General features: G+C 37.1%; 2 protein-coding genes across 3 annotated transcripts; one reads left to right on the top strand and one right to left on the bottom strand.

Moving 5' to 3' along the window:
- Positions 1–14,724: 14,724 nt before the first annotated feature.
- On the top strand, positions 14,725–51,767 carry LOC306878011 (trafficking kinesin-binding protein 1-like). 2 transcript variants are annotated; one of them, XM_079430089.1, is made up of 16 exons: positions 14,725–14,992; positions 19,071–19,265; positions 30,417–30,493; positions 30,857–30,973; positions 33,356–33,456; positions 33,594–33,702; positions 35,088–35,166; positions 35,443–35,573; positions 37,672–37,746; positions 37,962–38,099; positions 38,281–38,357; positions 38,606–38,839; positions 40,561–40,892; positions 44,173–44,508; positions 46,571–46,673; positions 49,252–51,767. In XM_079430089.1, the coding sequence occupies exons 1-16, from the start codon at positions 14,989–14,991 to the stop codon at positions 50,018–50,020; spliced, it is 2,877 nt and encodes a 958-aa protein (XP_079286215.1). In that variant the 5' UTR covers positions 14,725–14,988; the 3' UTR covers positions 50,021–51,767. The 2 variants fall into 2 exon arrangements, with proteins under 2 accessions (XP_079286215.1, XP_079286216.1); XM_079430090.1 differs by lacking the exons at positions 14,725–14,992; positions 19,071–19,265 and adding an exon at positions 26,261–26,536.
- Positions 51,768–58,589: 6,822 nt separating this feature from the next.
- On the bottom strand, positions 58,590–59,301 carry LOC306878514 (cholecystokinin-like; the record flags this gene model as incomplete). The annotated part of the gene is made up of 2 exons (XM_079430959.1): positions 58,590–58,720; positions 59,061–59,301. 2 exons carry the CDS (start codon positions 59,299–59,301, stop codon positions 58,590–58,592), a joined length of 372 nt encoding a protein of 123 aa, XP_079287085.1.
- Between the last annotated feature and the right edge of the window lie 12,788 nt (positions 59,302–72,089).

Here is a 72,089-nt window from a genome sequence, read left to right as displayed (position 1 = left end):
CATTAACCTGTTAATCATGCACTTGGCCTTTGCACAATGTGTGACCACCTCATCAGGAGTCATACTGTCGATTTACATAACCTTAAAAGGACTCAGTTTGGATTCAGAATGCTTGTCTGAAGTAGCAAACCCTCAAAAAAAGTCTAAATGAAGTCTAAATGATGCATTAGACTGAAAAAAGCCATGTTTCCAGGGAGAATTTCCAGAGTAAGATGCACTGTTGAGTATCACTAGGAAAGGCTAGTTATGATTGTGGTTCTGTCAGATGGTAAGCTGAGTGAATTCCCCCGTCTTGGTCATGTTCCTCATGGCATCATATTACATGAGCTCATCATTGGCAATGATATAGAAAAAGGACTAAGAATGGACACCAGTGTTTTCTGTATGGAAAAATCTGCTCTTATGGTGTGTTTCCTGCCAGAAATGAAATCTATGAGTCACATTTTAATTCTTCCAGTCTAGCCTGAAATGAAATGTTATCACAGTTCCACTTTTTTTGTAACACTAATGGAATTGTTGAGGTTAAGTTTGCCAGAGCCATTTTTAAGAAGGTGTAGGTCTCGTACTGTATCGTGTATCTTGTCAGTGTGTGCACTTGCTTGGCCATTTGTAGTTGATAAACAGGAAAGTGGGTTCAAGCGCCAGCAGAAGGCAGTGTAATGGAAGTGGTCTTTAAGAGAAGCAGTCTATCAGCGGAAGTTTAAAATCAGCTCGTAAGTGTATTTACTTGTCTCAGTGTTTAGCGCATTTGCCGTTGCTAGGAAACGCTTATTTTGTTTACTAGGATGAGAGTTGCTGAAATCGCGTTTGGTCTCGTACTGTATCGTGTATCTTGTCAGTGTGTGCACTTGCTTAGCCATTTGTAGTTGATAAACAGGAAAGTGGGTCCAGCTGAATTGAAATGATCATTTGTTAGATTGGTATAATAAAGGTTATTATACCGCGGCAGCGGTCGCGGCAGTCGTCGTGTGAAGCCCTCCTAGTGTGAAGACCAAAGAGTGTAAAGACCATCGACTCTACCGTGCGACTCCACCGGGCAGGGACACCGCCAAGGGATAGTAGTAGCTTTTTATTTAATTTTTTCATTGATATGTTTATTATTGAAATGTTGTTGTTATATGCATGTGTTAATTTTATTTAATTTCTTTATTTTCTTAAATATGTGGGTAGATAGTATTTATAGAGTTGTAACTTTTTAGTTTTAGTTACTTTTTCTTATTTGTAAGTCGCTTTGGACAAAAGCGTCTGCTAAATGACAAAAGTAAAGTAAAGTAAAGTAAAGATGTTCTTTGAGTGTGTTTTATTTTTCAGATACCAAAGATAGAAGTGTGAGGACCTTTAAAGGGATAGTTCACCCAAAAGAAAATTCTGTCATCATTTACTCCCTCATGTTGTTCCTGTAAGACTTACTTCTGCAGAACACCAAAGAAGATGTTTGTAGCCAAAGAAGAATGTTGGTAACCAAACAGTTTTAGTCCCAATTGACTTCCATTTGTATCCAAAAATACTTAAACTGTATCTCCTTTTACTGTTCCAGAGAAGTAGTCATGAAGTCATTAAATGATGAAAGAACTTTTATTTTTGGGTGAACTGTTCCTTTAACTAAAACATGTTCAATAAACTTAATGAACTTAAAATTAAAGTCTAAGGAGCCAGGCATTTATTGGGGTGCAAAAGCAGAAATGTCTGGCTTGTCTTGTCGTTAAAGCACCTAAATAAATTCATCAGTAGACAAAATGTGCTATTTGGTCTGTAAAGTTGATCTATAAAGTTGGAACGCCTTTTTTAGCTGGATGTCTAGTAATGCATTATCAGTGTTATTCCTGTGGGTGGATTTTTGAATGTAAACACTAGTTTGTTTCTGTGTTTTTGTGTGCGTGTGCGTGCGTGTGTGCGTGTGCGTGTGTGTGTGTGTGTGTGTGTGTTGGCTCTGACACTAGTTTGTGTGCCTGAACATTCTTGACCATTCAAAGATACATCAACAAACTGCATCATGCTTTTATGTTTTATTACACACATTGTTTCTCTGGCATATCCATTTAGTAAACTCAGTTGTAACCTTATCAGCAGTAGTCTTTGTTAGCGCTCCACTGCTTTGACAGTGAATTCCGCTGTGTTGTGGCCTTGGTTGACCAGGGCTGCGATTGATTGCTATATCGTACAGCTCGGGCAGACATGGCAGTCCTAATGGCTTTGTCTGGCACTCTGCTGGTTTGGGATTAACTACTGATCCCAGTACAGCAGTAAATCAGGACTGATTGAATGAAAGTGAGTGCTGAGAGCAGACTGGTTTCATTCTTTATTAGCTAAATGAATTGTTGTATTGATTTGAAGGCTTTTCTGAAAATCTGTGGTGTTTATTGTGCATCACATGTGGTGGATAAGATTTTTAGTGGTTATGTTTATGCAATTTTCAACAAACGTTTAAATGTAATGACAACCAAATGTAATTGGCTTTTTCTTACCTCCCTCTTCCTCTCCAGATCCGTCCTATCAGAGATGCTCTTGATTTTCTGACGTAACGCTAAGACATATCTGCCAGACAGCCAGTTCTCTCTGGGCGCTGCCCTATGGCTCCTGGGGTTGACCTGTGAAAAGCAGCCAAGCTGGACACCGCGGTATCGCCCCCCGCTGCCACAGCCTCAGCCTTGCCCATCCCGGTCTCCCCCCGGAACCCTCATCCTCACTGCCAGCACCTTTGGAACCCACCCACCACTGCTCCAGACCACCAGGAGGAGCAGTATGTAAGCGAAGCCACTGCCAATGATGCTTTCAGGATTTGCAGAGATGCAGAGACTATCACAGGTAAGAGAAAAGGAAGTGGTGTATGGCCAATTATGGTGACCCATACCCAGAATATGCTCTGCATTTAACCCATACAAGTGTACACAAAGTAGTGAACATACACCCAGAGCAGTGGGCAGCCAATGCTGCGGCTCCCGAGGAGCAGTTGGGGGATTGGTGCCTTGCTCAAGGGTCTCACCTCAGTCGTGGTATTGAGGATGGAGAGAGTGTTGGTTATTCACTCCCCCACCTACAATCCCTGCCGGACCTGAGACTCGAACCCACGACCTTCATGCTACAAGTCCAACTCTCTATCCATTAAGCCACGACTGTAAGAGTCTGCAGAGTTCAGGGACTGTCAAACTGCATGGGTTCAATTGTAATTTTATGAAGCTACAAGAATATGCACAAAGAAAACAAAAATAATGACTTTATTCAATAATTTCTTCTCGTCCGTGTCAGTCTTCAACACGTTCACAAGTTAAGAAATTAAGTTATTTTTGTTTTCTTTGTACAAAAAAAGTATTCGCGTAATTTTGCTAAATTTTAGTTGAACCACTGATGTTACTGTAATGTAAGTAATCAAAAGAATGGTTCACTCAGAAATGAAAATTCTGTCATCATTTTCTCACCCTCAAGGTGTTCTATATCTCTATAAACACAAAGGAAGATATTCTAAAGAATGTTAGTAACCAAACAGTTGTTGGTAGCCATTGACTTCCATAGTATGGAAATAAATACTATGGAAGTCAACAACTACCAGCAAGTGTTTGGTGAGGAGCCAAATATTTCAACATGAAGCCTGTTTGTGGAAGAAGACCATTTTTTGCATAAATTTCCACAATGGGCCTCATTCATGAAACATTCGTAAATATAGGAGTAATTTGCGCGTAAAACAGACCTTCCCGAAAACTCTCCTCTGGATTCACGCTTCGGAAACTTAAGTTAAACATACGCATGTTAATTAATCCCAATCATTCGTAAATAGGTCCCTCGTGTGCACTCGTACACCATTAGCATAATCCCCGCCTATGAATTACAGCTACGCAAATTGCGTGTTCAGGAACACGGTGGAATATTCTGGTCTACTTTCTCAGGTTTGGCTCCAGTATATTGCATAAATGCAAAAAAGACTAATAGGCCATATGGCTGTAAGGCTCGTTTATTGGTCCAATGGAGGTTTCCAATAAAACGAGGAAGGTCTCTCTGCGTATTGCTTGTCTTTCCTTTTAGCAACACAACAAGATTAAATGCAATATATTTCTTTCACATATAATAACTCGTTGTTTCATCTGACTCCATAAATGAAAGGTTTTAATGATATCTGTGCATCATTAAAGTGAACGAATGTTTGATTGTTCTGTTAAGCTCTGATTATACTTTACCCGCTTAGATCAGGAAACTATATCGCTTCGAGTTCCTCACCAGGTCTCCGGCACAATTTTGTCAGTTCCAATGACCCAAAACAGAGGTATTTGGCTAAATATCTGAGATTTGCCGTATTCCCACGTGCAGAATCAAAGATATGTAATACTTAGCCTCCTTGGATGCCCCTCAGGAACTTAATTCAATCGTTTACTTTAGTAGAGTCTTCCTTTTTGACCACCATTTAAGAACATTAGTCGATCAACTTTACCTTTCTTCAAAATGGCTTTGTCTGGCCAAGCTCGTGGCTTTTCCCACGTAAACTTATCTAAAGTAACATTAAATTAGAACAGAGGTCATCGACGCATTCAGATCTAGGCTGATCAAACAGCATCTGCTGATTCTAGACAGAAACTTACTCGTCTCCTCATCCAAGCACACGTGAATTTAGGTATTGGGTAATAGTCGTCACTAATCCCTGACGCAAACTTGTGGAAATATACGAATCCGGCAATCTACTTGGGAAAACAAATCTCAGAGTCGGTCAGAATACAATCAAACGTTTACAATTTATTGATCAGGTAATGAAGCAATAATTCAAAATCCAATTCATAAGAATAAAATCATCAGTTGAACATGTCATAACAACAATTCAGAAATAGAGGAATTTGTAGAAATTATTACCTGTCAACAAAACTACACACAGCATTTGTGTGGGAAGTCAGCTTACAGACTCCCCGAACTTTTCTGCACCTTTTCCTTATATACCCAGCTAATTCAATATTCTTACCAAAAGGTGGCGTTTGTCATTATAATTACAATTTGGTTCCCTGTTGAGGGATTCACGCTGTGAGATCAGAATTTGTACTTGAATGGGTTCTTGTTTTACATACAGGAGGTATCTGAATGGGGGATCTGGGGAGGGAAACACCTTTTCAAGAGACACATCACTTTTCTCATATTTTATAACTTCTTTTAGCTTTTCAGTATGGTTGGGAGAATGAGACCATTTTACCAGGCGCACAGAGACACTTTAAATTATATCAAACACGTATAGTTACTTCTTGTGCATACATAGCATTGCATAGGTTTTCAGTGTATTTTAGGTGAGGAGGAGGAGGGGGTGAAGGGGAGATAGTGTGTGAAGTGTGAGTTGCACTGTGGGCTGCATCTCCGAAGTTCCTTTTACATATGCAGGAGATAGTTCAAGTGTTAATTTTCAGGAGAGCCTTTTGTTTCATCTATGGGTTGATCAGACATATTGGCACCAGCCTTACATGGCTAACAATAAATATTCAATAACTTGTGTCCACCAAAGCTTTTTTAGCCACCTGAAAAATGAAAACGGCCAGCTGGCGGCGCTTGAGAATACTTTGGTGGCACAGCGTCTTTCCAGCTGAGACGCTTTGGTTGCTATGATAAGGAATACCCACGGCAGTAACGTATTACTAGAATCTCATTTTGAAGAATATTACTGAATATAAAAATACAGTAACCAGTAATATTAACTTCTCTGTTGTTCAGTTGTTGTATAAGTAGGATGACTGGTCGGTGTAATATTTGTCCCGCCCCTCTTCCATTGATTGGACGGCTGGGTAAAACGTGACCGTGACCAGTGCTGCGTTTTACCCAAAGCTAAACAGTTTAGCAACTCACAGCAACAAACAAACAAACAAAAAATTGATCAAACGAACTTGTAAAATATTATTATGGCAGTGCATCAAAATTCAGTGTCATCAGTTTGCCAAAAAGAACACAGAACGTTTATGCTCGTGTTTCATGAACGAGGCCCATTGTGTTTGTGTGTTGTGGTCCATGTATGTACATCACTTTTGGAAAAACTGAGAAATGAAAAATGCCTTACTGAAAATGAACCTGTTGCCTCTAATAAGCCTTTCTGAAAGATTAAGTGACTCCTACAGTAACTCCCCTCAGTTTTTTTCAGCATGAGTAATGCTGTACGAACAGCCTACACACACACACACACACACACACACACACAGCTCTATTATTTATGAATCTAGGCCACTTCAAGAGTCATAAAGTTTATTATCTGTGCTGTGTGACTCTAAGCCAACACTGATGCCTGTGCTGTGCTGTCGTTAGTCTCACGTTTCTCTAACGTCAGTGCTGGATTCTGTTCTTGTCATCTTAATAATTATTGTTATTATTATTATTATTATTATGTGACACATTCAGCTGGTATGGGTCAGCAGTAAAAGACTCCTAAATCTTTTCTCTCAAGACTGACACAAACCCTTTTCCCCTTGGTAATACGTTTGGAAAGAGCCGACCCACTATCTCTCTCTTTCAGAGTCAGAAGTTTTCCACTTAGAGTGTTAAAAATAGCTGTTGTCTGGCTGGCTGGAATTGTGGCTCTTTGTTCCAGTGCTGTAGAGGTGCTCAGGTCTAGCATTTAGAGTTCAGTGATGATATGCAGACCATTCTGGCTCCACTTTGCCTATACTGACATTTTACAAAAGGTAACAATACCTGCTTTTTCAGCTATGAAGTATTGAGCATTCTAGCTGATTGATTGCATGAAACAATGGCCAATCAGAGGCATTTAAGTTAGTCAACGTTCACTCTTTTTAAATTTATGCATGAGCTCAGTTCTGCACACTCATGAATCCTTTCATAAAAACCAACCAAGTACAAACATGCTGTAAATAGGATTTTGACGTTTTTGACAACTGTATTTCAATTAGGAATTGAATCCGAACTTGCAATAACTGATAATGTGATTAAAAGAAATCTGTTATGTCAAAATAGATTTGTGCATGGAGTGTAAATGCAGACTAACACTTCTTATTAATTCTTATGTTGTTTTTTTCTTCTCAATCTGTGCAGTAATGTACGTGTATGCTATACTGTGGATATATGGGCAATAGTACAGCAGTACATTTTGAATAGGACTTTAAATCCAACTGCTTTCATTCCATTCACTGGAGATAAATGCCTTACACCAAATTAACGTAATTGGCAAGTGTAACTGAATTTTTGGCACCATCTTTAGGCTGTCGTAGTTTTTTCTGGAGCCCTTGACAAAGAGGCTCTCATGAATTTTCACTGCTCGTCTTTAAGGGTTTGTAGTTGTGTAACCCTTTTATAATTATGTGTGATGAGAATTTAGACTAAATATGACTGTATTTGGTCACTTCCTTAGTTTACAATGTCCCCAGAGAGAAAGAGAGGGTGGGAAAGAGACCTCGAATCAAGTTGCTTTTTTTAAATCAAAACAATTTTTGTCAGTTTTCTGTTTTGTAATGATTTGTACCAGTCTTATTTGTTTTAGTTGATCCCACAGTTCAGTCATGTACTGTGAAAGCACCTTTTTCTAGAAGAATGAAGCATGCGATGTTGCACAATATATCAGTACATATGGGTCAATATTTTTAAATTTTTATAAATTATATTTATTAAATAAATCATATCATTATTGTTGTTATTTTTATGTAGACAATTGTTTAAACAATTATTTATTGATTATTTATACATTTACCAGTATTTGGCTATGACATTAAAATAAATATCAGCTTATTGATATGAATTTTAATATGCATACTTAATGTTAATGAGATTCCTGACTTTTGAGTTTCTTTCGTGCATTAAATTGAGCTGTAATCACTAACAACGATATAATCCATTCAAGGCCTTCCAGAGATTTCCTCCGCTGTTATCACAGACTCTCAGTTGACTGAATTTGCATAGTGGAAATACTAGGCTGCCATTACCTCCTGCTCCTGCTCCTGACACATAGTCTTTAATGAAACCGTGAGAGGCTTCCTACGCACTGCCTTCTAAAATGTACCATTTACCAAGATTTTAGATCCTTGCATTGTTTTACCACTGCAATCATAGTTAGATTTACATTGCATTTAATGACCTTGCTGTTAATGACCGTGTGTTAATGTTTGAACTACAAACATTATATATATTATATATATAAATTATAACGATTTTAGCATTAGTTTTAGTAACTATGGTGCCTGTAAGATAAATAAAAATGTCTTGATCCAGCCTAATAAATATTGCTTTAAGGAAATGTGGAAGTTTGGTGTGGTTTGTATTTTGTGACCAGCCCTTCCTCCACTGAAGGGCACAGCAGACGGTGAATGAGTGAGATAATCGCCTCACCCACCTCACGGCATTGTGTTTTCAGTGTTTTGCTTTCATGTGTGATAAGAAATGTCGGTTAGAGTGTTGTAATGCTACAGGCAGCTCATTAGCATATGGAAAGCTTTAGGTCAGGGGTCGGCAAGTAAGTTTGGCATCTGGCCCAAAACAAATTTCACCACTAGATGGCAGGCCAGAACATAGTCAAAGGATAATTTAAAATATTAATTGATGGAAAATGCAACCAGAATTGCCTGTGACTGACTGTTACAGTGTATTTTGTACCTGGTAGTTACTCTGTGTAAAATCCTTCGACAGTCATTAATAAAAAGCCTAATTTGTGTCCGAGTATGTGAGCGGAGTGGAGCGTCAATAATTTCCCCTCCGCGCTCCGAGCATTTAATAATCACTCCACTCCGCGCTCACTGATACCAGAAACACCGCTCCGCGTCTAAAATATTTCAGTATGTTTGAAATATCACAGTTCTATGGAAGCCCGCTTCCGCCACTGAATAAAAAAAAAAAAAAGCGACTTTTTATCTCACAATTCTGAATTTTTTTTCGCAATCCTGAATTTTTTTCTCACAATTCTGACTTTTTCCCCCTCTGATTTGTGAGATGTAAACTCGCAATTGCGAGTTATAAAGTCAGAATCTCAAGTTAAAGTCCTGTTTTGAGAGGGGAAAGGCTGATATGTTCTCAGAATTGCGAGTTTATATCTCAGAATTATGACTTTTTAACTCGCAATTGTGAGTTTATATCACGCAATTCTGAGAAAAAAAAGTCAGCTGTCAGCTGAAAATATTCAGAAGGAACAAATAAATTCCTTGAGAAATATAACTTCCCGCTCATGTCCACTGCAGTCATCATAGCCTCCACTTTCTTTCTGATTTGAGTGGTCCTTTTCTATCTAGCTAGCTAAATATGTTTAACATGTGAATTCTTGCTAAATATGCAGCTATATTACGGGCCGGTGGCATGAATTGTACTCGTGATGGAGCGGTGGTGGAGCGCTCTTGGAGTGAGTGAAAACCACGATGCTCCGACTTTTACAAAATCCGCTCCTCGCTCCATTCAAAATCCCACCGCTCCACTCGCATACTCTGATTGTGAATAACTGTTAATATCTATTTCAGAACCAGCCGCTACAGGTGCAGGCCAGATATTATTGCTGGCGGCCTGTTGCCGACCACTGCTTTAGATCATCTAGCCTACTTTTCTTTAAACTGGCTGGACACAATATCATGGCATGCTGCCATCTAGTGGGCGTCCGGTGGTAGATAAATTGCATCTTAACACATATTAATGCCTTATTCTACATCCCTAATCCTACCCAATACCTAAACTTAACAACTACATTACTAACTATTATTAATAAGCAGCAAATTAGGAATTTATTGAAGGAAGTCGTAGTTAATAATGAATAAGTGTTCCCTATTTTAAAGCGTTACCGAAGTCTCTTCTGTTCACCAAGCCTGCATTTATTTAATCCAAAGTACAGCAACAACAGTAGAATAGTTTTACTATTTATTACATTTTCACATATATTCAAATAGAAAGCAGTTATTTTAAACAGTAAAATACTTCACAATATTACTGCTTTTGCTGTATTTTGGATCAAATAAATGCAGGCTTGATGAGCAGAAGAGAATTCTTAAAAACAAAAGTCTTATTGTCTTGTAGTGTACTTTATGTTGTCGTTTCATTCATGTATTTATATCACTGACTTTCAAAAATATGCTCTGATGATATCTTTTTTTTTTTTTAAATCAACAGTGTTTTAACTCATTATGCGAGTGTCTTTTGTAGGGCTGGGCGATAAAACGATAACGATATGTATCGCGATAGACACGTGAACGATATCAATAAAAAATATGTTCGATAAAACGTTCGATATTTTGTATTCTTCGTCGGAAGAAAACAAAGGTTGCGAAGCAAGTTTGGTTGCATTAACAAAGGCACTCGCTCTCTGGTAACCTAACAACGTAGGGAGTGACACGCTAACAGCCAATCATGTAACAGTATCAATTTTGGTTGCGCCATATCGTTGTCTCGTGTCTAAGTGCGCACGCGCGGCTGAGAGTGCACGTCTACAGCCAGACCTGGCTGGTCTGCTGGATTCCTCTTCATAAGCAGAAAATGAGTGCCGCAGCGGCAGCGAGCGAGGAAACTGTAAATAAAAGAGAAAGTCAGCTTGCCAGTAGGGCTGGGTATCGAGTTTGATACTTTTTAGGCACCGACCGAATTGCCCCGATACCACCGAGTATCGAAAAACGTCTTGTCGTTCGGTACCAAATTTCGATACCTAAGGGGTTAATCTCATCACCATCAGTGAGCCAATAATCCTGCAGCACTAGGTGTGTTTGACTAGAAACGGCGACGTGCTGATTGATCAGTGTTTGACATCCGCGAGAGTCTGCTCTCTATATCACGCAGTTTGTTTATTATACACAGACTGAAGCTCGCGTGACGCTCGCGGTCATTTCAGCGTCTGCCGCCTCACTACATGAGGACATGAACATCATCTCCAGACCTGCTCTGAAAGTCACTTCATGAGCATTTTTCCTTTTGATTCGAGTAAAACTAACTCATCTCATATACACACAGAACTGTAAAGGTATTCCAGGCAACCCGTCAAAATAAAAGTTCGGTTTTAATATTAACGGTATTAATATTGTTCAGCAGACAGTACATAGTACTGCTACTACTAGGCTACTATTAAAATTATTAAAACTTCTTTTTTTTAGTAATGATCACACAACAGTTATTCCATGTTTTAATTTTAATAGTAACCCCCCTTTGTTTGCCAAAATAAATAAACTTTGATTTTCAATAATTTAAAGATAAATTAAATTAATGTTTTATGTCTTCATTTGAAAACCAGATACAGAATTTCTGAGGAAAAATAAACATTTCATATGGCTATTTTAAGAATAAATTAAAATAAACTAAGTTGTTTTTATGCATTCAAATAATTAGACATACTACACCAGAATTTAATAAAAATAAAACATATGGTGAAAGAAAATAAAACACCCACTTATGAAAGTGGATGAAGATTTTAAATTTCTTGAAGTCTTTAACAACCTAGAAGTGATGATTCTGTCTGAGCTATGTGTTTTAAAATGAACACACACTAATGTAAACGTAGCCTAACAGATGTGCAAACTGAAAACAATTTGAACTTTATTAAAATTATTTATTTATTTATTGTGTTGGATATATTTTGTTCCTTTGTTCAGTGGCTCAGGAGATGAGGCTTTGAGTCTGTATAAATATCAACAAGCTAAAATGTTGATAATGTAATCTTATTAAAACTGATTTTATAAAACTGCTATTGAAAAAAGTACCGTTCAGGAACCGGTATCGAACTCAAGGTATCGGTATCGATATTGAAAATTTTTGAACGATACCCAGCCCTACTTGCCAGTATGGCAGTTTTTTGGATATTATAAGTCTGACCGTAGTCAGACCAAATGTCTGCAAATTATTAGATTAGATTAGATTAGATTAGATTCAACTTTATTGTCATTTATGCAGAGTACAAGTACAGAGCTAATGAAATGCAGTTAGCATCTAACCAGAAGTGCAAGAATATAGTGTTTTATATACATATAAGTGCAGAGTAAGTGAAGATATGATTTACAGAATGTACAGTGGAATTGCTATATACAGTATTGTACAGTATTGAGCAGAGTATATACAGAATATAAATAGGAATGCAATGTAGGGATTGTATGTACATTATAAACAGAGCAATGTAGGATTATATACATTATGAACAGCAGAAACGTGAGAACAGTGGTAATAAATAAATACAGCTGGATGAGTGTGCAAAATATTGATAGAACAATGTATTCTATGCAAAATAGCAGTAGTGCAATATTTTATAGAATAGTTTACTGTGCTTTGTGTAGTAACAACTTTATACAGTTTATAGTGTAATAACTTGTGTAATATGCAAGACCGTCATCCCCGCCAAGACTGGTAATACCACGAACTTGATGTACCACCTTAAAAGCAATATCAATAATTATCGATATCGACCGATATGAAACACTGATATCGTGATACAGTTTTCAGCCATATCGCCCAGCCCTAGTCTTTTGTGTGGTTTGTGTCACATGATGTACAACTGCGAGATGTTACCACATTAAATGAACCTGTCAAGCAGTCTGTACTTTGCTCTAGTATCACCATCATTAGTGTTGCAATGGAACACTTCACATGTCAGACAGACACCAGTTATTCTGCCCCTGATTTTTGTGTCCGTTTTACTTGTTCGAATTACAGTAGTCTTTGAATTTCTCCTCAGAAACAGGTCTGGTGTGGGTCAAGTCAACACTCGTGCTCATTCAAGGTCAAGTTTGTGGACATGTGCATGTTTAAGGGTTAATACAGTTTTATAATCCTCTTCAGTTTAGATATAGTCACTAAGGTCACGCTGACTGTTCTGACTCACAGAAAAGATTACATCAGAATTCCCAAAACAGAGAGACTGTTTGACTGTCATTGCCATAGTAATGTACCACTGTTTGTGTGGTTTGGCAAGGCTGTGCAAATGTTATAGGGAAGTGCAATATAACATTGTTTTTTTTTAGGCTTAATTTAGGCACAATATTACAGCAAAAGCTGTAATATTGTGAAATATTTTTACTATTTAAAATAACTGCTTTCTATTTGAATATATGTGAAAATGTAATAAATAGTAAAGTTTTAAATAGTTACATTGTTTCCTGTTCCCTGTGTACTAACAGCTTGATTGTTGAGAGCAAGCACTTTTGTGCCACGACTCCATCAGTAACTGGCAATTTTATTGGCAAATTTTCAAAACATATTAGAGATTTACAGTGAGATGGTATTATACTTCATTTCAGCAGCTGCCGTCTGCCATCTGATTGGCTCTTTCCCAAAGATTCCCATTCATCTCCTTATGGCAGTCAGCTGTGCATGTGTTGCGATGCACGTTGGCGTTTCCCACATGTCCTCTCATGGTCTTACCGCTGAGTCATGAATATCTTTTGTCCTCAAATGAATGGAGAATGCATTAGGATTTAATAACCCAGGTACTTTAGGAAAATAACCATGCAGTTCCAACTGTATTAGACTTGATATTATATGATTTTATAGACTGTATTAAAAATCCAGTTTTGACTTTGTTCATCTAGCTTGTAAATGCTGTCATTGCTTAGGGCTTTATAGTTGTATGGGGGTAATGGGGTAATAAGGTAATTACTTTTGCTAAGGGTTATGTTCTCTGTCAGGTTACTTTCTGAATTGTGTGCTTACCATCTGTCGACCGTGTCAGTAACACTTGCGAAGCTAAAGCACTTTTGAAATTACTCTGGAGAAGAGTGAGAGTGTCTACTAAAAACTGTACCTTACTGTAAAAATGTCTTGTGTGTGTGTGTGTGTTTTCAGCTGTTCAAGAGTAGTCTGCAGCTTGTGGCCAAAAGTTTCACCCTGTTCTGAACTTCAGTTCTAACTAAAGTAGCAGCCACTGACATTAAAGCACCTTGACATTCTCTGTTTGACTTCTGCTTGTACAGAGAACAAGGGAGAGAAATTCTAGTTAGGGAAAGTTATTGCTGCAAGACTTTGTTCAGTTTTGTTTACTCACATTTACGTTTTACCTTTTTTATATTTTTAAATGGCATATTTATATAAAAAACATAAAATGTAAAGCTAAATATATTTTAAAGTTTTCTTGCATATATATATATGCTATTGATTTTCATATTTATATACTGATGCTGCTATTTTGCTTTTTCATCATTGTTTTTATTTATATATATATATATATATAATATATTATCAGCATAACAATTTGAGCAAAAAGTCATTTTTCTTTAAATTAAAAAATTACACTCATTTCAGGTTTGTTATATATTTGATAATATATCATATTATTTATATACTATTTACAACTTGTGTAAAAAATTGAATCAGAATAATAATTGTGTGTGTACTGCAGATTACCCTCTGTGCTTGCCAAGTTGTTTGTCATTATGGGTTCTTTATTAAAATATATCAATATTCCTTGTTTATATATTTGTTTATTAATTCCATATTATTATTATTATTATTATAATAATTTCTTTATCATTGTTAGTGTATTATATATTCGGTTTATTTTAGATTTTAGGTTTGAATTGCATTTTGAATCCTGGGTTTCCAGACTTTTTGACCTAAATTTATTTTCTTACTTTAAAAAAAATATATGTTTAATGGACTGTGTACATTTAAGCATATACCATTGTCAAGATAGTTGTGTTGCTTCTCTTTCTTTCACTCTTTTGCTCACTGACATACTCAACAGCTGTTAAACTCTCTGAGCCAATTCCCCTGAGGCTGCCTAACACACGCCCCCAAAACCCCCTGATCTGCAGCCTGTTTTGCATGAAGTACTGTAAGTCACACATGTTTTTGAATAAAAAGAGAAAACTGATCCAGGGCCAGGAGGACAGGAACAATGAGCACTGAAGCCGACTGGCCTGAGAGGTGGCCTCAGTCTATGTTTAGTGAGGGGCCATGTGACTGGTGTCATCAGCATGCCAGACATGGCTGGGCTGTGTCCGCGTTTGCTCACTGCCTCCTCCCTCGTTTTTCACTCTCCCTCTCTTCCTCGCATTACCACTCATTCTGTCGACGCCGTGTCAGATCCTGAAGAAGTGGAAAATGTAAGTTTGGGCGAGTGAGCAGGAAGCCCGTGGCTGCAGCACCATGAGTGAGTACTGCTGTTCTTCACGCTCACTGAACTTTTGCTCACTATCAGACTTTTTATTGGCGGTGTCCAACTGTAGGCAGAGATTTTGTATAGATGACCTTCTGTGCTTCTGGGTTAAGGCTAAGTTTTTCAACTTTGAGTTTGTAGGTTGGCAGTTTTATACTCTTATCAAAAAAATAAAAAAAAAGGCTTAAAAAAAAGCTTAATTTTATTTTTTGTATTTTTTTATTGCTTTTTAATTGTTTTGTTTTGTTTTTTATGGTAATTTCGACTTGGATTGGAAAGTTTGTCATTTTTGTGAGATTCCGTGTAAAATTTTTTTTTTTTAGACAATCAGTGTAGCTTTTTATTTTATTTTCATTTAAAAGATTTGTGAACATGCACAAATAAAGTGGAATTCAAAAGTCAGTGAAAATAAAACATGCATTTGAAGCATATGTTGCCTATGTGTAGAAGGTCAGATTTGCATGCTTCCATTGAAGCACAAGATGCTCTTTGGATCATTTTTAAATCATGGTAAATTATGTTATAAATTAGGTTTTACATAAGCTTATGCATGCAGCTTATACAAACTAAGTACTAATATATATATATATATATATATATATATATATATAGAATTGTTATCATAAGGTTTTACACAAATGTGATGCATGCAACATTCAGTACAAACCAATTACCTGACAATTTCATAATGTTTGGTACTATATGTAAAATTCTATTTTTTTTTTTTACTGAAATTATTTTGATAATATATTTTATTTCAATAAAATTGATCATTTACAAATTGTACCCCACTGTACATGCATATACTGTATTGCTGTTTCCTTCAAAATGAGTTAATAACAGTCTGTTACTTTCTGTAAACCGGTGTATTTCGTCGGGTGTCTGTAATAGATCTTCTGCTAATGATCTAGTGGAACAGAGGCTTTAATGGGGAAGGACACTGGAAGGGGCAGCATGATTTGGTCACTAGTGTTGGAAAATACAAGCCTGAAATAATCACTCACACATTCAACACATTGCCCCTGTCCCCTGATCTCAAAAGAGGAGACCGGTACAGGATGTGTATATGTTTTCTTATTCTTACATATAACCATTTGCCAACAAACTTTAAGAAAAAGACTTATCATTAGATCAGAGATTTATACAGTGGCAGTATCATGTTTAATTAAAAAACAACAACAACAAAAAACCTTTGGATGAAAAACTACATTACCCACAATCCTTGAGTGAGATCCACCAATCAGAGAAGTCACTGTTACTGTGCCATGGATTAGTCCCATAAAACATTAAAAATAACAGAATATAATTTTGTTTTCCTGTGCTACACACACTACTTAAATATTTGTGTATTGGAATATTTAGCAATAAATGTGAAATATATTGTGTATATTAATTGTTTGTATTTTGTTTTTTACACTTATAAACAGTGTTCCGTGTTGTGCCATTTGCAATGCTTATGTTTTTTTATGGCTTATATTTTGAAATCCCTATAGAGAAAATGAATAGGAACCGTTCTGGAGCAAAGGCAGTTAAACATGTAAGCAGGCACTATTTTACTGTTGCACTACCTGCTACGCTTTAACACACAGCTGAAACTGTTAGTGAAGCTCTTTCATTGTTTAAATATTCCCTTAAGAATCTTGCCATTTTTGGAGTTCTTTAACGGTTACATTCCTAAAACTCTACTATTTTTTTATTTTTTTTACTTGATTGACTGATTAATTGATCGTTTGAATTGATTTATTGATAAAATAATGCTAAAAATAGTAACAGTTGGCTGCATTCACACAGAGAGCATTTGGAATTAAAGATCATGTTTAATAACAGGTGTCAATGTCAAACTGTCTCATTCCCACAATACCTTACATGTAGTATTAAAGTTGCTGCTATGAATTACCCAGAGTCAGTCCCTGTTTCTGTTTGTGCAATAGCTGTGGATATCACCTTGAACCATATCCAGGTGGATGCTGCACGCTGGTGGTGGATGAGAAGATCCCCCCTCGCAATGTAAAGCGCTTTGAGTGCCTCTCAAATGTAATGAATTATTATGTCAGTGACGAAAGTGAATGTCAAAGATGAAAATGTCTGTAAAGCTTAAACTTGTCCAGGGCTTTTCTGTTCACACAGTAGGGGTTTGATGAAAATATGGTTGTGAATCCTGAAAATGTACAAGTCTGAATTTGGTTGTAGAATGTGATTGTCACTCTTGTAAATAATTGAACTGTGTGTGAACCATGTCTTTTGACTAGATTGACGCTAGTTGCTGAAAGTCAGAGCCAGATTTGAGCTGACAGATTTCATAGAAAATTGTGATTTTTAGAACGCATTGGTTTAATTTGCTTCATGAATGTATTATTATTATTACTATTATTATTTAGTCATTTAGAAGCTGCTTTTATCCAAAGCGACTTACAAATGAGGACATCAGAAGCATTGAAATAATTGTAATATTAAAACAACACCAACACTAAAAGCTACAATTTTATAAATACTACCTATACACATTTTAAAAAATAAAAAAATTCAATAAAAATGACAAATGCATACAACAAAATTTCAAAACTTAACATCTAAATGAAAAAAGAAAAAATAACGCTAAAAACAATTCAAAATATTAAAGAACAAAAGGTCACGCGACGGCTGCTGCAGTAAACTATGCTTTTTTTTTTATACCAGTCTAACAAAATACTAATTGAATTTAGCTGGACACACTTTCCTTATCTTTTCACAACAAATGGCCAAGCAAGCGCCGACACTGACAAGATACAGAACGAGACCAAACGCGATATCAGCACGTCGTAGCATGTAGCCATTATGACACACATCTCTTTTCTTTAAATTCATATTTTCAGCTTCAAATTCATGCAAACTTCATGTGGAGTTGCACTGAATCTGTGGCACAAACTTAGTGACCTTGTATAAAGGTGAACACTGCTTTATCGTGGGTCAAGGAGCCGGCCCTGTGCCACATGCCTTTAGCGCACTCATAGTTCACCTAGATACTCTTTCACTCTCTCTCTCTTTCTCTGCTGACCATCAGTGGTTCATCTCTTTGGCATTACAGCTGTAATGGGAGTTGCATTGTTGTAAGGCCAGTCCCATTCTAGAGGTTAAACCCCTGTGCTTAGTTAAACACAAGCATGCGGCTTCCATCACACATGGTGCATGAGTCTCTAATTTGCCTCACATTTCATTCCTACAATTCTGCTGAGAAGCTATTTAGTCATTACTGTGCAGAAGAGAGTTGTTAGACTGTATTGGTGGTTTGGAATAAGGGCTGTTTGTCTGACAGAGGAAAGGCTGCTGTGTTGAACAACAGCATGTTGTCTGAAGGGAGGATGGGCAGATAAACACATTCTGGTAAGACACTGGCTGCTTCATAATTAGCTTGAACATTGAATCTCAGATTTTCCTCCAGCAATGTGTTTTTTTCATTCCAAAAACATGGATTGTAATTTGCCGTTTATTGATCAACTGTTTTAAAAGGTTTTGTGCAGAAAAAGTGCAGAGTAGTGTAGTTGTGTAGTTCTTCATCAGACCACTAGAGGTCAGCCTAAACTCGCATTTGATGCATTATCATTAATAAGTGCTTATCTTTGACTTCATCTTTGTAATGATAGTAAATTATTATATTACACTGTTATTATACAGTTATTACAACCATAATTAGTAATATACACATTTTGGGGTATTTTCTGTTAGCCCTGTTGAAATGTTGAAAAATTATAATAATTTATACAGTGTTTTCATTTTGAACAGTTTATATATTGTTTTATAATTTAAAATGTATACACTTTTATAATTTGTTTTATAATTCAAATTCCAATTTTTTTTTTTCAAAACTTTGAAAAGCATCCTTGTGCCATGTTTTTTTTATGTACATTTTAATTAATAATTTTTTTTTTTTTTTTTTTTGCAAATGCAGTGACTACTAGGCACTTCAAAGACTGTCATGATACAAAAATGTAGTTGGGTTATTTTTAGTAATGTCTTTAGTAATAAGCAAATGTCTGTGCTTGCCCAACATTTCTCTCACCATTCTCTTTGCATTCTCTCTCTCTCTCTTTGTCAGATGTGTGTAACAGCACTGATCTTCCTGAGGTGGAAATCATCAGTTTGCTTGAGGAGCAGTTGCCTCATTATAAGCTGAGAGCTGACACAATATACGGATATGACCACGACGACTGGCTCCACACGCCTCTCATCTCACCCGACGTCAACCTCGACCTGACCACTGAACAGATCGAGGAGACCCTCAAATATTTCCGTAAGCACAGAATCACTCACTCTCATATTGTCCCTCTGCTTTTATTTCTTTCATTCACTGTCTGTCACTCATGATGAAGTTGTATTTTCCTCATCTCACAAGCGCTGACATGCAAAAATAAACACGCATGCATGGATTCACATAATCACCATTCATACATACTTTATTAATAATGCTTTAACATAAAGATGTGTTGGTTGGACATTTGTTTCATTAAACCTAGAATAAAGTATAAAACCATTAAAATATTTTTGGTATCATGGTAGAAAGTTTTCAGTGATGCATTTATGTAACCTGCTTATTTGGAAATATGTGTTTTATGCTCAAGTTAAATCAGAAATTAATTTTTATGATCTCAATTTCCATGTATATATGAAAAGTTCATGTGAGACTTGATATAATTGGGTTAATACATGTTACAGTTGTTTATATGTGACAGCTGTGTTTATTAGCCACAACACTGGGTGGTATTGCCAGGCAACCGTCCTAGACTGCTGGTCATTGGCTGAGTCTCCGGTCACTCACAGCACCAGTGTTTATGGGAGCAGCTGATAGGACTGTCAGATCAGTTCCTTTTGCCATGATCTGTCCTTGAGTTTGATTGAACACTGAGGTTGTCACCATTTGACCTCATGCAAAACTTTCATTTTATTCCGTATTTAACAGACAGATCTGCTGTTGACCTTACACCCTGCCAGACTCTTAACATCTGAGTTGAAATGGTAAAATGACTGCAGTCAACAATGTAGAGATCACGTTTTGGCCTCCCTGGAAAATTATTTTACATAGATAAAAAAAAGATTCATTTTGATGCCCTGGATCTTATGAGCTGTCATGCAGCTCTTTCATATATTAGCTAAAAATAGTTCAAACTGAGGCCCAGCTCTGGGTTGGGGCTAACATGATTTTTACCAAATCTCTCACAGTGCATGGCGTTGTTATGTAATATATGCAAACCTTAGTTCCGGTCCTCGAATTGGCCATGTTTTTCCCCTTGAGTGGCGTTTCAAGAGCGTTGATTTAGAATAGCCTGCAACAGCACTGGCAATTTTCATTTTTTGTGCCACTCTGTTTGTCTGGCTGTCGATCTGTGCATTATCGGTGGGGATTTTTTTAATGATTCTTTCTTTGAGTTGTATATCCGTACACCAGTAGATGACGACAAGTGTCAAAAACTTTATTGGATGAGTGAGTCACTGAATTATTCACTCTAGTGATTTGTTAAAAAACACTGATTCATTTAGAAAAAAACACCACTACTGTATATAGTTGATCCTGTTGTGTCTTTGTTTGAAACTCTTTTTATTGTTGCTGTTAAAGCAAAAATTAATTGTCAGTATTGTGTAGGAGGGACGGTAAGATGCATCGGCATAAAAGTCAACGATGCGGTGCATCGATTTAAAAAAGTGGGCTTCGGATACAAGTTGTCACTTGTATCGTGATGCATCATTTCTAACATATTTGCTTTGGCAAAAACTGGTTTATCTATATATAATTATTGAGCCCGGTCTCATGAAAATGCTTATAAATAGTACGCCAAATAAAAACGAAAACTCGTGGTACTGATACGCAAAACTGGACTTTGGCGTATATATGATACGAACGTGTTTGGTGTGCATATGATACCAAATTTGTTGGCGTCCATATGATATGCAGTTTTGACGTACATATGATTTGCATCTACCCCACAACCCTAATCCTACCCATCGCGTAGCATATACACACCAAGTCCATTTTTGCGTATCAATACCACAAGTTTTCATTTTTATTTGGCGTACTATTTATACGCACTTTCATGAGATTGGGTTAAATTATTAGTAGATGCGCTATACTTTTAGTATTTATTATTTTGTGGCCAATATTTTATATGTAGATGAATTTTCTCCTCTCTAAACTGTTTCTCAAGCACGTTCTCTCATCACTGTTACTACGTGAATATTATTGTGTATAATTGTGTTGCATCGCATTGGTAGCTGCTTCGTGTGTATCGTATCATTGGCTATGCATCGACATGCATATCGCATCGGCCTCAGTTATGGAGATGCATATCCCTACTGTGTAGGATTAATTTTCTTAATATTAGCATACTTTGGAATTCTTATTGTATGAATTTTAGGAACCTGAAATTTCAGCGCATTTTAATGTGAGTTACTTTAATGTTTCTAGACAGTTTGCTCTTCTCATCTCCCTGTCAATGAATGTCCAAGTCATTTTTCACCACAAAAACACATAAGAAATTATGTTTTCATAGAGAAAATTAAGCTAAAACTATTTTGGGCACACTATGACATGGTACAAAATTATTTAGACAAAATAATTTACTGTAATGCAAAATATATTATTATGTAGTAGTAGCGTTTTAATTGTCAAGTATATTAAGATACCGAGGATGATTTGTTGTCTTTTTTTTTTTTTTTTTTTGCAGCAATGAACATAATTGGTTTCTTTTTTCGTAAAAAAATCTTAATTGTCCTTAACACAATCTTTTCTTTTAATTGTATGGAATTCATTGTGACATTACAAATCAAGTCAGTGGTAATTCCTTCATATCACTTCATATCACACAACTCCATAAATCCATTGCCCCACCAGCATGATGTCATCAGTATGAGCCTTTCACCAGTGAGCCGATGAGGTGGCAACTGGAAAGTCATCAACAGCAGTTCCACGGCACCGTAAAATGACATCATAGCTGAACGCAAGCTTGTGATTGGATCATTTACACCAATCAAAACTGTGGTGTTGAATAGAATCAAATAGCCTGTTTTATCAAATTAAATTAGTATTTAGTTTTACAAAGAATATGAATAACAAGACAAAGCCTTTGTATAGAATACAAAAAAATCTGTGGTCGATAAAAATCCAGGACCTCTGCAGATTAATTGTCTCCTTTTTTCCACTGGTCTATTTGTAGCAGTTCTTGGCACAGTGAATTGCAGAGAGTCAGCTGCTTCTTTTGGCATGCAGACAGAAGCAGAACACCTGCAGTCACTGTACCAGCCACTTACGTTTGAGCGGAGCACCAAAATCATAGATTCCACGCATGCATCGCTGCCACTGGCTGAAAACATCAATGGAGGAGTGATGGAGAAATGCAGAGGGAAGTTAAGCAAGAAAGCACATGCAGACACGTGCAGTCACTAATACAGCCTGGAGTCAGAGCCAGTTGCCATAGCAACCTTTCTAGAAGAGATGGGTTTGGGCTATGACGAAGCAGCTGATGAAGTGCGCTCTGATTGGCTGGCTTTGCTGATAGGCTCCGCCCTCCAGAGTGTAATACAACCTTGACTACCGTATAGTGGTACAGTTTCCTGCGCAACACTGCTGGCTTTTAGAGACGCTGCGTATTTTCCTTCATCATCTCTTGTTCTTTGGCCTTGTGTGTGTAGGATGTCTTGTGACTAGTTAGTGGCAGATCGGTAGATCGGGCTGCTGGGAGAATGGGCAGCCGTGGGTGCATGTATGTGTGTGTGACCTCAGACGCCGGACGGGAGAGGCTGCAGCTCAAGACTGAAGGAGACTGAGCATGCAGAGGTTTGTGGAGGCTGATTACTACGAGCTGGACTGGTACTATGACGAGTGTGCTGACGGTAAGACCATGGTGGAAAAATCTCATCGGCTGCCACTAAGGGGGAGTGGGGTGAGGTACCCTAGGGAATTAAAGACTTTTAGAAAGTTGTTTAGTAACATGGTCTGCTGCAGATGAGACTGTGAAAGGATATTGAAAAAGATTTGGGCCGAGGCATGTGTATGACAGAGGTAATGTGGCGAGTGACTAGGTGGCCTCTTAGCTCCTGTGTTGCATCAGACTCAGCACCATTTCACCTTGGAGAGTAACTTTTTAAAATGCCTCGCATCAATAAGTCACAAACTTTATATAATGCATAAATAATAATAATTTCATATGCAGTGCATATATAAAAAAATATACAGTTGTGTCAAAGTCTGAAAGAAATGTTTCTATATATTATATCATTCATTTTAATAATAATAATAATCATTTTTTTGTTTGTTTTATTTATTTATTATCATCATCATTATCAAGTTTAAATTCCATCCAAAATTTGCAATGAAGTCTCAGATTTTTGGACCCACAATTCTTGACAGTTCTTGCTATTTGAATGCATTATATTATGAACGACATTGTATTTGTTATGAACTTTATCAGTAAAGTAATGCCTATATTTCATCAGAAGTGTCTAATAACCATAGCATTCATTCACTTGCCTCATAGTATTAAAGTGGAGAGGCATACCTTATTCAGGTTTAAATCACATTTATACCCCAGTCTGTTATATCTGAATATACATAGACATCAAATCTCATTTTTCTGATGTCCTTTCAAAACATTTTATACATTGTGCAAATCAGTAAAATGCTTGTGCACACATAGTGTCAGCATTCGCCTTTGATGCATTCATGTGTAGACATTATGAAGTCATGCACCCTGGCTGTTTCACAAGCAGCAGGTTTTATCACAGCACTGCACTCTTGATCTATGCATGCTGGATGTTTTTATTGCTCTCTAATGACTGATTGCTGCCTTATCCTTCCTTCCTTATAATACTTTACCTTAGAATCGGGATGGTTGCATAAAACTGCTCTGTTTTGATCTCAGTCATTTACTGTGATGTTGTATCACCATGCAGCATATTATGCAAGTATCAAGTTATGCATATATGCAATGTTTGTTTAGTTATATCAGGTCTATGATGAATCGCTTGCTGTCTCGAAATGTTATCAAAATTAGGGGAGCAAATAGAATAAAACCTCAATGAGTCACAGAAGTGGATCATTTTAATACGGTGTATTAAGACACTGATAAACAATACAGAGGTGTTAGATGCGTATGTGTTTTCAAACACACCGACTTGTAGGCTGTCACTCTTAAGGTCATTGCACGCTGAAATTTTTTGCGTGCGTTTTTCATTTTTTTCCAAATTCGTCATCCTTTCCTATCAAAATGCATGCTACGGATGCAAAAACGCAGAAAATCGAACCTGCTCCAAATTTTTTATGACGGACGAACGTTTCGGAGATGTGATTGACAGAACGTGAGGTGGTATTTATTTTTTAACGTGCTCAGTGTGCAATGGTCTTTACAGTCAATACAGAAATCTCTCAGGTTGAGACAATGTTGTGAAACAGACATGTAAATATTGTATGTGTATAATGGCTTATTGGCCAAATATGAATTAATGATTCTGATTCAACAGTCTATACTACATTAACACTTCATCAACACTTAGACATCCAATTATTAATAAAACCGAACCAAGCTATCAGTTATGGATCATTTGTGCAGAATATAAGCTCTGTTTGTGGATACTTTTTGTTTTCGTTGACCCACATTCTGTGTTGTGGTTTGGGTCTCTATACTTCTCGCACAGCATATTGATTTCTTAAGTGGGGGGAGCAGAATTCAGCACACACACATTCTTTTTTTTATTCCCATTCAACCTATTTTGCATTTCCCATTCTCACTTTCTCCTCCCCTCTCAAGAGTTTTCCCAGCCCTTCACCATATTCTTCACCATTTTCAGCCTGTCTTTTCTTGCTTTTCCATTTAGCCTCTTCAATGGAGCTAAAGCACAAAAGCTCAGCCATGGTTAAGTCCACACTAAAGAGAAACCCGCCTCCTTCACGGCCTCGGCCATTGTGCCGTCATCCCATTCCTGTCACGCTATTGTGTTTCCATAGGAATGAAGGCCCTCAACAAACCACATTTGCAGGAAGTTGCGCTGCAGACTCCATTGCAATTATAAGCAATTTGCATTTGGTCAATGTAACGAAAAACGAGTGATAGCAAAACAAACCCAGACATTGTTAATGTGTGATTCATGTGACGTTGTTAGTTGCAGAAGTGTAGAAGTGTAGGTGTTGTTATCTTTACACTCCAGTTGTCAGGCTGTTGAGTTTAAAGGGTAAAGTCTATTAGCATATAACACTATCGTGATTCAGCACGTTCTTAAGCAATTTGGGTTTGATTAGCTTTGTGAGGCAAGTTAATAATCAGTCTGCTCTAAATTGTTTAATCATTGGTATTTGTGCGTAAAACTTACAGGTACAAAAACTTTTTTTTTGTAAGCTTGGGTAGATGCTTGAACGTGCAATAATGGTATATGTACAACTGAATGTAGGAATACATTGCTAGTCAAAATAAAAACATAACACGGTCAGTAATTTCTAAATGATTCCAAGAAATGTTATGAATTTTAAGGTTTTAAAGTGTAGCTTGGTTTTAAATGATATAAACAAACTACAACCAGAACACACATCAGTTATTTCGGTTTAATAAATGAGTCAACTGTAATAAATACGGTTTATTATGAATACTAATTAATTACAAATTTGTGAACCATTTATATGTCTGTTAAGTTGTTCATTCATAAATTATTTGAGTTTTAGATTATTAATATTGAAAGTTTTAGGGTCTGTTCAAACTTAAGTGAGTGTATGTGTGTCAGAATCACATTTTACATAAAATACAAATAAATAATCATGAGATCAGATCAGAATTTGCAGAAGTTTTCTAATGGAGTAAGTCTCAGAAAACATAGTTATATCATTGTGCGTGTGTGTGTGTGTGTGTGTGTGTGTGTGTGTGTGTGTATTTTTACTTCACGGCTCCTGTTGTGTCAAATGTCCTGTTTGCCTTCTCTATGGCTATGTGGAATGTTTTCATCAGGGAATATGCATAGGCTCCGCCCACACAACAGGTGTAGTCAAACACAACTCGGTCACGCCTTGATAGGTTGCCATGGAGTGTGGAACGTTCCATTCTGTCCTCTGCAGAAAGGGGGTCAGACTTTCTTATAAGTTTCAAGGTAGACTAATCTTATAAAACCTAATATAAATCGAATTAAACACCTTCAGTAATTCCTTATAATTATATACATAAATGCATGTTGATCTACAAAAATGTTGTTGGGTTATTTTCTTAACTCAATCGACACATCCCCTGCTATATCTTCTGTGAGTGGTAGCGTCCAAGCATTGAGTCTGCTGTGAGACAGGTGTGTGTTAGTCAGAGACGGTCTATCTGATCTTTGAGATAGGGTTTTATGTCCAGCCCAACGTCGCGGTCTCACAGATGGCTGTGGACGTGAGACAACTGAGCCAGCCTATGACATTGCCTCTTGATCACTCTAAAGAGGAGTACTTTAAGTTTGACTCCTCTTCAGAGATCCTGGAAATATCTAGCTTGTCTTACATTAGCTCAAACAGTGCTGATGATGAGGAAGATGCAGAGCCATACACCCTGGAGGAAGGTACAGTACCTGTGCCCTTTGACATTTTGATCCCTTTAAAAGTCAAAAGTCTTCACAGTAACTCGGTGTCTTTCAGTAATGGTCAAGAGTCTTATTCTGATATCTAAATGATCTAAACAGGTTTTTCCATCCTTGGTTAGTGATGACATACCTGGTTAAAACATTTCAAATGTACACGGTACATCCGATTCTTCTTTTTGTCGGGTTTCCTCTTCTCTATGATCTTTTCATTATTTGTATTTACTAATATTTGGCGTAAACACTCAGGCAGTCATTAGTGTTAGAACATTGTTACTAATGTTAGGGCTGAAGGAAATTGCTGAGTAACACAGTTTGAATCATTAAGTTTCAATGTATTAATCATACAGTTTCAGGAACAAGTATAAATATGTTTTAGCTTTTATTGTGACTAATTAATGTCATGGCCTGCTGTTTAGATTTATTACTAATGTACCGTGTCCCGGAGCATTTCATGAGGTTGATCATGTCAACACTGCACAGACCGTTCTCATATTGGTACAGCATCCATACCAGCGTGCACTGCAAGTGTGCCATTATATAACTAGAGTAATAATGAACTATATCAACCATGTTTTTTTATTTATTTATTTTTGGCCTAGCATTTACTTTTGAAAAATTTTCCGCACTTTTAATTAGGTATAGCACATCTAATCAAATGTATTTTATCTATATAAGCAGGATTATAAATATATGCATGTGATTTGTATTCTAGACCCACATGTTTATTCTAGGTGAAATTAGCTGTGCATTTTAGGGTTCACATTTTATAATCAGTTGCATGTATTATTAATTTGGACACTGTTACACTATAATATAAACTTGCTTTATTAATAGTTAGTGATTTAGTACTGTGTAATGCATTAAAATGAGGAGTACCAAATTCCATGTTTTCTATCTTTCATGTACTAGCTATATTGCATTATGCTCTTGAACAGTGTAGCAGTCAGTAGATAGAGAGTATACCTGTAATGTTAAATTGCATTGTTCGTTTTAAAGCATACTGAATATAAAACAAATAGCTTTATAACTCACTAACAATACATTTATAATGCATTATATTTACAAGCTTGATTAAAAGTGCTATTCAAATGCTGGAAATGTTGATGTGTGTATAAATCTGCACAAGTGAAAAGGGTTATTTCAAGTCCAAGAAAGTCACCTTTATTAATGCACTAAAGAAGACATGTGGGAGCGATTACTGCCTGACTGCGTTCTTTGTGTCCAGTTTACACTGTGGGAATAATTGTCTCTGTGCAGTGTTAGCTGGTCTGATGGCAGTGTGTACGGTTGCTCTTAGTTTGTTGTTTGGTCTGGTGTTGAGCGTCATGGTACCGGGTCAATGAAGTGTATGTGTACCCATGCTGGTGGACGGAAAACTTTGTTATCGAGTGTGAAGCACCCTGTCCTGGGAGCTTAGACCAGCAGCTGTTAATAGTCTAACTTGGTCTTGAATGAGTGTTTACCCATGTAAATAAACCTTGCTAAGCAGGTTAATTCATTTGTGATGGCCATTGAACTATGAAAGGTACATATTGTGATGTCCCTCAAATGTGGTATATGCTGTATGTGGTATATATTCTGTTCAGTGAAGTTTTTAGTTGTCTCTATTACATTTGTAAACCGTAAAAACATGGCATTTATACTGTCAGTCATTTTTTAAATCTAATTCTGCTCATTCTTTCTTTACATTGGCTGTTTTTGAATAATAGGAATTGTCTAAATGTTAAAATATTGTAAGTGTTGTATTTAGGTGCTGGGTAGAGTCTGTACTTTCTCTGTACTGAGTGTGATGCAGATGGAAATGTCTGCTTTGCATTTGATTATTTAACACCATACTTGGCTCAAAGAGTTCTTTTTTACTTTTTGAATAGTTGGAAGCATTATCATGTTGTCTAGTGTCCTTCTCACCAGCAGTACAGCGATAATGGAGAAGTAGTGTTTACTGTGTATTGTGTATTGCCCTAATGAAAAAGTGTTTAATTGCCAAAATTCTTTATTTTCTATATTTAATATATTATAAATTATAAATACATTTTTAAAAAGAGTTCTAATCTTGAGTTAGATTCCCTTAAAAGTGTAAACACTGAGGCTTCATAACACACACACAGACGCGCGCGCACACACACAAAATAAATAAATAAAATAATGGGAGTTCCCATTATGCATATTTAGTTTATTGTTGCTCAGTGTTATCTGTAATATTGGTCATTTCATCTTTGGACCGCATTATTGCATGATAATATTTTAACGGTTGCAATTGTATTATATTGTACTAAATATGCTTTGCTTCGAGCACGCAGGCAGGGTGGATCTGTTGGATGTGGCTATAATAAATCCACTGAGATATTAATAAGCTGGAAAATGCTGACCTGTTGATAATGAGAAAATACGAAGGTGGTAATGGTAGTGTTTTATCTCCATTGTGATAAAATAGAAGTTTTCCCTGGAGATGAGGTCTATTATAGCAAAGATTAGATTCTGGAAGAAAATTAGTTAGACCACGTGAACATTATGACCTGGAAAAGAGCCAAAACATTGGTTTAATGTAAAGTCATTTCATGTAAGTCATTATTTGATTATTTTTATTCATTGGGATTTTGAAATCAATGCAAAGAAAATCAGAATCATGTCATCCCTTGTGAAAAAAAAGATGTGCACTTAATTGTATTGAATGCATTAAATGTATTCAGATTCTTAAAAAAAAAATACTTGTAATATGATATTAATGAAACAAAAAGGCCATTTAAGTGTACTTAATTATTTATATTTATGAAATTACATACCTGTATAAAGATTGGGTCAAAAATAACTTTAAATTAGCCAATAACTAAAATTTAGCCAATTGCATTTAATATAAATTTAAACTATAAAATATTTTCTCTTAATTGCAGTTAATATGCAGTTAAGTGTGTGAAAACATATTTGGTAATTTTTTTTTTTAAAGTCGTGACGTATTGTCAAGTATGGTGACCCATACTCGAAATTGGTGCTCTGCCTTTAACCCATCCAAGTGCACACACACAGCAGTGAGTAGTGAACAAATCCACACACACACACACACCGTGAACACACACCCGGAGCAGTGGGCAGCCATGCTGCGGCGCCCGGGGAGCAATTGGGGGTTCGGTGCCTTGCTCAAGGGCACCTCAGTCGTGGTATTGAGGGTGGAGAGAGCGCTGGACGTTCCCTCCCCCCACCTACAATTCCTGCCGGCCGGGGGCTCGAACCCGCAACCTTTCGATTACGAGTCCGACTCTCTAACCATTAGGCCACGACTTCCACGACTTCCACGACTAATGTTATGTTCATTTAAAGTATATTATTTTTTATAATAAGTGCTCTTTTTAAAAGTATGTTCAAGTTTACTACTTTTTCGCAAGTAATAAATATCCATTTGTGTTATGAGCATGTAGGCACCTCTTATGTTAGATACTGGTACTTTTGTGTTTTAAACAGTGTACCTTTAACTAAGAAATGGGGCAGCCGTGGCATAATGGATAGAGAGTTGGACTCGTAACCCGATGGTCGTGGGTTCGAGTTTCAGGTCCGGCAGGGATTGTAGGTGGGGGAGTGAATAACCAACACTCTGTCCATCCTCAATACCACGACTGAGGTAAGACCCTTGAGCAAGGCACCGAACCTCCAACTGCTCCCTGGGTGCCGCAGCATTGGCTGCCCACTGCTCCGGGTGTATGTTCACTACTGCGTGTACACTTGGATGGGTTAAATGCAGAGCACAAATTCCGAGTATGGGTCACCATACTTGGCCACACACCACTTCCCTTTCCCTTTCCTTTCCTTTATTTTGAGTTTGTCATTGAGTGTCTCTCATTCCTTTTTTATTCCTCTGTTCCCACAGTTCTATGTGCTGATCGAGTGGGCCAGATGACTAAGACATATAATGATATAGATGCTGTGACACGTCTCCTGGAGGAGGTAAGCCGTGGGAAGTGGGAGGATGGGTCACAGCAGTCATTTAAAAATAAAAAATGGAGTGGAGGTATTTTTTTGGTGTAAAGCATGGCCTACATGTTGTGATGTAGGTCTTTCAGTGTACCATAATAGTTAATGGTTACAAAGGTATCATCCAAAGTCTTGATGTTCCCAAACGTTTTTGAGAGATTGTAATTATTGTGAACTAGATATAATATCCATTATGTTTCTTCAGGAACCAGGATTCTGTAAAACGTCGTAATAAAGTCTCAAGCTATCCAAATTAACACAGACTAAGGAATTGTTTGATTGTGAATGTGAGCTAAACAGAAAACATATAAGGTCACTTTGTGTTCCTCAATTCAGAAAGAGCGGGATTTGGAGTTGGCGGCTCGGATTGGCCAGTCTCTGCTGAAAAAGAATAAAACCCTAAGCGAGAGGAACACCTTCCTGGAGGAGCAGGTGGAGCACATACGAGAAGAGGTAAGAGAAGAATACTGAAAACTGAGACATTTTGTCATTTTTTTTTCTTTATAAATTTAGTGCCACTAGTGGTGCCGAAATTACATGGGAATAAATAACTTTAACTCAAAGAACCATGTCAGCATAATTCTTCAGGATGATTTACTATGTGTAAAGAACCTTTAAAGAACATTCTTTTTTAACAGCATAAAACAGATTTAGAATCAGAATCAGAATGAGCTTTATTGGCCAAGTATGTTTACACATACAAGGAATTTATTGTAGTGACAGAAGCTCCACAGTGCAACAGAAAGACAGCAACAGGACAGGACTCAGATAATAAAAGATTAATATGCAAATATACAAATAGGCAATGTACAAAGCAGCAAAAACACAATATATAATATAGACAACTATGTATGTACAGGTCAAGTATGTGCAAATTAGAAATGAGAAAATAAAATAAGTGAGTGTGGTGAATGGATAATGTATTATAGTTGTGTGTTCCACATTTATTGTTGAGTGTTCATGAGATGGATTGCCTGAGGGAAGAAACTGTTCCTGTGTCTGGTCGTTCTCGTGCTCAGAGCTCTGTAGCGTCGACCAGACGGTAACAGTTCAAAGAGGGAGTGTGCTGGATGTGAGGGGTCCAGAGTGATTTTGCCAGGCCTTTTGCTCACTCTGGATAAGTACAGCTCTTGGAGAGTGGGGAGGGTTGTACCAATGATTCGCTCAGCAGTCCGGACTACCCTCCGTAGTCTTCTGAAGTCAGATTTGGTATCTGAGCTGAACCAGACAGTTATTGAGGTGCAGAGGAAGGATTCAATGATGGCAGAGTAGAACTGTTTCAGCAGCTCCTGTGGCAGGTTGAACTTCCTCAGCTGGCGAAGAAAGTACAACCTCTGCTGGGCCTTTCTGACAATGGAGTCTATGTGAATATCCCACTTCAAGTCCTGAGAGATGGTGGTGCCCAGGAATCTGAATGACTCCACTGCAGTCACAGTGCTGTTCATGATGGTGAGTGGGGGGTTTCTCCTGAAGTCCACAATCATCTCCACAGTTTTGAGCATGTTAAGCTCCAGGTTGTTAAGACTGCACCAGACATCCAGCTCCTTAACCTCCGGTCTGTAAGCAGACTCGTCACCGTCCTGAATGAGGCCGATCAGTGTGGTGTCGTCTGCAAACTTCAGGAGCTTGACAGAGGGGTCTTTAGAAGTGCAGTCATTGGTGTAGAGGGAGAAGAGCAGTGGGGAGAGTACGCAGCCCTGAGGAGCTCCAGTGCTGATGGTACGAGTGCTGGGTGTGAATTTACCAGGCTTTACTAGCTGCTGTCTGTCTGTCAGGAAGCTGGTGATCCACTGACAGACGGAGGTGGGGACGGAGAGCTCGGTTAGTTTATTCTCAAGGGTTTCCGTGATGATGGTGTTAAAAGCGGAGCTGAAGTCCACAAACAGGATCCTCACATAAGTCCCTGGTCTGTCCAGATGCTGCAGGGTGAAGTGCAGTCCCATATTGACTGCATCATATCAGTTCATGGGAGAGATTTGCTTTATTAAAGTCCCCGAGAATGATTAAAACAGAGTCCGGGTGTTGTTGCTCACTCTCTGTGATCAGAGCGAGTTTCTGTAAAGCTGTGCTCACGTGCGCTTGCGGTGGAATGTAGACACTCACGAGAATGAACGAGCAGAACTCCCGCGGTGAGTAGAACGGCTTGCAGTTAATGAAGAGCGCTTCTAGATCTAAACAGCACATCTTCTTTAACACAGTTACATCTGTACACCACATCTCATTGATGTAAAAGCACGTCCCGCTGCCGTGCGATTTCCCCGTTGATTCTGCGTCGCAATCTGCTCTGATCAGCTGGTAATTAGGCAGATGTAGTACGCTGTCCGGTATGTCGCTATTTAGCCAGGTTTCCGTGAAACAAAGAGCAGCAGAGTTAGAACAATCCTTATTTGTCCAGGAGAGCAGAAGGAGTTCAACCGTTTTGTTGGGTAGAGAGCGGAGATTTGCCAGATGGATGCTAGGCAACGTCGTTCGAAATCCGCGCTAACGAAGCTTCACAAGCGTGCCGGCTCGCTTCCCCCTCCTGTAGCGTTTGACCAGAGCTACGGCTCCACCAACTACAATGTCCAGCAAAACGTCCGAAAAATCTAAATCCGGTAAAAGATTTTGTGGTGTGTTCTGCCAAATGTTCAGCAGGTCATCCCTGGTAAAACTGATCGTATTTGAAAAACAGTACAAACACTGGAGAGCAACGCACAATAGCTGCCACAATAACTGCCACCAGCGGCGCCATCTTGTATTTAATCTAAAAACATTCTTATACAAAACAACACAGACTATGTGAGTATACAGTTATTGTTTCATGCATACAGTTAGTGTTTGTATGCATCCACGCAGGTGTCTCAGCTGCGTCATGATCTCTCGATGAAGGATGAGCTCCTGCAGTTCTTCACAAGTGCAGCTGAGGAAAGCGATGGAGAATCTGCTTCTTCCACACCGTGAGTCCATGTATTAAGTTTGAACGATACCTCAAACTGTGGACTTATATCATTTTTGCTGGTTAAATGTTTTATTTTCAGTGAGGAAATTTATATTTTCTGAAGTAGGCACATTTGTCTATGATTTTTCTTTGCAGTATTCACAGAAAAGACTCGTCTTTCAAGGTCCCGAATTACCTCCCTCTGGATTCACTACAGAAGAAACTCCAAGACCTTGAGGAAGAGAACATCGTCCTGCGATCAGAGGTGAGAGAGTGAGGCCTGACCTCACATCCTTCAGCTGCTCATAAGAATGCTTTGCATAATATTATTCAAAACAGCCTCCAATCAAACTTATCAGTTTCAGGCATATCGCATTTCCAAGACAAACACATATGTAAAAGCTTCATTCTCGGATAAAGCTATTTGCCAGTTATCTGTGCGTTTAACTTGGAAATACTGTAATAATAAGCAAATATACACATCCACATAGAGATATGTTGTTAGTTGAAATATAACTTAAAGGGTTAGTTCACCCATAAATGAAAATTCTGTCATTAATTACTCACCCTCATGTCGTTCCAAACCCGTAAGACCTTCGTTCATCTTCGGAACACAAATTAAGATGTTTTTAATGAAATCTGAGAGCTCTCTGATCCTCTATAGACAGCAAGATTAGTATCACGATCAATGCACAGAAATGTAGCAAGGACATCATTAAAATAATCCATGTGGTTCAACTGTAATTTTACGAAGCTACGAGAATACTTTTTGTGCGCAAAGAAAACAATTGTAACATAATTTATTCAACAATTTATCCCCCCGAGTTACCTTCTTCCGCCATTTTGGAGGGTACCGCAGAACATAATCAACGTAATTTCGTAGCTTCTAAAATATTCTCGTAGTTTCATAAAAGTACGGTTGAACCCCTGATGTCACATGGACTATTTTACAGATATCCTCCTTACTAGATGTCTGTGCGTTGATCGTGATAGTATCCTTGCTGTCTATGGGAGCTCTCAGATTTCATAAAGAATATCTTAATTTGTGTTTCGAAGATGAACGAAGGTCTTACGGGTTTGGAACGACATGAGGGTGAGTAATTAATGACAGAATTTTCATTTTGGGTGACCTATCCCTTTAAATTTTAAAAGTTGTAGATTGAGTCAGAAGTATATTCATACAGAAAATTCACCAGCACATCAGAATGTCTCAATTTCTCGATGTATTGGCCCCCTCACTGTAACTGTAGATCTGCAGTGACGTGTGTCGGGCATCTGACCCCAGCAGACGGGTGGAATTCCATTCCTCACTGACTATGAAATCTACATCCACACCTACACAAGATCTATTCACAACAAAACATTTTAGAAACTTCAGTAACAATAGATTAATGCAAATCTCGAATGCATCACAGTATAACATTTCTCAGTTATGTGAACCCTATTAAACTGGGCCATGACATGAAAACAACAAGCTTGTGTAACAATTCCATAGCTATGTTTTTTGCTGTAGATTAAATTCAACCTAGATGTTTTGTTCTAAAACATGGGCACTTTAGACACAAGAACACTGAAACAAAAGGATGAGTCGAGTAAAATGATGCCTCCATTGTTTATTCAGATCACGTGTGTGTGTTTGTGTGTTTATAGGCAAATCACTTGGAGACAGAGACCATCTCGTATGAAGAAAAGGAACAACAGCTTGTAAATGACTGTGTTAAAGAGCTCAGTGAGTAGATTCACCTATTACACCATCAACGATCATATTCCCTCAATGTAAACTGATATTACATAATCATCCGACACTTGTTCAATTCATGTATGCTATTCATTACCTTATTGTTCCATCCTTGTAGTATAACCGTTTAGTTTTTAATGACATGAACTGCACATACTGAGGGTCTAATCTATAACTTGCTTTGAATGAGGATTTGGGACTTTCCATGGTTTTTGTTGTTTACCAATGGTACGTATTGACACATGAGATCTATCCTTTCCCCCTTAGGAGATGCTAATATACAGATCTCCACGATTGCGGAGGAGCTGGCTAAGAAAACAGAGGATGCCTCTCGCCAGCAAGAGGAAATCACACACCTCCTCTCTCAGATCGTGGACCTGCAGAAAAAAGCCAAATCTGTGAGTTTTCCTCACTGTACAGTAGACGTGATTAATACACGGATATCTGGTTTCAAATTAGTCATATAACTCAAAATTGGGCAATATAACACAAAATGCAATGTTACAAATATAAAACTATATTAAAAAACTTGGGAAGGTTACTTTAGAAATGTAATAGGTTACAGATTGCAAGTTAGCCCATTTAAAATGCAATTACTAGTGTAACTATTTCAATTACTTTATTAAAGTAATGCAACTGGTTACTGATTACATTTCTAATGAATGTTCTCAACTGTTAAAGGTGCAATAGGAGATCTCGGAAAATGCTAACTTTAGCCTGATAGCACTGAAAGCGAACGTCCCACCCTTCCTGCAATCGCCGTCTAAAGCCACTCCCCCTGAACGTACATGCGCTCAAAGAGCAGAATACCAGAGACAACATTAAATTACTACAATAGGCTACATCAACGGTTCCCAATACAGTCCTCTCGCTCTCCCCGCTCTGCACATTTCATATGTATATCTTATCATGCAATATCTATATCTCAGCAATGAATGTTCTGAAGTGAAATAAACTTCAAGGAAAACTTCACAGCAATGAACACTGTGTAGGGAGCATGTCAATCGGAACACAGTTCATGCACGTAGCTCTCTTCTAACAAGCTGGTTATGTGAATCAAGTGTGTTAACTAAGCGAGACTTGCAAAATATGCAGAGCGGGGGTCACGAGGATTGGAATTGGGAACCGCTGGGCTACATCATGTGTCATTCACCGGTGAGAAAACTTTATAGTACAGTTAGTAAAAGTACTACAATACCAGGAAGGAAGATTGGGTTGTTGATGTTTGCCTGCCATTCTTGCTCTGTCTGCACAGCGTGCTGCGTGCTTGAACGCACTGATGACGTATCCTGTCTGCGCGAACAGGGTGCGCAGAGGTATGCAAATACATACGTTGACAGGCAGGTAGGAAAGCCAATTAAAAACGCTCGGACCGAGCGTTTTGATTGGACGAACATTTCATGGTCCTACACCTTCCACAGAATATATAAATACAGATAAATACATTTAGACCACTTAACTTAATGATTGCTATCAGGATGTGAAGAGACTGTCAATCAGAATAACAAAAAATGTTTCTGAAGACAATCACCTATGGCACCTTTAATCATTTTATAACATTTAAAGCAGGCAGGGTTAACCTTACAGTAGTACTCAACACTGATTACTGTCAGGCTTAATAAATCCTTCATCACTTGTATTAAGATTAGAATAATTTAATTGTAAAGCACAGCCACCACAAAATCAGACTTTAGAACCTCTTTATACTTTGAAATGCTTCTGAGGTTAAATACAGATTTAAAATTATTACAAGAAATCATTTAATAGCTATGATACCGTTTAAAAAAATTCTAATCTTTGCATAGCTATGTCAGGAAACACTGGCATCTATCAATGCCTTGGGGAAAAAAACAGTTAATCTTAAAATAAATAAAAAAAGACTTTAAATAGCAGAAGGCATCGTGCACAACAAAAACAGGCAAAGCAACAAATTAATATTATTCAACAAATCCTACCGTGTTACAGAAAATATTCATGTAACCTTTCGTAATCGTTATCATTTTCGTAAGTAGCTGTAATTTCTGTTACCTCAGTAACTGTAACAGATTAGTTAATTTTATTTTGTAATTAAATTAGGTAACGGCTTTACATGTAACTAGTTACTCTCCAACACTGTTTGTAAGATATAATTATTTAACACAGCCTGCTAAAAGAGACAGTTACGTTTTTGAGGAATTCATCACCTGCTATATTATTATTATTATTGTTGTTGTTGGTACATTTTAGTAAAAATAATATTAAGATTGTTTTAATATCAGTATGATTGATTGATTGATTGATTGATTGATTTTAGCTTGACAAGTTTCTTTAGTGTGATATAAGAACCAAAATGAATGCTGCTATGTTCAATATTTATTGCTGCTGAAATGTATTAGTGAAGCATAGTCTTGACTGTTTTGTCTTTGGTTCTAATTTCAGTTAGTTTGTTGGACTGTCAGTTATAGGAAGCATAGTGCTGTCTTAGTAATCAAGTGTAATATTTGTTCTTTTTTTCAGTATGCACTAGAAAACGAAGAGCTCACTCAGCATCTGGGAGCTGCTAAAGATGCCCAAAGAGCATTATCAGCAGAGGTAGCACGTGCAGTCAAATGCACCAGCATATTCACATACTGCAATTCAACTAAAATGCCACCATATAACAATTAATTATAAACATAGGCGTGTATTATCCTTTGAATTGTTTGATTTGATTTAAAACCCTGATCTGACTGATTAAATGAATTTTACTGCTGTTTTCACCTGCCATCAGTCTCTTTATCTCAGTCTTTATCTGTTTCTTTCTGTAGCTGAGGGAGCTGGAGGATAAGTATGCTGAATGTATGGAGATGCTTCATGAAGCTCAGGAGGAACTGAAGAACTTCAGGAATAAAACGCTGCCTCTTAGTACACCGCGACGATTCCACTCGCTCGGCCTCTTCCCCATGGTGAGAAATGGAGTACAACAAAATAAATTAATGTATTATTCATTTGTATTATTTTTATAAATTGTTCACTTAGTATGTACTAAACAGTAAGCAGTACACTAGTATGCTAAATATACTAATACACATACAATATCACTGTCATTCCCTGGCTAATGGTGTGTTTGTGCTTTGTGTGTAACAGGACTCTTTAGCTGCTGAAATTGAAGGCACCATGAAGAAAGAGATTCAGATGTCTGATCCAGACGTAGAGGAGCAAAGGTGTGTTAGTGTGTCATTTCCTGTGTCCTGCCTGTGTCTCATATCCTGCATGAATTGTTATGAATTTGCATGCTGAGTCAGTTTCAGAGGAATATAAACTATATTCTAATCTCTGTTAAAAGGCATTTTATGTTTTATTTTTTTTAGCTCACTGGTTAAAGATGTGAGCTGATAACTTAATGGTTATAGGTTCAAATCATCTAAGTATGACACTGACCTCTGTACATGCTTGTACTCCTTTTGTTCAGGTTGCATCCTAAACGTGTCTTTGCGACAGTGCGTAACATCAACCAGACTGTTCGGCAGCGCTCCATGGGCCCGTCTCCTATGAACATCCCGGGGTCCAATCAGACATCCTGTGTGAATTCCAGGCGTTCTAGTTGTCTGAGCACACCCCGATCGAGCATGTACGGAGGGGATGGTGTTGAAATGGACAACCGCACTAACAGTATGATGATGGAAACCCAGTCAAATCAGGATGGGTAAGCACATCAAACGTGGTTTTAAACAAAATTGTTTAAGCAGTATGTGAGAAATGCGTTGTGTGTGTTTGCTTAAAGGTATAGTTCCCCCAAAAATGAAAATTTGATGTTTATCTGCTTACCCCCAGGGCATCCAAGATGTAGGTGACTTTGTTTCTTCTGTAGAACACAAACAAAGATTTTTAACTCAAACCGTTGCAGTCTGTCAGTCATATAATGGCAGTCAATGGGACCCACGGCTTTGAGAGTCAAAAAAACATACACAGACAAAACCAAATTAAACCCTTCGGCTCGTGACGATACATTGAGATCTTAAGACACGAAACGATCGGTCTGTGCAAGAAACTGAACAGTATTTGTATAATTTTTTACCTCTGATCCACCGCAATGTCCAAATGTCCTGAGCGCGTTCACAACAGCCAGCGTATGACACGTCAATGTGCTCTGGCATAGTAGACGCATGCGCGGAAGCGATCTGTCACGCGTATATGTGACTCATTGTTTACACCGTCACTATGAGTGATGTATATGAGTCAATGAGTGACCTCAATGTATCGTCATGAGCCGCAGGGTTTAATTTGGTTTTGTCTGTGTATGTTTTTTTTCTCTCAAAGCCGTGAGTCCCATTGACTGCCATTATATGACTGACAGACTGCAACGGTTTGAGTTAAAAATCTTTGTTTGTGTTCTACTGAAGAAACAAAGTCACCTACATCTTGGATGCCCTGGGGTAAGCAGATAAACATCAAATTTTCATTTTTGGATGAACTATGCCTTTAACTACTGTTTGTTGACAAATTTTTGTTTGGGGCTTAGTAAATGCACCAAAGCTGCATTTATTTGATCAAAAAACATATTGTAATATCGTGAAATATTGTTATAATTTAAAATAACAGTTTTCTATTTTAAAATATATGAGCATCATTTACTGAATGTGAACTTTTTTAGTAGATTGACCTTTTTTGTCAATTTAATGCATCCTTACTAAATAAAAGTAATATTTTTTTTCTTTGGAGAAGAAAAAAAAAAAAAGAAAAGCTTTTGAACTGTGGTGTATGTGCACTACCGGTTAAAAGTTTGGAATAATTACAAATTTAATAAATGATAATAACTGAGCACCAAATCAGCACATTAGATTGGTTTCTGAATAATAATGTCACTGAAAATTCAGCTTAAGAAATAAATTGCACTTTAAAATATATATTTTTTAATTTATTCATTTATTTTTAGATTCAATAAATTCAATAAAGTCCTTGGTGAGAATAAGAGACTTCTTTTAAATACATTCAACTATCTTTAAATTATATAAAAGTAAAAAAAAGGTTTAGTTTGTCTGTTAATCTGCAGTAACTATAACTACTATATTGATTATTGATTCCTCTTTAAAACTCTAATAACTCAAAATGGATATCCATTTTTCCAAACTTGTAGATTGACTTTAGTGTAATTAGTGTTCTGTTTATTTAGAAAAATATATATGGAATATCAGCCTTTTGTCATATATAGCAGTTATACTGTAACATGAAAATAATTATCAGCTGACTCTCTTTGTATTGGCAAGAACATTAATATTGATTTATTGGTTCTATTTATATTAAAACAATAGAAATTGTTACATTTAGGTATGTGTGTGGGTGTAAGTTTTTTTTTTTATTATTAGTGGAGTGGACATTGGACCACACTGTATTGTTTGATTGTTTTATCTGTAATATTTGTTCCAGCTCTGATGACTCCAACAGAAAGCCTGGTACGCCTGGGACACCCGGCTCCCATGACCTGGAGGCGGCACTGCGTCGTCTTTCCCTTCGACGGGACAACTACCTTAGCGAGCGCCGTTTCTTTGAGGAGGAGAGAGAGCGTAAACTCAATGCCCTGGCAGAAGAGAAAAGCGACTTGTACGAGGAGAGATATGGTGGGAGTGGCAGTGAAGATGGCGGCCCCCTCACTCCGGCAGACAGCATCATGTCTCTGGGAACCCTGCACTCGGTTTACTCCATCTACAGCACCCGATCCTACCTGCCGGAGAAACTCCAGATCGTCAAGCCTCTGGAAGGTGACCAAGCCAAATCCAGGCCTTTCAGGCTCTTATTGTTTGATGCTCTGTGGGCGTTAATGCACCACAGTGCTGAGGACCTTTCTACACAGCACTCCTTCTATTTCAGACACACACAACCACGCTGCTGGTTTGAGATTTAGACACGTCACACTATATAGACACTACTGGTCAAATGTTTGGAATGAAGAAGAATTTTTATGTTTTTAAAAGAATTCTCTTTTGCTTGCCAAGGCTGTGTTTATCAAAAATGCAGTAAAAAACAGTAATATTGTGAAATATTTAAAACTATTTTCAGTAATACTTCAGTATAGGAACCAATTCTCACTATTAACTAGTTGTTTAATACTATAGCATGTCTATTATTAAAGGGGTGGTTGATTGCGATTTCACTTTTTTTAACATTAGTTGGTGTGTAATGTTGCTGTTTGAGCATAAACAATATCTGCAATATATAATACAATATCTATCTATTTCAGTTGCGGTGCTGAAAGTTTAAGCCAAACTGAGATATCTAGTCTTTTAAAATTCTGGCAGTTTAATGCCTACAAAAAAGGCTGGTAGGGACTACAATGAGTTACTTCCTGGGTTCGTTACATCACCTAGAACCCAGATAAACCCCGCCCCCGGGAACATGTAGCGAAGGGGGCGAGGCCATGTTGTGCTGCTTTAGAGAAGAGGAAGAGAAAACTAGGGGTGCACGTAAAAGTCTATTCATATATGAATCGCAATTCTATCTTCTAACGATTCTAATGGATTCGCAAGTTTCAAAATCAGTGTTCTAAAACATTGGTTCTTCCAGTATATCCTGTTCCTCGTGTCGCCCTGCTCTGCATCTCTCTCTCTCTCTCTTTCTGATCACCAGCTTAGCTCCAACAATAAACTGTTGGATGTCATATAGCTATGAGAAGCGTTATGCATGGGCGTACTGTATTAAAGCATTAATCAGGATAAAACTGTATATTAAAAGCTAACAGAAGCAGTAGCATTTATAAATAACAGCGTATCTAAAAGAACGAGACAACAACAAACAAAAAACATACCATTAAGAGCTGTGCATGAATAGGTTCTGTGCGATCCTCTTCTATAATATCCGCTGCGTCTCAAATCGGGCTCAAATTGATAAGCAATATAGACAGGCTATTGTTTACAATACAACTGGAGCACATGCCGCTGAGGCGAGGGGCGGGACGTTTAAATGCGCACTAGAGGTGGTTTAGCCAATCACAAGTCACTGGACCAGCTAACCAATCTGAGCCCATTACGCATTTCTGAGGGGCTTCATACAACCAGGAAATGATCAGTGCGTTTATAGGAGAAGGGAGCAGAGTGGTGTGGAATAAAGGTAAATTATGTGAAAAATGTGTTTGTTTTTTTAAACGAAGCGTTAACGTATGTTAGACTGCACCCCATAAACACAATCAAGCCTAGAAAAAAAACAGTCAACCACCCCTTTAACAATTTGGCTGTTTATTAGTACTTATAAATACATTTAATACATATTCTACATCCCTAATCCTACCCATTACCTAAACTTAACTACCTTGCTGACTATAAATAAGCAGCACATTAGGAGTTTATTGAGACAGAAGTCATAGTTAATGGTTTGTTTATAGTGAGAGTTGTACCTTAAAATATTGTGTGAGCCTATTTTCTGTTTTAATGTATTTTAAAATGCAATTTATTCCTTTCGTTTTCAGCAGCCATTACTCAAATCATCAGTGTCACATGATCCTTCCGAAATTATTCTTACATGCTGATTTGGTGCTTAAAAATGTATTATTATCAATGTTGAAAATATTTTTTCCTGCTTAATATTTTAGTGGAAACCATGATGCACTGCCATTCAAATGTTTTGGCAAAGTAAGATTAAAAAAAGAAAGAAAGAAAAAAAAAATACTTATAAAAATGACAGTAATACATTTATAATGTTACAAAAGATTTCTATAATAATAGAAAAGTCTAACGTAATCAATTTTCACAATATTACTGGTTTTACTGATCATATAAATGCAGTCTTGCTGAGCATAAGAGACTTTTCAAAAGCATTTAAAAAATATATCTTTATATATATGTATATAAGTATTTATATGTGTGTGTGTATATATATATATATATACACACACATGCACATAGAACGGCATTTGAAAATTAGGATATAGTGTGAAAAGCACATCTCTATCCATGATGCACTTTATGGTCTACATATATATATTTTTTCAATTCACTAAAAGTTAGAAACGTGCTTGCTTCTTCAAAGCATATCATTCACTTATTGTTTTTTGTGGAGTGTATTATCACGTCAGCAGCAGGGTCATTGAATTAATTTAGTTTCGAATATCACTGCTGCAACAGATTGTTTGTGCCTTGTTCTTTCATTTTAGATAAGTGTTAACTGTGAATCAGTCACAGCCTTATGATTCATAATCATATCTCTAGCGACCTCTGCCGGTTATAGTTATAGTACACAGAAGCATTTCTTTCAAAATATATATATTTTTTAATTCCACTGAAAAAAAGAAAGTCCTTCAGGTTTGGAACAACATGAATTTTGATTTTTGGGTGAACTACGCATTGTTATATCTGTTTACTCCCATCTTTTCTGTCAATTTTAAGTTTGTGTGTTTGCATCCTTCTTTTGTTTTCTTACCTGTCTGTTTTTAGCTCTCTAATAAACACAACTTTAATTTCCCCCTCCTTTTTTCTCTTTCTTTGCTTTAGTCGGTCCACACCCAGTATGTATCATTAAATCTATTTCTGAGCCCTTGTCAAGGTATTTACAAAAAAATGAATGAAAAAATGGTGACCACATGCAAATTTAATCCAAGACTACATACTATAATCTGAAAGGAATTAAATTAATTAAAATGACTCAATTATTATTATTAAGTAGTTTATTATGTACTGAATGTATTTATTTCTGATCATGTTATCTGCTAAATATGTATCTGCTGAACATCTGGACGCATAATATAATATAATATAAACACATATTGAATAATCTGTTTTATCTACATTTTATCCCTAAAATGTAATAGAACATAGGTATACCCTGCATTACAAAGACTCTGATATACCATGCATCAAAAAGTGTGGTTTTATCGATTAATATTACAGAATCATCCTAATATTTCTCTATATTCAGTAAGAGTCTCTTTTTGCATCTTATGAACTTTTATATCACACTCGATTTATATCGTGCATTCGTGATCTTAGTGTGTACTGTATGCTGTGTGGTATTTGTTACCGTGCAACTGATCTCATTTCCTCCACCCCTCAGGTTCAGCCACTCTGCACGCATGGCAACAGCTCGCTCAGCCCCACCTGGGTGGCATCCTGGACACGCGGCCAGGCGTGGTGACCAAGGGCTTTCGACCACTGGAGCTGGACGTGGAGGAGGTGTACCAATTCACCGACCTGGAGGAAGATGAGCCAGGACAGCATTCGCAATTTGCCATCTCTACCTCTTGCCTAGGCTGTCTGCCTTGTTCACCTGCTTTGCGACGACTTCGTGCCAACAATCCTGATAACCAGGAAGAGCAGCCCAGAGCAAATGGGGGGACCCCTGGAGTGGCGCCAGATCGAATGGAGGCTGGAGAGGAGGAGGTCTCGTCTGGTGAGGGACCCTCGTAACCCCACTAACCCTCCGGACAGGCTTAGGGGGGAGGGAACATAAAGCCTCACTATAAAACAGACGATGCCCTAGCGGAGTACCCATAAACCCCAGTTGTATTGTGCCTGTGAGGGCCTAGGATGAGCTGGTTCTCTCCTTGTTCAGCTGCAGGCACACACCCACTGCACATCATCCACTCACCCTGAAGACAGCTGCCATATTCTTTTGAGTATAGTCTTTTTTTTTTTTACATTTTACTGTCATTACACCTTTCAGTCATCTTTCTGGATCCTTGTACTGAAAAAATGAAAATTGAGTCTTTGGAAACTCTGCAATTAAGTAAAATATTTTAAATATGAATAAATAATTATAAATGTAAATAAATAATCATTTTGAATCAAAATAAATTGGAATGTTTTGCAATTAAATTAAAATTTAATTAATTACTGAATACAATTTAATACCATAGTTCAATAACAACATAATTTAATAATTATAATTATATACGGTTTACATATTAAATGATAATATATAATATACTGCATATATTGAATTGTAGCAATGGGCAATCTGAATGATCCTAAAATATGTTTTATTTGTGTTTATTTTATATGTATTCATTCCTTTATTTATTTATATAATTTTACACATTTATTAACTTTTTTGCAGACCCAGACATGGTCTTGAATTCACACCAATCATTGATATTATATAAAACTGGTAGATCTACTCTAAGATACTTAAACTTACAAATATAAGTATGATAATATGTGATAATTAGTACGAGCTTCTAGACTCAATTCTCATTTTCAGCACTAGTTCATTTCTGAAAGACTCTTCTCTATCTCTCTTCTTACCTGCATTTATCAGAACACAACACTGTCAGAGAGTTTAAGGCCTGGGGGGAAAACAATATTTATTTGCTCACTCTCTCCACGCACTAGTCCCTGGATAAACCTGTATGTGAGATTAAGGCTGGCGTCCATCCTGAGGGCACAGAGTGTGATGTTTGATACTAAACTGTGCAACACACATACACATCCCTGGATGCATTTAACACACATCATCACACATTCCCAACGGGAGCCCCAGCTTGTAACTAACATCCAGCTAGAGTTCTGAGTGTGTTTAAAGGATAATGTTACAGAGATCTATTAAAAACGTGGAAGTGTGAGCCACAGTCATGTGAGTGAACAGACTCTTAACGTCACTGGAACGAGGTCACATTGACACCACATGTACACAAACACACTCCACATGCTTTCAAAGTCAGGCTTGTTGGCTACACAAACACACCAAACGCTACAATTTAGAATTTTATACACAATGCTCTTATACCTTCTGTGAATATCAGATGGCTTGAGTACACTTGTAAATAGCTAAGATCATATGGTCAATTGTTTTGTTTCGTTTGTTTTTAAGTAGTTTTTGTTCATTTTGTTTAGTTTTTTTGTCTTGATTTCTTTTTTTGTTTGTTTTTGTTTTTTGTGTGTTTTGTTTTTGTTTTTAAGTAGTTTTTGTTCATTTTGTTTAGTTTTTGTCTTGATTTTTGTTTGTTTTTGTTTTTGTGTGTTTTGTTTTTGTGTGTTTTTAAGTAGTGTTTGTTCATTTTGTTTAGTTTTTTGTCTTGTTTTGCGTTTTTGTTTTTTGTTTTGTTTTTTTTTGAGTGAAGTATCCCTTAAATGACACCTGACAACTTTTTGCAGAGAATTGTTTAAACAAAATATCAGCTGCTATATATAATATGTTCTGGCTTGTCTGTAATAATCAAATTCATCATTTGATCTTCCCTCTTTCCCACTGTTCTCCCCTGCTGTGTGGAGCTATTTAAAACTGCATCAGGATGAGTCATACAATTAAAACTTCATGATTTGTATGTAAATTCAAAGATCCTAATTCTGCAGTTGTGTTTTTAAGCCCAATAATAGCTTGCACTATGCCACATTACATTGCATTAGCTCTCCTTACGTAGATCCTGAAGCAGTTTTAAATTCCTCTGTGTTTTTAATAGTGTGTTTGTGGGGTTTTGTACTGATGTCTGTCTCTCCTCTCTTGCTCTCCCCAGTGCATTTCCCTGGTAAATGTATGTCTCACACCAGCTCCACGTACACCTTCACCACCTGCAGGATTCTGCATCCTACAGATGAACTCACCAGAGTCACACCCAGGTAAATACTGTGTGGTCTCTTCATAATAACATAATAATAACAACTACAACTTTTAGGATACTTTATTTTATGGATCAAAACAGACATTTTTGGCAACTACATTGTCAGGAATATGTGAAAAATTTTTATCTTTAGGATTATAGCTTGTCTCTGGAGCAGTACCCTTATATCAACCCCTAAAAGGTGCTACTACGCACCTTTTAGGGGTAAATAAGGTACAGAGTTGTCCCTTTGTTGGTACTGCACCAAGCAGCAAAAAAACCCCACAATGGTCAGGCAAAAATTGAACAAAATTCTAGTCCTCTGTGAAATCCACTGACTTCCAAATGAGGGCGCATAGGAGGAACATTGCAGGGAGAAGCAACCTTTGGAACCGTAAAGCAACAAATAGGACAACCTGTGGTTTTTTGGACCGTCTTAAAGGGGTCATATGACGTTGCTAAAAAGAACATATATTACACTATGTATTTGGTATAGTGCAATGTGTTTACTCGGTTAAAGGTTCAAAAAACACATTATTTTCCACATACTTTACATTATTGTTGGTCATCTATGCCCCGCTTTTCTGAAACGTGCCGATTTTTACAAAGCTCATCATTCTGAAAAGCGAGGTGTGTGCTGATTGGCCAACTATCCAATGCGTTGTGATTGGCCAAATACCTCAAGCGTATGAGGAAAACATTACGCCCCTTACCATATTGTGATGCCAGACAAAAACAATAAAACCCATTGCAAACGAGGCATTTGTTGCATCCAGTGGGGACATAATTACTGATTATAATGACTTATACTGTCTTTTTACACGTCCGGCATTGTGGGCTACTCTCCCAGGTTCAGGAAACAGTCCTTCGTAAAATGCACTGCACACAGTCAAATATTTGGGTTGTACTGTTCTGGAATAGTGTTGTAAAAACACTGATTTCTAGTCGTGTCCTTTTTTGGAAGGCCGAACAAAGTAGTTTCGCTTTCACAACGAAACACACAGCGTCTCCAGGACATGGCGCCGGGGCAGTTGCAACAATACAGCGAGATTAAAAGTTACACCTTCTTTCTGTGTGTATACATTTGGGTGGTGTTATGCAAATCTTCCCACACAGTGGCGTAGATATGTGGGGGCGTGTTTAAATGAGGCCTTTTAGGAAGGAGTGGACGAGACTTAAACTTTATAAAGAATATCTCTTTGGGACTTTAGTTTTTGCAACTTTACGGATCTTATCTATGCACGAACAGCTTGTAACACTCCATAGACAAAGGAAAACTTGAAATCGCATCATATGACCCCTTTAAATCTATATTAAGGGTTCCAGACAAATAGCTTGTCTCTATAGCAAACATACTGTACAGCTGTGTGACTGGCTCTCTGCAGGTCATACGATGAGGATGATGAGGCGGCTCTTTATCATGTTGTTCTGGTGGCGGGCTTAGAGCAGACTCACTGAGCAGAGCCCCCTGGGGGTGAGGAGGAATAGCATGACCACCCTAGTCCTGATTAGACCTTGTGTCATGGGAGTGTGCTGTTCTCTAACCAAACACAAACCACTCTAACTGACCTGAAGGATTTTCTCAACCTAACACCAGAACTTTTTTTGTGGAAGACTTTATGCAGTATGTCGTAACAAATGTTTGTGTAAATAACACACACTGTGTATGAATCTATGATTATATCTGTGTGTATTGTAAACGAATACTGTAAAATGCAGTATACTATTTTTTTTAATACTTTAAATTACTGTAGAATGCATGAAGGAACAGAATGATAACAGAGCCATGATGCGTCTAATCAAACAACTTACTGTGAGGTTTGATGTCAGCAGGATGTTAATTTATCAAAGGAATTTGCATCCAAAATAATAATGTATGAATACCATTGCATTAAATATTAGCTTAAAAATTATCATTTTAAAATAGAACAATGACATTCCTTTAGGTCAAACAGTAAAGCAAGGTGCTAGCAATGTCAAGGTCATAGGTTTGATTTCCAGGAAATGAGAAAAAATTATACTTTTAATGTAATTCTATTTAATTAAATATATGCAATGCATGTTTGAAGCGCAGCACTGTGTTCTTACACGAGGATATCCTAAGAGGATAATTATCCTTATAATCCTATTATTAGTAGCAGTAGTATAATTAGTAGTAAGTTTTATTTTTATAATAATGGCAATATTATTTTATAATCATAAAATTTTGCCCTACAGACAAGTGCAGTAAAGCTTTTTTAAACCATTTTTTATCACATTTTAAATTGCAATTGCAGTTTTTATCAGATTTCTTTCCCATATTGTGCAGCAACATATTGTGCCTAATTCATATAGTATTACAAATGTTTTTTTTTTGTTTTTTTTTGCAGCCACTATATATTGTATAGAAATTTAAATCACAGCCTGCACAATCAAAAACAGATTTATTCCAATTAAACTGCAAACACACTAACCACATTAGTGAAAAAATTTCCTGCATTTGGATTGACTTTATTGACTTACTCACAGCACTATTGGAATATGTTCACAGAGTTATCAGTGCACGGTTTGGCTTATATAACTAGATAACTCAAACTAATAAAGCATTTCTTTCTCAGTCTCTTGTCAGGTCCGTCACTGGCTTCCTGTGTGATGTCCAACAGCAGTCTGCGCTCAACCCCTGTGTCCACCCCCTGCACGCCTCGTCGCCTCAGCCTGGCGGAAAGTTTCACTAACCTCCGCGACTCAACCAAGACCACCAGTACCTCTCTGGGACTAGTACGCCTCCTACAGGAGAGAGGTATATCTGCTGCTGTCTATAACCCTCTCAGCTGGGACCGGGCGGATCGAGCCCCTCCATCAGACCCCTGTTCATCACACACTGCCACCCCTATGCACACCGGCCCGGACACACTCCCCTTCACCCCTCCAAACTCCCCCAGCAAGTCCAAACCCACTAGTCCAGTGCTCCCTGTAGACTACAGCCCCTCGGACCACCCCTACGAAACCTTCCTGGCTTCACGGCCAGCCAGTTCCATTCTGAAGGAAGTGCGGGAGGCGGACGAAAGGGCTCGGACAGATACGCAGTGTCAGACTGAAGTCAGTGTGCAGAACTTGAGACTGGTGGACAAGGTGAAGAAGTTTAGCCTGGCTCCCAGAACGTTGACCCCAGGGATTGGAAGGCCGGGACCGCCATTCGGGGCCCACGCTGTTGTGACTTCTCCTCCTATCCGGGGTCTGCCAGTGCTAAACTCAGGGATGAGAAGAAACTACAGTTACCCAGCTATGGTTGGGGCTAGTATGGCTATGAAGGGCCCGGGGCCTCCCAGCGAGGTCCTGCTGTTGGCCCATGGGCCACCCAGACAAACTAGCCTCGATGAAAAGTGAATGTTGCCTCTCTGTCGTCCCCTTTTGCCTTTATTTCAATTTGCATTGATACAGTATATCATCCCTGCGACAACTCGAGTGCCTGTTAAGATGATATTTGTATAGATTATTTTGTTATAACAGTTGCTATAACAACCTATTTTTGTCTATTTCTCTGTCCATCTGACCAACATATGTAGAGTACAATTCATTCAGCATTGTCACATACAGTATCTTGGTATATTCCAAGCTTTTGTCATTGTGTGGGGGAAAAAATGTAGCATATGATCAGAGCAGAAAATGAATGCCTCAAAATGACTTTTAATTTAAGCACTTTTTGAATTTAAAAACTACTCAAGGATAACCAAGAAAACGTCTCTTTTTGTTACTGTTGTAAATCTGGTCTTCCGATATGACATTTCAAAATTGGTTAATTTCATGATGCTAGCAGGAGCACTGATAGCATCTTAATGCTAATGGTAGCCCAGACATTGGTGAGCAATGAAGTTTTGTCATTTATTATTGACTTTTAGGTCAGAGTTTACTTTTTAATGGCCATCGATTAGTGCTTTAAATCAGCCCCTAGTGTTCCGAAAATCTGTAAAACATGCTTTTAGAAGTACAAATACCTTCGCATAAGCCTTTTCCATCGAGTCCATCCAATTAAATAACTGCAGTGTAATGTTAATTGTCTAAAATGGCTTATTAATGCTATTAATAATATAATAGTAATTACAGTGTAATAACAGCGTTCAATGCTATGACTCTCAATAGAGGGCACTGTTAACATGAATTGGTGATAATTTGCACATTAGCACAAACTCTCTGCGCTTTACATCCTCAAAAGTCGACTGACTGAAATACTTCAGAGAGAAGCCGAGACCACGGGGCTATGAAGGCGCTGCATAAAGAATTGCAGCAGGTTTGGACTTGAAACACAATCGTCATCCTTGATGTCCTTTTGTTGAGACCAACATTGTTTATAAGTGTATGTGTGGAATTGCAGTATCGAAGACTTGATGGGAAAATTGCACAACTACAATTTTGGATGTCAGGTTCAAATGAAAATATATACTGTACATCTGCTGTGGTTTTGGAACCTACTGACTGATGTGTGTCGTATGTAAAGCAAGTGAAGTATGTATTGTAAGCTTTAAAGATATCAAGGGTGCAATAGGAATTTATAGTGCCTGATTGTTTTTATTTTTTTTTTATTTTTTTGGACAGACTGTATCATAATGGCTTTGCCTGCCACAGTATGCACTGACATAAATACTGTATGTGTGATGTTGACTTCCCAATGCAGATATTTGAAGGATATATTCTATTTGATGTATTGCAGAGGAAGCACATACAGTTGAAAGTGCATGTGTCGTTCTAAAGAAAAGGTCTGTGTTTTCTTTTAGTTGAGGCAAGTTTAATTTGTCAGGTGTAAATGTGTGTGTACTGTATGTGTGTGCGCATTTAATCAGCATGACATTTGTTGAATGTGTTTCAGAACCACAGAGGTATCTGCCATGACTGAACATTGATTTCAATGGTGTTTTTTTTTCATCGGATTACTGAAGGGACGTTTTACTTGTACACTGTAAATGGTAAATATGCAAAGGATTCAAACATGCTAACTTTTATATATAAAAAGCTAAAAAAACCTAAACTTGAGGTGAAAAAAAAAAAGGAAAAGCGTTGACACTGGTGAAAAGTGGAGTTTTGGTTCATGAATTTTTGAAGCTCACCTTTACAGAGGATTAATAAACCAGTTGTGATAATTTTGTATCGGTTGTCTTATTTTGCACTATTAACTACGTGTTTGTTCAAGTATATGTGCATGAATATCCAAAGACTTTTTGAACATGATGCACTAACCTTGTTGACCACAAGAGGGCATGCTTCACGAACACTGAGCTTGCAGAAGAGCTTTACGTTTGTGTTTGCAACACCAAATCAATTCAATTCTCATATCCATCTAGATTCAGTAGCATATCGGATAGTAACACTTTACGGCCCTTATCTTGTAAATTTGCATGGAGTGAGTAGATGCTTGTGTCCAGACCTCAACTGACTGGTCAACAGGAGCACCAGCGATTTACTAACAATGTGATGATATTCAGATGACATTCTCTGGCTGAAGAGAGTTTCCATAGAAACACTCTGCAAGTTATTGTGAACACTTTGTTGCTGCAAGATTGTAAGAGTGGGCCTAATTGGTTCTTCTATGGCATCGCTATGAAAACATTGTGGATGTACGACTCTAGAAATGTTTTATAAAGTCTCTTTGAGTTACATTTTTACAAGATAGTTACAATAAACATTGATAATTATCTTAGTTTAAAAATGGTGGAATTTTACCTTGTAAATCGTTGAAAACTGTGACACACATATAGCTCATATATTCATCACAGAAATATTTCAATCGTTTGAACAGATTTTTAACAATAACTTGACCTCTGTGAGCTCTTATCTATCTATCTATCCATCAATCCATAAAAAATACACTGTAAAAAAAAAAAAGTTTAGCCAACTTAAACATCTGCAGAAGCTGGTTGTCTTAAAATTTTGAGTTTGCTCAACTTCTTGTTTTAAGTTTATCCAACAAAAAGTTGAGAATCTCCTACAAAAATAAGTTGAGAGAACTCAAAAATCTGCTGAAGCTGGTTGCCTTAATTTTAAGTTGGCTCAACGTTTTTTACAGTGTACAGACAGAATTAGGCAACGTTTGGTTAATTTGAATCATTTTAACTTTCACTTAAATGCAACAGAATACAATATTTCTACAGTAATCGCCTAAGATTCAGTATCTTTCTGCATCGTATATACTGTAAATGAGCATTATTATTACCATGGCAGCCATTTCAGCTTCTGTGCTCCACACTGCATTTAAATATTATTTAGTAAAAACATTGTGTTGCAAAAGCAACTTTCCAAATATTGCATCATTGTCATAGTATCTCAGGAGCTGTATAAATAGGGAAGACTTGGTTAAGGTGTTGAGAAAGTCTATATCTAAATAAATATCAGGTTTAAAATCAGTTACATCCAAAATGATTGTGGGGAAAAGGATTATGTTGAACTGAATTTTGAACAGAAACTCAAAAACTGTTTGTTAGAAAATAGCTAATTACACTACAAGCTATGTTTAAAGAGGTAATGAACTGCATTTTTCTATTTTCCTGAGGTGCACCTATAATGTTAGTAGGATTTCTACATCAAAAACTGTCATCATTTAGAAATAAAATGACATTTTCTACCCTGTTTTAGTAATCTGATTTCAACTGTTTAAGGGTCATTCTTGAGATTCTGTGCCTTTTGGATCCCCTGTAAAGATTGTGATATTATTGCCAACAACATAAATGTTAAAGTTGTCTCTGACATAACACCTATTGAACTTTAAGCATATTTCATTTTAAAAAAAATTATAATTCTAAACATTTTACAGCATTTTAAACCACCAAATATCACCAATTGTTCTCTATGTCCCAAGGCCTGTGTCTGACATTTTGATGATGAATACAACACTTAATATGAGTGATTTTTTTTCTCACAATGTTTGGTATGTCAGTAAAAGTTTTATCTAATGCATATATATTTTCCAAGCATTAAATTAATAAAAAAATTAAGATTTTAACTTGTCCAAATAATTCTACACTGTGTCTGTATATAGATTGAGTTAATATTAATATTCAGAGTATTGATTAGACCCCAATAATCTTCAATAACTTGTTACACATTAAAGTATCTGATTTAGATATCTTAAGAAACTGTCTCTAAGATTTCTTATTTGATCATTTCTGCCAATAGCTGACTCTAAGTGCAGAAGAGAAGACCTCCAGACCTGGTTTCCTGACCTTCAAGGTAAGACTTTTAGGAAAGGTCATGACAACCATCACAAATTCACAGAATCACAGATTCCTTAAGTTTTTTTTTATCTAAACCAGTGTCATAACAATGGATTAAATAAATCAGAAAAAAAAATAATAATACAATAATTTCACCAGTAGCTGACTCTAAACCACCTGAGGAAGAGAAGGTTCAGTTCATGACAAAGCTCCAGGTCTGGTTTCCTGAATTCCAAGGTACAAACTTCCAGGGCCACAATAAATAGTTTTCTCTTAATCTTACAAGGCTGAGTTTGATAAAAAAAAAAAAAAAAAAAGCTCCAGGCCCTGTTTCCTGACTTCCAAGGCAAGAACATTATTGGTATTGGAATAATAGTTGATCAATATGGAATTTTCAGTTACTGATTTTTTTTATTTATTTTTTACTTTACCTGTAGCAACTCTAAACCCAATATACCCACTCTCTTAATGTACATGACATCAACACATTAAAATATAGGTAGAACATTATTGCCACCGATTTTCCCTTTATGACCATGCCACCTGACAATGTGGGACACACATTAATCAGGATATTCGGAATAATGGTTACATTTTTTTTTAGCAGCAGACAATTCTCTAAACCTACTGAGGTAGCGAAGGCTGAGTTAAGGAGGAAGCTCCAGACCTGGTTTCCTGAAATTAAAAGTAAGAACTTTTAGGAACACAACAGATACAGTTCTCTTAAACTTGAATATGAACATCAAGTAAGAACATAAGCAAAGGTCATGACCACCTGACAAAGTGGGACACATATTCACCCAACATATATTATATATATTGGTTGATCAATGGGGATTTTCATGTTAATTTTTTTTTTTTTTCACCAGAAGCCGAGTTTAAACCCACTGAGAAGACTGAGTTCAGGACAAAACTCCAGATCTGGTTTCCTGGTCTCCAAGGTAAGACATTTAGCCAAGGCTGCAGCCACCTTAGATGTTTTCCTCAGATATTCAGAAAAATGGTTGAGAATTGTCCAAATGACTTTTTTATTTTTTTTATTGTTTCACCAGTAGCCAACCTTAAATTGACTGAGGAAGAGAAGTTTATGAAAAAGTTTAAGAGGCAAGAATTTCAACCAGCGCCACAACTAACAATACTGTTTTCTCTAAATCTTGAATATGTGGTTACATCCACAACATGTTAGACAGTAGATTATTGCCACTAATTTTCTCTTTTTTATAGCACAAGTATCTGTCCCTAATCCCACTGAAATGAAGAAGGCTGACTTCAAGAAAAAGCTCCAGGTCTGGTTTCATGATCTCCAAGGTAAGACTCTAAGGCTGCAACCACCATAGACATTGAGAGGGATGTGCTTTTCCTCAAGTGCGGCGGTTCAGAATTCAAATATCCGGGGTCTGTCCCTAAAAGTTAATGCTCTATCGTGTTGGAAATATGCCCTACACCAAACCCAACCCTAAACCTACCCGATAGTGTTAACAAATGCAAAACTGGTATAAAAACTTATTTGTTGATGCAACTGTGCCATTTCAACTTCCTTATATGCAGATTTGAACTGTTTTGTCGAACCGTAGTTACACAGGATTTGAACCGGAGCTCCTTGCCTTCTAAGTACGGCTCCGTACTCCGTGAGCTACCGAACAAACTCTCCGTCTATGAAAACCCATAGATACGAGGCTGGATGTGCGATGCTAACAAAAGCATCAGTTTTCAAATCTCTCAGCATATTAATATTGTTTTGAAGTCGTAACATGATATTCTTAAAGTAATTGTGCGAAAAATATACTCACCGGCCACATTATTAGGTACACCGTGCAAGTACTGGGTTGGACCCCCTTTTGTCTTCAGAACTGCCTTAATTCTTCGTGGCATAGATTCAGAAAGGTGTTGGAAACATTCCTCAGATATTTTGGTACATATTGACATGATAGCTTCACGCAGTTGTCGGCTGCACATCCATGATGCTAATCTCCCGTTCCACCACATCCTAAAGGTGCTCTACTGGATTGAGATCTGGTTACTGTGGAGGCCATTTGAGTGAAGTGAACTCATTGTCATGTTCAAGAAACCAGTCTGAGACGATTTGAGCTTTGTGACATGGTGGATCCTGCTGGAAGTAGCCATCAGAAGATGGGCACACTGTAGTCATAAAGGGATGGACATTTGTCACAGCAGAAATCGAGACTCATCAGACCAGGCAGCGTTTTTCCAATCTTCTATTGTCCAATTTTGGTGAGCCTGTGAGAATTGTAGCCTCCGTTTCCTGTTCTTAGCAGACAGGAGCGGCACCCGGTGTGGTCGTCTGCTGCTGTAGCCCATCTGCTTCAGGGTTTGAAGTGTTGTGCGTTCAGAGATGGTATTCTGCATACCTTGGTTGTAACGAGTTTTTATTTGAGTTATTGTTGCCTTTCTATCATCTCTAACCAGTCTGCCCATTCTCCTCTGACATCAACAAGGCATTTTTGTCCACACAACTGCTGCTCACTGGATATTTTCTCTTTTTCGGACCATTCTCTGTAAACCCTAGAGATGGTTGTGCGTGAAAATCCCAGTAGATCAGCAGTTTTTGAAATACTCAGACCAGCCCGTCTGGCACCAACAACCATTCCACGTTCAAAGTCACTTAAATCCCCTTTCTTCCCCATTCTGATGCTCGGTTAGAACTTCAGCAAGTCGTCTTCACCACATCTAGATACCTAAATGCATTGAGTTGCTGCCATGTGATTGGCTGATTAGCAATTTGTGTTACTAAGCAATTGAACAGGTGTACCTAATAAAGTGGCCGATGAGTGCGTATATATATATATATATATATATATATATATATATATATATATATAATAACTGTCTCTTAATGAGTTTGTCTTTTTTTCATCAGTAGCCGACTCTAAACCCACTGAAGAAGAAAAAGGCTAAGTTCAGGCCAAAGCTCCAGGTCTGTTCCACTGATGTAAACCCCAGGGATACCACAGAGGGTTGTCATATGTAGCGATGATAGACCAGGGATGCCTAAACCTGGAGATCTGCCTTCCTGCAAAGTTGAGCTCCAACCCAATCAAGCACACCTAAACCAGCTAATTAGGATGTTCAGGAACACTTGATAATTACAGACAAGTGTGTTGGGGCAGGGCTGGAAACAGGATTTGGTACCCCTGCACTACGTAGACTGTCTAATCCTAGCATTCAGTCCTGTGGATTCTAGCTTAAAACAGAATATGAACACATTGGCAGTATCTAAAATATTATATTTTAATTATTGTTCAGCAGTGCTTGCTGAGACGAACTATTCACATTATTATTGCTCATACTTTAGATCAGGGATTTGAACAAACTTCTAAACCCTAAGCAGAAAATCTATTTCTGCCAGATAATATGTCAGTTCAATGCATACAGTCATCATAATTCATTAAATTAAGTAAATATTTCAAAAGAGTAAGTGAATTGTAAATTAATTACGTTTGGTCTTTCCTTAGTTATGACTAATGTGTTGTTATATAATCCAGGAAATTTGGGTACAATGGACTAAGTGACATTTTAGTGCCAGTCTAGTTGCTAAACAACCATTCTGCATAATAGGACTTAAAGTTGTCTTACCTGTGTTCAATAAAGCAAAACCAAACTGTTTAGTATCAGTCCGTGAAAAAACACTTGCATTTGTCTATGTGTGAAGAAGGAGGGAATGAGGGAATTGGCTAGTTGGCTCAGACAATGAATCTACATTGCCAGAACACATTTAATTGCCCTGGTTGCAAACCTTTTCATGTTTGGCACCGTGTGTGTAAGCGTGCATTTATTGGTTCACTTTATATTGCCTAACAGAATGAAATCTCTTTCACTAAGGCACACCTGTGGCATAATGGCTCTTTTTGTTTAGTGTAGCCCTTCATCAGCCTACGATTCATCCATTATGTGCTAACTCAAGTGTTTTGCACAATAAACCATGGAGCGTCGTCTCCCTGTCTAACTGCTTGCATGTGTTTCTCTCACCATCTCTCACCCTGTTCTCCAGTACAGCAGAATCGAGTATTATTGCCTGAACTCTAATCTGTCCCTCAGGCAATGGGAAGAGAATTGGATTTGATGGCTACTTGTGGCGCTAGTGCTGTAATGCTAGCCGTTCAGCTTCAGGGGGCAAATAAGAGAAAGCTTTCATAATAAGATCATTAACTGTAATCTGTTAGCTTGGTCCCTCAACACCACACAAATGGCTTCGCTGAGCTGTGGTGGATTCAGCTATAAGATAATAAATCAAAGCTACATGCTAAGAAAAGCTAAAAGCTAAATGGCCTGTTGATTTAGTTTTTCTTAATCTACCAGTTTTCTTCTTGTTTTTTTTTCTGTATTGTAATTTGTTAGTGCACATTATACTGGTCAAACTTGGATATTTCTATGCCACATGATTTTTCTTTCTGCATTTCGAGTGCACAATGAATTACGATAGCCATGAGACTTCGGATGAGTGAGTTAAGGCAATGATTTATTCGTAGACACCTGTGATATGTCTAAAGTGAGGATAAAATCATATATACATGAGTTATGAGAATAAAAGCAGTTGAGACTACATTCTCACTCGTTTTTTCTTTCTTTCTGCAAAATAAATATATATAGATGGACACATATATTTATATATTGCATTATCTCCATTGTACAAACAAATTTACATCAGACCGAGCTCTCAGATTGACATTAAAATGGGTGACTCTGTACAGATGATTGGCTAATCAGATTGATTCATGTGATTTGTTGAAAAGATCTTATGAGGAGTATTCATACTCCTCTGCGCTCCGTCGGCCAAAATCCATCCATCCCAAGTAATCTCTGTCCTTTATTCTGTGATTGTTGCCCATGGACCTGCTATTTGGAGAGGGGCTTCTGCGATATGCACCTGCTTGAAATGCACAAAGACATATTAATTGATTTATTTAAGTACAGGAACCTTTGGAAATTGCTTACATGTCTATCTATTTATATATAAATCTAGAAACAAATTATTAGTAGGAGTATTATTAATTATATTATTATTATGTAATTCCTGTTGCTGTAGTAAAGGTTCAATAGAAATCTCAAATAGGAAAATATGACTCTAATTGACCAAAGTTAATGCGACTGAAATGCTATTGAAATGGCATGATCATAGTTTATATAGGGTATAACATAATATGCATTAGGGACAATTTATAAAAGTTCAGTAAATATAAAATAGTCATTTGAAAGGTGAATTCCACCTTTGGTGGAGATGATTCTGGCTAGTAGTTCAGTCAAGCTGCTGCGGGGTTCTTCATCATCCTCTGCCTTGGACAGCAGGCTGAGTTGTCCACTGGAGGGTGCTGCACGGGTGTGGCGTGTGTGTTCCACTACGGTCCCGACATCAGACTGACCCCCATCTTTTGAGTGTGTGGGGAGAGAAAGGCAACTGCTAGTGGAGAGGGCAGCCAGCAGCACACACACACAGATTCCAGCGTTCATGGCTGAAATAAACACACACACACACATGTTAGAGCTTCAATATTGCTTCATTAAAATCCTGTTCATATGAGCTTTTGCAAAATGCACTTTGATGAGTAAAAAAAGTTCTAGAGTTCATGTTAAGTCTAGTGAACTGATTTTACCTGATTTTACATCAAACTTAAAAATATCAAAATGTTAAATTCCATTAAAAGATCCTCCATCAAAATAAATAAAAAAAGATTGCTAAAAGAAAGAGGACCGAGACTTCCCTGCCTCCATTCAAGACACGAAACCCAGCACAGTTACAGAGAAAAAGTGGAAATATGTTTGAATTAAACACCAGATATACAAACTAATTGGGCTGCAATGTGTAACATTGGTAGATCTCAACTATTGTTTTCTTCTGTTTATTTCACCAGTTTCAGATAAAAACCCATTTGCCAAAGAAGTCCATCTAACTAATTTATGTGTTCCAAATTTCATGTTAACGACAGTTTCTTTCTTTCAAACAATGATTTTTTTTTTTTTTTGGGGGGTGTAGAGATATTAAAAAAACTAATAACCCTAAATAACTCTAAGATTCAAGCCAAGAAGCAACAGCAATAGGAACTGAAATGAAAATTTCAGTCGAAACTGCATCAGTAGCACATTCATTCTCATTTCATATCTTTGTTTTATTTAAAATCTACAAACTAAAATTCAAAACCATGGGACATATTGCATATTACACAATATACACAACTACACAATATTTGACACAACTGTAGTGTAAAAAAAGTGATTTTATACAGAAGAATGCAACACTGTAAGCATGCAACACTCCACATTCAAATATAAGAAAATTGAGACCATACCTTCAGGTGAAACTCTGGCAGAGAGGAGGAGGAGAGAGAGAGATGGAGAACACACGCTGACTGCAGAACAAGTGTGTGTCTGAAACTTCGCTGCACTGTGCAAGAGAGGCCCTTAAATAGCGCTCTGAGTGGGCTGGCTCTGTTTGACCCACGTAGTGACAAGCGCAATTCAACTGTCTGTGTATATGAATGAGGTTGTGTATTTGCGCAAGCTTGACGCAGAACCGAGAGCATTAGGGTATGCTCACAGGATACAGATTGTGATATTGTCACTCAAGGGGACCGAGGGATCTCCAGAGGTCAGACCATCCTAATTACAAATATGCACAAACCTCCACAACAACTGCGTTTCCTCCCCCTATCAATAAGGTTCCATCCCTCTTTGGCCATGGACCATAGGATGCACATTTTGATGTTATGAATGCTGATGTCTTTAATGTGCACTGCACTGTTTGACACTCTGTAGCAGTGGTTCTCAAATTTTTATTTTTATTTTTTTTCAGTATCCAGATTTTACACAAGACATACAATCGACGACCCACCACAGTACAAAAACCATGCAAAGTAAATAAAAAAATAAATAAAATCATTACAACTGATCGATAGATTTTAATTAATAAATCATTTAATATTGTTATGATATATAGTTTAATATATATGACCCTGGACCACAAAACGAGTCTTAAGTGTAATTTTTTTTTTAATTAAGATTTCTACATCATCTTTTTACATCAAAGCTGAATAAATAAGCTTTCCATTGATGCATGGTTTGTGAGGATCGGACAATATTTGGCTGAGATACAACTATTTGAAAATCTGGAATCTGAGGGTGCAAAAACAAAAATCTAAATATTGAGAAAATCACCTTTAAAGTTGTCCAAATGAAGTTCTTAGCAATGCATATTACTTATCAAAAATGAAGTTTTGATATATTTACGGTAAGAAATTCACTAAATATCTTTATTTAATATCCTAATGATTTTTGGCATAAAAGAAAAATCTATAATTTTGACCCATAAAATGTATTTTTGGCTGCTATTGCTACAAATATACCCCAGTGACTTAAGGCTGGTTTTATGGTCCAGGGTCACATATTAAAGTATGTTTTTATTAAATCACAAGTTTTTTTTTATAATCATCCCTTTTCTTCTTCTTCTACTACTTCTTCTTCCCAAAATTATGTATTTTAAGAGAACCGTACATTTTTCTACTATAGTAGTGTAATGCTTTGCTTATGCAAAGAATAAGCCCTTTTTAAACCAACTTATTGGTATGAACATAATGATATACACTGTAAAAAATGTCGTGATTTTAACGGTAAAAAACTGTGAAAATGCTACGGTAAAAACCTGTTACATAGTTAACGGAAAGTTCCTGTAAAATTTACAGGGAAAAACCGTAAACTGACGTTCCCAGAATTCCCTGCATTCCATTTCAAATTCTGTTTGAATTTGACGTTTTTTTCTTTGAAATAACTGTTTCTTCTTAGTTTTTTCTTATCGGTTATGTTTATTAGGGTTGTATGTTACATCTAATGTTGTTAAATGAATGTTTATAGCATATTTCAGTTTAATGAGTCTCACCATGATGGTGTTTAGTGCTTGTGTGAATGACACTGTGCACCTTCTGTATATTCTATTGTTTAAAAATTGCTTGTGATGGGCTTTGGCTCATCATGTGACTTTCTCATCTTCACCTGCATTTGGTGGTTATCAGTGTATTTCAAAGGAAAAAAACAGATTTCAGTACTTTAATAGGTTGGTATATTAAGAATATATCAGTTAAAGAAATTACGGTATTTAACTGTAAATTTAAGTTAAAACCGTAAAACATAAAACGTTGCTACCGTATTTTTTTACGGTAGAATTCTGGTAACCACAGCTGCCAGTTTTTTTCCGTAAATTTTACGGATTTTTTTTTACAGTGTAGTATACTTATAGTTAAATCTGTTAGTAGTGTATAGGTTTATAGTGTTTTTTTTACTTCATTGTTGTAATGTCTGTATTTATGTAGCACCGTGGTCCTGCGAGACACGACATTTTGTTCCACTGCATGTCCCCACATGTAGCGGAATGACAATAAAGCTGAACTTGAACTTGGACTTGAACTTGATATACTATAATAACTACAGTATCTCTCTCTAAGAAGAAAATTTCAAAGGTTGTACCAGTGCCTAAAGACTAAAGAAGGAGAACGGCTATAATGCATGTGCAACGATGCAGATGCACAAATATGCACACGTCTTTATTGTGTATATATCCCTATTGCTCTGTTTCTTCAAAATATAAGAGTCGAGGTTTACAGTAAGTCTTCTAATTATGCATAATAATGTTGCATTGAAATATCCTTTTGGAAATTGCATCATTTCTTTTTTATACCCTAATAGTCATAGCTGGACAGAATGGAAAGACAAATAATGAAAGAATATAATAGAAGGATTCTTTAAATGTTGTTCTTTTGAGATTTGTTTATTTGATGGTGTGTGTGGGTCTGTCATAATTACACGGTGCTTGTTTTTTCCACTCCCTATCATTGTATGGAAGATAAAGATATCCACAGACATTCTGCTAAACTTCACTTTTTGTTTGATGAGAAAGAGTTTGTAGCTAAATTAGCCAATTTTGGCATAGTTTTCATTTTTGAGTGAAATTAAACAACCCTTTACATGACATTGCGAAGAGGTTTCAAGATTGTATAAGTAAAGAAAAAAAAAGTCAGATACTTGCAACTGATGCAAATGCTTTCTTGTTGCTATACTACATCTGCAGCATATGTAAGATCCTAACAAAACAGAAAGTGAACATAACAATAAAGAGAATAAAGAAAAAAAAAGAGAAAGAGAAAGCCCTCAGCTGGGACCAAGATGGATAAATTTGTCCGACCCTGCCGATCCTTTGCTCATTGAATTCTGAACACCCACTAAGCACCCTGCTATGAGAAAGTAACTCACAATTCTCTATAAGACTTCAGGCAACCACTCAGTCTGTCTTTAAGAGAACCGAATCCATCATGGATACAGGTACATAGATGCAGTACCTCACACGGTCGGCCTCAAGCGTATATGTCTCCTTTAAGCTTAGGATTTACCTTTGCCTGACAAATGTTTCACAGCACTTTCAACTGGTTGAGCAATAAAAAAGAAGAGACTGACATGGCTATTACAGTACAGATACAAGGTAAACGTCCCCAAATTAAAGAGTGACCATAAATGCTCAGAGTGAATCGTGATTAATTTAATTTCTGGTTGCATTGCAAGTGTGAGTTTTGTTTTGATTATTTAAATATATTAGCTTTTAATTTTATTGGAAATAAAGACCATGTCTCTATACTAATTTAAATAAAACATATCATCAAGAAACTATTGTCACTGAATGATGCATGTAATTGTGAGTCATAAATGGAAAGGATGCTACATTTCAAGTCTCAATGAGGCTTCGTGTCTCATTTTAAAGTGCAGTTATGTGCGTTTTCATTGTGGGTTTGTCTTTTTATGCAATTTCGCACACTTGACCACCTACTACTCGAAATTATGTGTATAAACATCCACTTGTGTTTGAGAGTCTAGACTCAACAATGCAAATGAACAATGCTTTATAATAAACAGTTATAATGGTTTTCTCTTGAGGGATTATTAGAACAGTTTGGAACATTATAACAAAGACATCTCACTGGGTGAAAGGTTATTCTTTTTGGATTTAAGGTTGAATTCAAAGTTGATTACCGATACCAAGGAAACTGGAATACTAAAATATATCTTACAGTTCTCTGAGAGAGTTTCACAGACAGATGGTTGGTATGTTTTATATCCTCCAGGTGGGAACAGAATGAATATTCTGATTCAATAATGTGCGCACTTAAGCCATCTTCTGCAAAGAACAACCATTCTGCATCCCAGATGTCTGACAAACTGTGACGAATATCATAGCAACTTCCAACGTTCACAGTTAATGTTTCAGTTTGTGAGTAGGGATGATGAAAAAACAATTATGGAGAAGAAAAACTGATTTAAATTGTTGTTGGACCTCTACACTTCTCAGCATTTTGATTTCAAAACTGTACACACTTTGGGAAGGAATCGACTCTTAGAATACCTTCTGTACAATGTGGATTAATATTTTACAGTTGATCGTTATGTACTTTCGTTGTAGTTTTAGAATACTGTCTTTCAATTTTAGAGGGCACCTAAGATGATCAGCTTTAAAGGGATAGTTCACCCAAAAATGAAAATTCTGTCATCATTTACTCACCCTCAAGTAGTTCCAAACCTGTATGAATTTCTTTGTTCTGCCGTACACAAAGGAAGATATTTTGAAGAAAGTTTGTAACCAGGCTGTTTTGGGGCACCATTGACTTCTGTGGTGCCCCAGAACTGCTCTGTTTCCCGCATTCTTCAGAATATCTTAATATGTGTTCAGAACAAATATATTCATACAGGTTTGGAACTACTTGAGGGTGAGTAAATGATGACAGAATTTTCATTTTTGTCTGAACTATCCCTTTAAAGTCTATTTTATAGTCTCCCATCTAAAGAAATTATTACTGTTTAGTTTAGATTACTTGTTTGGAACTTACACAAAAAATAGACCATTATGTGAAGTTATGATCTTCTCCATAACCTGACACCCAGTGCACAGGTGATTGAATTTATATTATCCATATACTAAACTACTATTACATGTATATTACACTAATTTAATCTAACCTTGTTCTTACAGTCAATTGATAGTTTTATTTTAGTTTTAGAACACTGTCTTTCCATTTTTAGAGGGCACTTAAAATTGATCAACTTTAAAGCCTATAACATTGTCTCCCATCTATATCATTCCTAAAATGATTACTAGTCAGTTTAGATTACTAGTTTAGAACTTACATAAACATAGAACATTATGTGTAGTTAGTTATGATCATCTCCATAACCTGACACCCAGTGCACAGGATGATTGAACCTATAGTTACACTGAACAAAATTATAAACGCAACACTTTTGTTTTTGCCCCCATTTTTCATGAGCTGAACTCAAAGATCTAGGACTTTTTCTATGTACACAAAAGGCCTATTTCTCTCAAATATTGTTCACAAATCTGTCTAAATCTGTGTTAGTGAGCACTTCTCCTTTGCCGAGATAATCCATCCACCTCACCTCATATCAAGATGCTGATTAGACAGCATGTTTATTGCACAGGTGTGCCTTAGGCTGGCCACAATAAAAGGCCACTCTAAAATGTGCAGTTTTACTGTATTTGGGGGTCCAAAAACAAGTCAATATCTGGTGTGACCACCATTTGCCTCACGCAGTGCAACACATCTCCTTCGCATAGAGTTGATTAGGTTGTCCACTCCTCTTCAATGGCTGTGCGAAGTTGCTGGATATTGGCAGGAACTGGAACACGCTGTCGTATACGCCGATCCAGAGCATCCCAAACATGCTCAATGGGTGACATGTCCAGTGAGTATGCTGGCCATGCAAGAACTGGGATGTTTTCAGCTTCCAGGAATTGTGTACAGATCCTTGCAACATGGGGCCGTGCATAATCTGCTGCAACATGAGGTGATGGTCGTGGATGAATGGCACAATGGGCCTCAGGATCTCGTCACGGTATCTCTGTGCATTCAAAATGCCATCTATAAAATGCACCTGTGTTCGTTGCCCATACCATAACCCCACCGCCACCATGGGCCACTTGATCCACAACGCTGACATCAGCAAAACTTGCAACATCTGTGGCATTGTGCTGTGTGATAAAACTGCACATTTTAGAGTGGCCTTTTATTGTGGCCAGCCTAAGGCACACCTGCGTAATAATCATGCTGTCTAATCAGCATCTTGATATGCCACACCTGTGAGGTGGATGGATTATCTCGGCAAAGGAGAAGTGCTCACTAACACAGATTTAGACAGATTTGTGAACAATATTTGAGAGAAATAGGCCTTTTGCGTATATAGAAAAAGTCTTAGATCTTTGAGTTCAGCTCATGAAAAATGGGGGCAAAAACAAAAGTGTTGCATTTATAATTTTGTTCAGTGTATGTTACTGAATAATTATGGGTACTTGTTAAAGTAGTTTCTACTCTTATTATCCATCTATTACACTGTTATTTCATGCATATTGCACTATGTTAATGTAACCCTGATCTTAGTTAATTGTTAGTTTTATTATAGTTGTAGAACTCTATTTTTCCATTTTTAGAGGACACCTGAATCGATCAACTTTAAAGGCTATTGCATTGTCTCCCATCAGTGGCATTCCTGAAATGATTACTAGTCAGTTTAGATTACTAGTTTAGAACTTACACAAACATAGACCATTATTTGTTGTTGGGATCATATCCATAACCTGAAACCAAATGGACAAGATGATTGACCTTATAGTGAGTTATGCGTTCTTGCTAAAGCACTATTGATATCCATATATTATACTGTTATTAAACCTGTATTACACTATGTTGATGCAACCAGGTTCTAAACATCTAAATTCTAGATACTAAATTAGTTTAGAAAATTATTCACACACTAAACAAATTTATACACATAGTGCTAATGAGATATTGTCTTTCTGATTTCTTGGGTTAACCTGGTCAAAACTGCAGGCCCCTAAAGCATCTCCTCTCAGCATCTCAACAGAACAACAACTGCATAATGAATAGCAATGAGCTTCAGTTCTACAGAACAACCAACACTCCAAAATAATCTCCACAAAAACAAGGCAACACGATTCATTAAATAATCCAATGGCAGAGTCCATCATTTGGAGTGGATACGAGGACGCTGGCTTTCGAGTGTGGCAATTACTTTTGAGTGTGTGAGTCAGAGAAACATTGGTGACAATGAGGCTGTGGATGGTGACAGCCTCATTGTCACCATCCACCCTATTGCCACAGAGATCCCTCAGAGGTCTCTGGGTTGATGTCTACTGGCAAAGTATGAGGGCTATCGGGAAGACTAGATCTTCATAACCATAGAAGGACACCAGAAGAGAGCATTTCTAATAATGATAGTGAGGAAGTGACTGATTTATGAACAGTACAAACCAGAATACCAGATATTGTTGTAATCAGCCAAAATGCTGAAACAGGACCAAAATGTAATTCTAAGAAGATTAGAAATGTGCTTGTGTTACAGAAAACAGCTGACTGACCCAGAACATAATTAACGTAATCAGCGTTGTTTACATTCAGTAGAAAATGTGCGCATGCTGAACGTAAACAACGCTGATGATGCTGAAATGGCGGAAGATGGTAACTGGGGGAGAAAAATTGCTGAATAAATTCTGTTATTATTGTTTTCTTTATTCTCGTAGCTTCGTAAAATTACGGTTGAACGTGGACTATTTTACAGATGTCCTTGCTACGTTTCTGTGCGTTGATCGTGATAGTATTCTTGCTGTCTATGGAGAATCAGAGAGCTCTCAGATTTCATCAAAAATATTAATTTGTATTCCGAAGACGATCTTACGGGTTTGGAACAACATGAGGGTGAGTAATTAATGACAGAATTTTCCCTTTTGGGTGAACTTAACCCTTTAACCCCTCCCCCCACCAAACCTGTCCCTAAACCTGTTTTTTTTTTTATTGACTGAATGAATTTTGTTACATGAAATACAGTATTTAATGACTTATATGCATGCATGTATGTTATGTATGTTAGACAGACAATAACAAGTTGAATGTTATCAAAAATGTATTTTGTACATAAAATTTACACTCCGTTCCCTCACTTTTTATTTTGGATTAATTTAAAGGAAATTAATGGACAAACACACCCAACATTACAAAAAGCATTTTATCCATTAAATTATTATCCATGTATTATACTGTTATTAAACCATATTACAGTATGTTGATGTAACCTGGTTCTAAATATCTAACCTCTATTTTACTTTTTGTACCAATAAATATACTACTTTTGTACTGCAAATTGTTTTCCAGTTTACTGCACTTTGTTATTGTTCTATAGTTATTTACATATAAGGGCTGATGAATGAGAAGTCTTGCACATTCACAGGAAATATACCTATGTGTTTGAAAAAACATTGAAAAACATGTATCTTTCAGGAAGAAATGTAATCTTTTGTGGAAGAAATGCATATATTATCATTGTAGCATTTTGCAGACTAAATACATTTTGTGACATTGTTAATCAATAAAATGAATGTATTGCTTCGAGTTGCTTCGAGAGATTGATTCAGTAACACAAACACCCATTAGGCACATACAACACATGAATAGACTAGAATTACTGTGAACAGAATGCATTACTGTTGTGGCTTCTGTAATGTTTCTGGGAATGGAAAACAATGAGTCAAACGGTGTTAAGCAAATGAAGACAGTAGAAGCTGTAGAAGTGACAGGAAGCAGATTTGCAGTCATTATCAGTGCAGAGATGATGCTAATAGTGCAGAAACACTGTATTGATCTCTTTTGCACCCCCCCTGAACTTGTATCCATGACCTGCACGTGGAAAATCTAACACCTACAACTTGTTTATGAATCCAGGTTTAAAGTAAAATTCCAATATTCCCACATGATTTATTTTATGATATTTCACCAAAAAAAAAAATATTCTTTCATCGTGTGCTGACTCACCGTCATGCTGTTCCAAAATCATGTGGCTTTTTTTTCTTCTTCTGTAGAACACAAAAGAAGGTATTTTGAACATGTTTAGGTTGTCTTTATCCATGTTATGATCTGTGGGGTCAAAACTTTCAAAAACCAAAAGCATACTTTCATGGCAGTGGAAAATTAATTAATATGACTCAATTGGTACAATCACTTTGAGATTCATGTGTTGATAAATGATATGCGAGTGAATAAAGGTTTACATTTGCCCTGCCTTGTGTTGCACATAGCCCTTTTCTTCATTAGCATTCATATTGTGGAATGAAAAAAGCTCAGAGGATCTTCTAATCCACATTAAACACAGAACCTAAAGGCAAATTCCAACTTTTCTGACATTTTGCCCTCTGTATAGTCCTATTCTTTGTGAGTGACTAAGACATCTATTTTACAATCTCTTCCCCTATCTTTCTGTTCAACTTTTGGTCTTCTTTTCATCAAATCTGAATGGGAACACAAGCTTTTGGGCATCTGGATGATATACAGTATTGTTGTTGTTTTTAAGAGATGGTTCCCCTTCCATTTTTCAGTACAGTTGTTGTATTGAGTCACTGAGTCCAAAAAATAGATAGATAGATAGATAGATAGATATAGAAAGATTCTGAGTTAACACTTTTTTCCCATAATGCACAACAAAGACAGAGTTATTGTTTTTCAGAGCAGCGGCAAAAGCCTGTGAAAGACAAACTGAGAGCAGCTGAAGAATTAAAGTCTGAAGGAAGGAATATAAGTGAAATAACCCAGGTGCAGCTGAGGGCAGAGACTGGGACAACTCTTTGCTTTTTGGATATATGACTTCTAATTTTCGTTATTGGAAACATTCACAAATACGTTGGATTTCCCATAAGCAATCCAATGGCAGAATTCTATTCCAAATGTATTACTTCTCAAGGAAAATATACATTTTGCACCTTTTGGCTTGGGGCTCTAATATTTGTGGTACTATAATCCCATTCTCAGATACAATAAATGAGTTCTAGCTGAGTGTTTCTGAACAGTTTTTCATGGCAGACGGGACACAATTTAGCAGGCTAGACTGACCACAATTCACACAGTAACACCTTCTTAGACCCAGCTGACTAGCTCCAGGGCACTTTTCCCCTCCTTTCTCTCTATCTCGAACTCTCTGCAACAAAGAACAAGATAAAACACATTAAACTGTACTGTTTGCTATTAGTGCAACCAGTTTTAAAAATATGTATCTAGCAGACACAATCCACAAAATAGGAGCTTATTAATATTGATTGCTAAATAAGAGAAGAAACAAAACTTTATTGCACTGAAACGATGATCGATAGCCTTTCACATTCATGTTTGTTCGTTCAACATGTAATTTTCCACCTGAACAGTTCTGAAGTTCTCTTTTAAATGCCCAATGGCTGATCTCACAGTTATCGGACAAACAACGTACCTTCTTTCCAGGTGGCACGGTAAGATCAATTGTCTGGATCAACACGTCTAACAGCCTTTTGCACATTTCCTGTCCGTGAAAAGTGATCTTTTCTAGACACGAGTTTAATGGTGTACAAGAGACAAGAGCCAATGTACTGTCATAGTAAAAGCTGGAACAGCATGTAAATGTGCGCAAAATATTACGTCAAGTGATAAACTCAGTCCACGTTGTTTGATAATGGTTCTATATAACAAAGTTATTGCAATTCATCCCAAAACACAAGAAGGAATGATATTACAGATATACACCTGACCAAATTAGAAAGTAAAGCCATTTTAAACTGTGTTTATCTTTTTTTCCCTGAACCCACAGAGGTTACTCACCTTGATTGCACAATGTTGCCAGCATTTGTAGCTTTGCTATAAAGACATGTTGAGTGGCTTATTCATTTTAGTGAGTCATGGCTATTGTGACTAGCACCCATATTGACTTTTGTCCCTTCATTCTCACTGCAAAGGCAAAGTCAATTCAATTACGCAATGCATAATGCACATTATGCTCTTCCCAAACAAACCGTACTCACAATGGAGGCAAGACCTCTGTGTTATTGAGTGCACAGTATTTCAGTGTTTGGTTTTCAGCTGCTTTGCATTTAACCTCAGAGTTTTTGGAGAGTGAAAGGAGTAAATGAAAGATTGTGAGGTCTAATGAAGCACAAACTGCTCATCAGTTGCTCATATAGATTGCTCCCCTGCAGTCTTGAAAGAAGCTGCCACATTGGATTGGAGAGGTAGCGGTTTGATAGATTACCGTAATGTTGCTTTAATTGTGCTCAAAAAATCATTTTGAGCCTATAGCTTTAGATAATGTTCAGATTTCTGTATTCTGTATAGTATGTATTCTCTGCATATTTCATTGGACAATGCCTCATTTGCATATTTAAACATAACACAAAACTTGTAGACTTGTAAAACAAAACAATTGTCTTAATTTGCTTACTGTGATTAGTCAACTGGGAAAGTATGGCAAGATATATTAGTTAAACTTTTTACCCTATTTGCATTTTAATGTTTTTGATTGCACCACAGAGCCATTTGTAGGCTGATTTTCCAAAAAGTGTAAGACTGCTGCTCTGTGGGGTCTCAAAACATTGCTCTGATAGCTCTACATAGCAACACTGGCTTGACCAATGGCGTGGGTTTTCTTCCTTCAGCTGCTATCATGACTTCCAGCGAGCAAGCATACATTTTGCTTAACTCTATTTCTATCCTGTTAAACTGGGTTGTACCATCCACTTGAAATTTCATTGGTCCAAAATCTCAACCACATAACTGTATATATAACATCAAATATGGCTGTGATTGTTTTGTCGTTCTCAGCATTTCCTCTTTCAGTGTCGAAAAACAAATGATGTCACTGGAAACGTCACTGAAAACTCATTTTTAGGACAGTGTCAGAGATTCCAAAGGATCTGCTCTCGGAGCTTAAAAAACAATCTTTATGTTTTTATGTGTTTCATATGTTACCTTTTATTGTATTACTTTTTAGGTCATTTATAATGCATGAACAGTGTGCTCCATGCATTTTGTTCCAAAGAAAGGGAACATCTCTAAGGTGGCTCTTGGATAGGCACTGAAGTGTTTAATTGACAATGCTTTCATTTTGGCTTGTGTGTTCTGCCCTGATGTTAATTGTGTCCTAAAGCCAATAGTCTGAAGCAACATGAGCTCTGACACTATTATTAACAATAACATTTATCTGAGCGATAATTAGAGAAGGCACTCTCATATAAACAGCTTCAAGTGCAATAATTATGTGACAAACATTTTAGAGACAAGAGCGCGTGGAGGCTGGCAATTAAGAGTTCTTTGACTTTATGAGAGCCTCCTAATATGGTTTGAAACATAAGCAATGATTTGTAGAATAAGCGAGGACACAGGCTTTTA

The sequence above is a fragment of the Barbus barbus genome (assembly GCF_936440315.1).
Source record: "Barbus barbus genome assembly, chromosome: 12".
NCBI classification, from domain to species: Eukaryota; Metazoa; Chordata; class Actinopteri; order Cypriniformes; family Cyprinidae; genus Barbus; species Barbus barbus.
The sequence above is the reverse complement of the archived record's forward strand: the minus strand, read 5'-3'. Positions and strand labels throughout refer to the sequence as shown.

Excerpts from the sequence above, each read along its gene's own strand:
- LOC306878011 (XM_079430089.1), top strand. Across the intron at positions 30,494-30,856 it reads TGACACGTCTCCTGGAGGAG|AAAGAGCGGGATTTGGAGTT; the intron begins GTAAGCCGTGGG and ends TCCTCAATTCAG. Across the intron at positions 46,674-49,251 it reads CTCACCAGAGTCACACCCAG|TCTCTTGTCAGGTCCGTCAC; the intron begins GTAAATACTGTG and ends TTTCTTTCTCAG.